At 47.2% G+C, this 72,089-nt stretch overlaps 1 protein-coding gene across 4 annotated transcripts; it reads right to left on the bottom strand.

Annotated features, from left to right (window-relative positions):
• Window positions 1-17,672: 17,672 nt before the first annotated feature.
• Window positions 17,673-64,643, bottom strand: plekhn1 (pleckstrin homology domain containing, family N member 1). Of its 4 annotated transcripts, none has more exons than XM_072477966.1 (18): window positions 64,450-64,637; window positions 61,527-61,629; window positions 55,683-55,829; window positions 52,126-52,206; window positions 51,311-51,398; window positions 46,632-46,771; window positions 43,015-43,164; window positions 40,260-40,340; window positions 39,731-39,809; window positions 38,390-38,544; window positions 36,957-37,184; window positions 35,326-35,520; window positions 33,851-34,084; window positions 32,405-32,644; window positions 28,443-28,670; window positions 26,409-26,457; window positions 22,761-22,814; window positions 17,673-18,523 (listed from the first exon to the last, which is right to left on the bottom strand). In XM_072477966.1, the coding sequence occupies exons 1-18, from the start codon at window positions 64,524-64,526 to the stop codon at window positions 18,300-18,302; spliced, it is 2,553 nt and encodes an 850-aa protein (XP_072334067.1). In that variant the 5' UTR covers window positions 64,527-64,637; the 3' UTR covers window positions 17,673-18,299. The 4 variants fall into 4 exon arrangements, with proteins under 4 accessions (XP_072334067.1, XP_072334068.1, XP_072334070.1 ...); XM_072477967.1 differs by having other exon boundaries at window positions 43,015-43,161; window positions 64,450-64,635; XM_072477969.1 differs by lacking the exon at window positions 32,405-32,644 and having other exon boundaries at window positions 64,450-64,643.
• Window positions 64,644-72,089: the final 7,446 nt, after the last annotated feature.

Below are 72,089 nucleotides of genomic sequence, written 5' to 3'. Positions count from 1 at the left end.
GCCTGTACTGCGCTGTAATGTTCTATGTTCTATATACAAGTGAGCCGAACTGCTCACTTAAATATGCAAATCTGGAATCCGCGCAGCGAGGGCGAGAACCAGATCGCGACATCCTGCGAGATCTCGTTAGATCTCACGAGGCGTCCTGAGCGTCGCAAGCCTCGTGAGAGGCCTCTCGCGAGAGGCCGCCACAAGGCCGTTTGATCGGGCCCGAGGTGTTGCCCTTCCACTTTGCCTTGGGCATTGCAGCAAGCCACGGTTGGATGATGAATTGGCCTGTTTCCCATCTCAACATCCACGACGTAAAACATAGCAACCGGTTACCATCTCTGGTTTTACACCATTGAACAAAGTTACCCCTTTGTGCCTGACAGGAAACGAGTGTGATTTAACGGTTCCCGGGCCAAAGTTGATGTTTCATTTGAAAAGTGGAAATGTGGCAAAACGTGGCGGGGTTTGGCAGTGACATTCACCAGTGGGGCTGTTTAGCACAGGGCAAATTCGCTGGCTTTGAAAGCAGACCAAGGCAGGCCAGCAGCACGGTTCAATTCCCGTACCAGCCTCCCCGAACAGGTGCCGGAATGTGGTGACTAGGGGCTTTTCTTTTTTTTAAAATAATATTTTATTGAAAATTTTTGGTCAACCAACACAGTACATTGTGCATCCTTTACACAACATTGTAACAATACAGATAATAATGACCTTTTTTAAATTTAAACAAAAACAACAACAAATAAATAAATATTAAATAACAAAAAATAAAAACTAGCCCTAATTGGCAACTGCCTTGTCTCAGGCCACCCCCCCCCCCCCCATCCCCCCCCCATCCCTCCCCCCCCCCCCAAGTCCTGGGCCGCTGCTGCTGCCTTCTTTGTTCTCCCCTATCTATCTTTCCGCAAGATATTCGACGAACGGTTGCCACCGCCTAGTAAACCCTTGAGCCGACCCCCTTAGGACGAACTTAATCCGCTCTAACTTTATGAACCCCGCCATATCATTTATCCAGGTCTCCACCCCCGGGGGCTTGGCTTCTTTCCACATTAGCAATATTCTGCGCCGGGCTACTAGGGACGCAAAGGCCAAAACATCGGCCTCTTTCGCCTCCTGCACTCCCGGCTCTTGTGCAACCCCAAATATAGCCAACCCCCAGCTTGGTTCGACCCAGACTCCTACTACTTTCGAAAGCACCTTTGTCACCCCCATCCAAAACCCCTGTAGTGCCGGGCATGACCAAAACATATGGGTATGATTCGCTGGGCTTCTCGAGCACCTCGCACACCTATCCTCCACCCCAAAAAATTTACTGAGCCGTGTTCCAGTCATATGTGCCCTGTGTAATACCTTAAACTGAATCAGGCTTAGCCTGGCGCACGAGGACGACGAGTTTACCCTGTTTAGGGCATCTGCCCACATCCCCTCCTCAATCTCCTCCCCTAGCTCTTCTTCCCATTTCCCTTTTAGTTCGTCCATCATAGTCTCCCCTTCGTCTCTCATTTCCCTATATATATCCGACACCTTACCGTCCCCCACCCATTTCTTTGAGATGACTCTGTCCTGCACCTCTTGTGTCGGGAGCTGCGGGAATTCCCTCACCTGCTGCCTCGCAAAAGCCCTCAATTGCATGTACCTGAATGCATTCCCTTGGGGCAACCCATATTTCTCGGTCAGCGCTCCCAGACTCGCAAACTTCCCATCCACAAATAGATCTTTCAATTGCGTTATACCTGCTCTTTGCCACATTCCATATCCCCCATCCATTCCCCCCGGGGCAAACCTATGGTTGTTTCTTATCGGGGACCCCCCCAGTGCTCCGGTCTTTCCCCTATGTCGTCTCCACTGTCCCCAAATCTTCAGTGTAGCTACCACCACCGGACTCGTGGTATAGTTCCTTGGTGAGAACGGCAATGGGGCTGTCACCATAGCCTGCAGGCTGGTCCCCCTACAGGACGCCCTCTCTAATCTTTTCCACGCCGCTCCTTCCTCCTCTCCCATCCACTTACTCACCATTGAAATATTAGCGGCCCAATAATACTCACTTAGGCTCGGTAGTGCCAGCCCCCCCCTATCCCTACTACGCTGTAAGAATCCCTTCCTCACTCTCGGAGTCTTCCCGGCCCAAACAAAACCCATGATACTCTTTTCTATCCTTTTGAAAAAAGCCTTCGTGATCACCACCGGGAGACACTGAAACACAAAAAGGAATCTCGGGAGGACCACCATCTTAACTGCCTGCACCCTCCCTGCCATTGACAATGCTACCATATCCCATCTCTTGAAATCTTCCTCCATCTGTTCCACCAACCGCGTCAAATTTAGCCTGTGCAATGTGCCCCAATTCTTAGCTATCTGGATCCCCAGGTAACAAAAGTCTCTTGTTACCTTCCTCAACGGTAGGTCTTCTATTTCTCTACTCTGCTCCCCTGGATGCACCACAAACAGCTCACTCTTTCCCATGTTCAATTTATACCCTGAAAAATCCCCAAACTCCCCAAGTGTCCGCATTATTTCTGGCATCCCCTCTGCTGGATCCGCCACATATAGTAGCAGATCATCCGCATATAAAGATACCCGGTATTCTTCTCCTCCCCTAAGTATTCCCCTCCATCCCTTGGAACCTCTCAGCGCTATCGCCAGGGGCTCAATCGCCAGTGCAAACAGTAATGGGGACAGAGGACATCCCTGCCTTGTCCCTCTATGGAGCCGAAAATATGCCGATCCCCGTCCATTCGTGACCACACTCGCCACTGGGGCCCTATACAACAGCTGCACCCATCTAACATACCCCTCTCCGAACCCAAATCTCCTCAACACCTCCCACAGATAATCCCACTCCACTCTATCAAATGCTTTCTCGGCATCCATCGCCACTACTATCTCCGTTTCACCCTCTGGTGGGGCCATCATCATTACCCCTAACAACCTCCGTATGTTCGTGTTCAGCTGTCTCCCCTTCACAAACCCAGTTTGGTCCTCATGAACCACCCCCGGGACACATTCCTCTATTCTCATTGCCATTACCTTGGCCAAGACCTTGGCATCTACATTGAGGAGGGAGATTGGTCTGTAGGACCCGCATTGTAGCGGATCCTTTTCCTTCTTTAAAAGAAGCGATATCGTTGCTTCTGACATAGTCGGGGGCAGTTGTCCCCTTTCCTTTGCCTCGTTGAAGGCCCTCGTCAGTAGCGGGGCGAGCAAGTCCAAATATTTTCTGTAAAATTCAACTGGGAATCCGTCCGGTCCCGGGGCCTTTCCCGTCTGCATGTTCCTAATTCCTTTCACCACTTCTTCTACCGTGATCTGTGCTCCCAATCCCATCCTTTCCTGCTCTTCCACCTTGGGAATTTCCAGCCGATCCAAAAACTCCATCATTCTCTCCCTCCCATCCGGGGGTTGAGCTTCATACAATTTTTTATAAAATGTCTTAAACACTTCATTCACTCTCTCCGCTCCCCGCTCCGTCTCTCCATCTTCGTCTCTCACCCCCCCTATTTCCCTCGCTGCTCCCCTTTTCCTCAATTGGTGTGCCAGCAATCTGCTCGCCTTCTCTCCATATTCATACTGTACACCCTGCACCTTCCTCCATTGTGCCTCTGCAGTGCCTGTGGTCAGCAAGTCAAATTCCACATGCAGCCTTTGCCTTTCCCTATACAGTCCCTCCTCCGGTGCTTCTGCATACTGTCTGTCCACCCTCAAAAGTTCTTGCAACAACCGCTCCCATTCCTTACTCTCCTGCTTCCCTTTATGTGTCCTTATTGATATCAGCTCCCCCCTAACCACCGCCTTCAACGCCTCCCAGACCACTCCCACCTGAACCTCCCCATTGTCATTGAGTTCCAAGTACTTTTCAATGCATCCCCTCACCCTTAAGCACACCCCCTCATCCGCCATTAGTCCCATATCCATTCTCCAGGGTGGACGCCCTCTTGTTTCCTCCCCTATCTCCAAGTCTACCCAGTGTGGGGCATGATCCGAAATGGCTATAGCCGTATATTCCGTTCCCCTCACCCTCGGGATCAATGCCCTACCCAACACAAAAAAGTCTATGCGTGAATAGACTTTATGGACATAGGAGAAAAACGAGAACTCCTTACTCCTAGGTCTACTGAATCTCCACGGGTCCACCCCTCCCATCTGCTCCATAAAATCCTTAAGCACCTTGGCTGCTGCCGGCCTCCTACCAGTCCTGGAATTCGACCTATCCAGCCTTGGTTCCAACACCGTGTTAAAGTCTCCCCCCATTATCAGCTTTCCGGTCTCTAGGTCTGGGATGCGTCCTAGCATTCACCTCATAAAATTGGCATCGTCCCAATTCGGGGCATACACGTTTACCAACACCACCATCTCTCCCTGTAATTTGCCACTCACCATCACGTATCTGCCCCCGTTATCCGCCACTATAGTCTTTGCCTCGAACATTACCCGCTTCCCCACTAATATAGCCACCCCCCTGTTTTTCGCATCCAGCCCCGAATGGAACACCTGCCCTACCCATCCTTTGCGCAACCTAACCTGATCTATCAGTTTCAGGTGCGTTTCCTGTAACATGACCACATCTGCTTTAAGTTTCTTAAGGTGTGCGAGTACTCGTGCCCTCTTTATCGGCCCGTTAAGCCCCCTCACGTTCCACGTGATCAGCCGAGTTGGGGGGCTTCCCACCCCCCCCCCCCCCCTTGCCGGTCAGCCATCATCTTTTTCCAGCTTCTCGCCCAGTTCCCACGCGGCTGTATTTCTCCCAGACGGTGCCCCCCCGCCCATCCTTTCCCGCACCCACTCCCCCCTTCCCCAGCAGCAGCAACCCAGTAATTCCCCCCTCCCCCCCCCCCCCGCTAGACCCCCCGCTAGCGTAATTACTCCCCCCATGTTGCTCCCAGAAGTCAGCAAACTCTGGCTGACCTCGGCTTCCCCCCGTGATCACGGCTCGCCCCGTGCGGCGCCCCCTCCTTCCTGCTTCTCTATTCCCGCCATAATTATCATAGCGCGGGAACCAAGCCCGCGCCTCTCCCTCGGCCCCGCCTCCCATGGCCAACGCCCCATCTCCTCTCCCTCCCCACCTCCCCCCATCACCACCTGTGGGAGAAAGAAAAGTTACCATACCGCAGGATTAATCATACAATCCCCCTTCGCCCCCCTCCCCCCCACTCGTCCCACCACTTTGTCCAAACGTTCATTTTCGTAGTCCAATCATTCCAATTTTTCTTCTACAATAAAAGTCCACGCTTCATCCGCCGTCTCAAAGTAGTGGTGCCTCCCTTGATATGTGACCCACAGTCTTGCCGGTTGCAGCATTCCAAACTTTATCTTTTTTTTGTGAAGTACCGCTTTGGCCCGATTAAAGCTCGCCCTCCTTCTCGCCACCTCCGCACTCCAATCTTGATAGACGCGGATCACCGCGTTCTCCCATTTACTACACCGAGTTTTCTTCGCCCATCTAAGGACCATTTCTCTATCCTTAAAACGGAGAAATCTCACCACTATGGCTCTGGGAGCTTCTCCTGCTCTTGGTCCTCGCACCATAACTCGGTATGCTCCCTCCACCTCCAACGGACCCGTCGGGGCCTCCACTCCCATTAACGAGTGCAGCATCGTGCTCACATATGCCCCGACGTCCGCCCCCTCCACACCTTCAGGAAGGCCAAGAATCCTCAAGTTGTTCCTCCTTGCGTTATTTTCCAGTGCCTCCAACCTCTCCACAGATCGTTTCTGGTGTGCCTCCTGTATCTCCGACTTCACCACCAGGCCCTGTATGTCGTTTTCATTCTCTGCTGCTTTCGCCTTCACGACCCGAAGCTCCTGCTCCTGGGTCTTTTGTTCCTCTTTCAGCCCTTCAATCGCCTGTAATATCGGGGCCAACAACTCTTTCTTCATTTCCTTTTTTATCTCCTCCACGCAGCGTTTCAAAAACTCTTGTTGTTCAGGGCCCCATATGAAACTGCCACCTTCCGACGCCATCTTGGTTTCTGCTTGCCTTCCTTGCCGTTGTTCCAAAGGATCCGCTGCAATCCGGCCACTTTCCTCTCCTTTTTCCATCCGTGTCCAGGGGGAACACCCTTCTGGTTTACCGCACGGTGTTTTCAGCCGTTAAAATTGCCGCTGGGGCTCCTATCAAGAGCCCAAAAGTCCGTTTCACAGGGAGCTGCCGAAACGTGCGACTCAGCTGGTCATCGCCGCACCCGGAAGTCCGACTAGGGGCTTTTCACAGGAACCTCGTTTGAAGCCTACTTGTGACAATATTTCATTTCCGTGCTTTTCTTTCCCTCTGCAGTCAGTCAGATTTGCCGTCATTGCTGCGTTTGCTCAGATTAATGTGAGGATGCGTCATACCAGGTGTTGTAGATGACAGGCTTTTGTCAGTAAACATAAATGATCATTTTTGCTGGGCGGGATATTCTGAAATTCTCAGAAAGGTACTAAATGTTCAATCCACCCACATTTTGAACACCTAGCATGTTTACCTGAGACATATTTGAAGAACCGATTAAAGGGCTTCAGTATCGGTGGTGAGGAGAGATAAGTTGAGACAGGCAGAATAAACAATGATATCCATGTAAGGTAGATTGGCATTTGTATAGCACCTTTCGTGGTTTCAAGACATCCCAAAGTGCTTTACAGCCAATAAAATACTTTTTGAAATCTAGACACTATTATTGTAAACATGGGAGCCAAGTTGTGAATAGCAAGCTCCATAAAGAGCAATGATGTGACGATCAAATAATCTGTCATTTTTTTAAACATTGGTTGAGAGATAGGAATTGGTCAAGACACCAGGGAGAACTGGGAATATTTTGTAATCAGAAGCAGAAAATGCTGGATAAACTCATCAGGTCTGGCAGAATCTGTGGAAAGAGAAACAGAGATCAGGTCGATGACCTTTCATAGAATTTACAGTGCAGATGGAGGCCATTCGGCCCATCGAGTCTGCACCAGCTCTTGGAAAGAGCACTCTACCCAAGGTCCACACCGCCACCCTATCCCCGGAACCTAGTAACCCCACCCAACACGAAGGGCAATTTTGGATACGAAGGGCAATTTATCATGGCCAATCCACCTAACCTGCACATCTTTGGACTGTGGGAGGAAACCAGAGCACCTGGAGGAAACCCACGCAGACACGGGGAGAATGTGCAGACTCCACACAGACAGGACCCAAGCCGGGAATCGAACCTGGGACCCTGGAGCTTTGAAGCAACTGTGCTAACCACCGTGCTACCGTGCTGCCCTAGATTGGCACTCACCCTCCTGATGAAAAGTCATCTTTTAAAAAATAAATTTAGACTACCCAATTCTTTTCTTTTCAATTAAGGGGCAATTTAACGTGGCCAATTCACCTAACCTGCGCATCTTTGGGTTGTGGGAGTGAGATCCATACAGACACAGGGAGAATGAGCAAACTCCGCACACAGACCGGGGCCGGGATTGAAACCGGGTCCTTGGCGCCGTGAGGCAGCAGTGCTAACCACTGAACTACTGCCGCCCCTTGAAAAGTCACCTTGACCTGAAGCGGTAACTCCGTTTCTCTCTCCACAGATGCTGCCAGACCAGCTGAGTTTTTCCAGCACTTGCAGTTTTTATTGCAGATTTCCAGCATCCACAGTATTTTGCTTCTCTTGAAATCACTTCTGCACACCCCGCCCCCCCGCCCCCTCCTCACCCCAACCCAACCCGGCGAGAGGGGGAGTTACGGCCTCGGTTTGACGTCTCATTTATAAGCCAGCACCTCTGACATGTCAGCACTCCCTCAGCACTGCACTTACACCACAGCCGACACTTTGCACTGAAGTCCATTCAGTGAGGCTTGAACTGAGGACGGTTCTGATGTGCGTGCTGCTAACTCAGGCACAGCTGGCAGGGTAGCAACAGACCTGGTGACAGAACTGAATGTCAGTCGAAAATATGAAATGAAAATCACTTATTGTCACCAGTAGGCTTCAAATGAAGTTACTGTGTGATGCGCGATCAATCACACTCAAGACAAAGTGATTTCATAACTGAAGGCTTTAATCGACTAGAACTTGTTCCCCAGCAGCTTCGGTACAGAAAGTGAAGGCTGCTGGGACAGCACCAGTTCTTATACTCCGCCTGTCAGGGCGGAGCTACGTATCAACAGCCAATGGTAAACTCCTACGTTTAACCAATGGTGATCATCCTCTTAGGTGTACAGCAATACCTGATCATACCACACTGTGAAAAGCCCCTAGTCGCCACATTCCAGCACCTGTTCAGGGGGGCTGGTACGGGAATTGAACCGTGCTGTTGGCCTGCCTTGGTCTGCTTTCAAAGCCAGCGATTTAGCCCTGTGCTAAACCAGCCCCTTTCAATATGATTGGAAACATTTGGAAGCAAGGCGGAGGGACAAGAGGAGACATGTAGAGGAATTTCTGAATCTGCCATGCGAGCCTGCCCTCTAAACTAATGTCGTCACTCACAAGATAAATAAAAGATATGGGTGCAAGCAAGCAGTATGATAAACCAAACAGCCACACTTCTGCATCTTGATCGTCTTCTTGCTATTAGAATGAGGGAATAATGAGCCTTATTGAAATTGTAATTCACTCAGAGATCTGTACAGGCTAATGCAATGCTGCATTGTGGAGGAATCGCCCTTCAGATGTGATGTTATATAAAATTTATAGCGGTGGTGTAGTGGTATTTTCACTGGACCAGAGACCCAACCTAATGATCTGGGTTCAAATTCCACCATGGCAGATGATGAAATTTGAATCCAATAAAAATCTGGAATTAAAAAAAGTCAAATGAGAACCAGCAAACCATTGTCGTAAAAACCCACCTGGTTCACAGACGTAAAGAAATTAGCAAAAGAATCAGAGGCAACAGTAGGGTATTATTTTGCGAGCAGTCTGTTGTTATGATCTGGCATCCAACGCCTGTCAGGGTGGCGGAAGACAATATTTCCTAAAGGGAATGGGGAAAAGGGAATTGTAGTGATCTGTACATCTGCGCATACACCAGGGGCTGCAGCACAGATGTAACAGCCACAGCATCACTAGAGGGCAGCATCAGAGGCGGGTATAATGGGTCGAGCCCAAGGGAGGATCCGCCTCTTTCAGAAGCACAGGGCTGGTGAGCAGCAGCAGACAGAGACAGCTCAGCATAGGCAGTTTACCTTAGCTTCACTGGTCATACCTCTTGACTGTATTACATCTAGTCGAGCTCTAGAAACAGAACAAACCCTCTGAATAAAGTACTTGTGTTAACTGGAAGTCTACAATCTTTATTCAGACTTAGAGAATAACATAGTAATATTTACAGGGCTCAGGGAAAGCACAAGGGACGTGGACTAATTGGGTGACTGTTTCAAAGAACCAGCATGAGGCCTCTCTTAATTCTATGAAATAAATCCTCAGTGGTTTTGGTTTCTTTAATAAGACAGCAAAAAGACACATTAGTCAGGTAGAGATCACAAGGTAGAGAGGGCTAACAAAGCCCTGGGCCCCAAACCTTAACGACGCCTGGTTTCAGATTCAGACTGTTCAAAAAGGCTTCAGTGCCTGGTCCCACCCACTCCGTGGCAATCGGCGCTGGTTATTGATCACTACCTGCATGAAGAAATATTTCCTAGTATTGGTCCTAATCTTATCGTTAGCAACCCCGATCCTGTGCCCTTTGCTCCTCTTGTCTCAGTATCTGGGAATATTGCTGTGTGATTATTTGCTTCCGTAAGAACCTTGTAACCTTCGATAAGGTTCATTCAGAGGAATCTCTATTCAATAGGAAGACACCTCAGTTCTATTGTGCATAACGACTTTGGTCGAGGACCGGCTAACCATTTACAAAAGATTCCCATGTGCAGCTGACAGTATTTATTCTGGGCAAGCTGCCGACATGTAATCTCTCTAAAAAGCTGGTTATAAATAATTGTTAATGACCACACTGAAACCAGAGAATCCTGCACCGGAAATCACTCGGGAATTTGGAAAGGGAGGGACAGTTCATCATCACACACAGCCACTCCATCAACCCCCCACGGAGAGTCTAGGATGTCCTCTCATCAATTGAGGCACTGTTTTGTTTTTCAACCTCTCTATTGTCATGATATGCAGACATGCAGATAATGATATACAGACAGGCACAGACAGGCAGCTAATGAACACAGAGAACAGGACATGACCAATGAACAGGCAAGATACTCAGGGGTGGTATCTCACTATAAAAGGCACGAGGCACTCACACTCCGCCTCTTTCCACTGATGAACATCTACAGAGTGAGTCAGGGTGTATGTACAGTATCACACCTCCAGCACGTGGCTAAGAGCTAGACTGGTTCAGTCAGACAGAGTAACCACACTTAGGTTAGCAGAGAGTCGAACTCTCAGAGAACTGTGCTAACTGTGCTACTGGTTCAATAAATCAGATTGAACTAACTTCAAGGTCTGGAGTATCTTTTGGTTAAAGCTGCATCCAGTTGCAGCCTGTGTTATCCCAGAGTACATAACACAACATGTATGTGTAATGGGCAACACAGTGGTTAACATTGGGCAGTCTAAATTTAAAAAAATAAAAAAGGAATTAAATATTCCAATGCTTCTCCACTCGAAATCTCTGTGATTTTAGGGGTCAAATTCACCATTGTTATTTGGTGAAATAAATGCAGCAAGCATTGGACAGATATCATCTTACTTTTTTACAATGATTTCGGGAAATGCACGTAAGGACCTTCGTAGAATTTGAAATCTTTGCTGCCTCACGGCACTGAGGTCCCGGATTTTTAAAAAAAATGTTTTTCATTGGATTTTTGCACAGAGTATATTTTGCCGTTAAGTACACAGGATATGATATATCTATATATACATAAGTAGGCATCCGTTCGTGCCGCCGAGGCACTTCCAGAGGGCAATCCTCGAGTGGGTCTGGTGCCGGTGTTGCCCCTCGCTTCTCCCAGTCGGATTTCGCCGCCGTTGTCGTCTCGTGCACGCTGCCGCTTCAGCCGGCCCTCCTGTCCGCCACCTGTATTCTCCTTTGTCTCTGTTACCTGTGGATGTCAGGTTGGTTAACGTTACCCTGCCCCCCCCCCCCCCGTCCCCCCCCCCCCCCCGGCTCTCCTCTATTGTTCCCAATCGGGTGAATGGCTCTCATGTTCTGGGGAAGCCGTCGTCTGACCCTCAGATGGCGAGTGAGGACCCGGATTGGAACCTGGCCTGGAATTTGAAATCGTATGCACCAGAAAGAGACCATCATGCCTCTGGCACTCCGTTGAGGGAGCTACAGGTAGATGACTCTTTCAACATTGACCTATGCATTTTTTTTGTCTATGATTCCCATTTGTTTCAATTATGGATTTTTAAATCATTTATTCTTTCATACAATAGGGACATTGCTGGTTATGCCAGCAATTGTCACCAATCCCTGATTGCCTTTGAGAAGCAGGTGTGCCCCCACCTACCTGAACTACTGAAGTTCAAGAGGTGTAGGTACACCCACAGTGCTCTTAGGGAGTTCTGGAATTTTGACCCAGTGACTGAAGGAATGGCCAATATATTTTCACGACAGCACAGCAGCACAGTGGTTAGCACAGTTGCTTCACAGCTCCAGGGTCCCAGGTTCGATTCCCGGCTTGGGTCACTGTCTGTGCGGAGTCTGCACGATCTCCCCGTGTGTGCGTGGGTTTCCTCCGGGTGCTCCGGTTTCCTCCCACAGTCCAAAGATGTGCAGGTTAGGTGGATTGGCCACGCTAAATTGCCCCTTGGTGTCCAAAAAGGGGTGGGGTTAGTGGGTTCGGAGATAGGGTGGAGGTGTCAGCTTAGGTAGGGTGCTCTTTCCAGGGGCCGGTGCAGACTCAATGGGCCGAATGGCCTCCTTCAGCACTGTTGTTTCTATGATTCCGTGATTCTAAGTCAGGATTGGGTGTGGCTTGGAATGGAATTTCCAGGCGGTGGTGTTCCCATACATCTGCTGCCCTTGTCCTTCTGAATGATAGAGGTCACAAGTTTGGAAAGAGCTGTCAAAGAAACTTAGTGAGTTGCTGCAGTGCATCTTGTAGATGGTACATGGCTGCCACTGTGTGTCGGTGGTGGAGAAAGTGATGGCATAAGTTGATGGATAGTGTGCCAATCGAGCCGGCTACTTTGTCCCGGATGGTGTCATGCTATTTGAATGTTCTTGGAGCTGCATTTATCCAGGCAAGTAGCGAGTATTTCATCACACACTGACTTGTGACTTGTGGATGGTGGACAAGTTTTGGGGAATCAGGAACTGAGTTATTTGCTGCAGAATTCCCAGTCTCTGACCTGCAATTGTAGCCACAATATTTATATGGCCAGTCCAGTCCAGTTCAGTTTCTGTTCAATGGTAACTCCCAGGGTGTTGCTGGTGGGAGATCCAGTAATGTTAATGCCATTAAATGCCAAGGGGTGGTGGTTAGATTCTCTCTTGCTGAAGATGGTCATTGCCTGGCACTTGTGTGGAGCAAATGTTACTTGACAATTGTCAGCCCGAGCCTGGATATTGTCGAGGTCTTTCTGCATTTGCCCATGGACTGCTTCAGTATCTGAGGAATTACAAATGGTTCTGAACATTTTGCGATCATCAGCGAACAACCCCACTTCTGACCTTATGATGGAAGGAAGGTCATGAAGCAGCTGAAGACGATTGGGTGTTGGACACCATCCTGAAGAACTCCTGCAGTGAGGTCCTGAGATCATTGACCTCCAACAACCACAAGAATCTTTGTGCTGGGTGTAACTCCAACCAGTGGAGAGTTTCCCGCTGATCCCCATTGACTCCAGTTTAGCTAGGGCTTCTTGATGCCATACTTGGTCAGGTGTTGCCCTGATGGAAGGGGCAGTCATTCTCACCTCACCTTTGGAGTTCAACTCTTTTGTCCATGTTTGAATTAAGGCTGTAATGTGGTCAGGAGCTGAGTGACCCTGACGGAACCCAAACTGAGTGTCCGTCAGCAGATTATTGCTAAGCAAGTGCTGCTTGATAACATTGCTGATGACCCCATCCATCACTTTGCTAATGATCTAGGATAGACTGATGGGGTGCTGTCTGGCCGAGTTGGAATTGTCCTTCTTTTATGGACAGGACATACTTGGGCAATTTTCCACATTTCTGGGTAGAAACCAGTGTTGTAGCTGTACTGAAACAGTTTGGCTAAGGGTGCAGCTACTTCTGGAGCACAGTCTTCAGTATTATTGCCGGCATGTTGTCAGGGTCCATGCAGGAACCCATGACTTCACCCATTTCTTGATATCATGCGCAATGAATCGAATTGGCAAGGCTGTGTGCAAGGAACGTCAGGAGGAGATTGAAATCCTCTCCACACTTGCTGCTGAAGGTTGTTACAAATGCTCCAGCCTTATCTTTTGCCCCGATGTCCTGGGCTGCCTCATCATTGAGGATGAGAATATTTTCAGAGCTTCCTCCACCAGTTAGTTGTTTAATTGACAACCACCAATCATGACTGGCTGTGAGGTTGTCTATTAGCAAGGTGGTGGCTTAGTGTAAATGTCACTGAATTAGCAATCCAGAGGCCCAGGCTAATGTTGGGGGAGACACAGGTCCAAATCCCACCATGGCAATTGGTGGAATTTAAAATCAACTCATAAAATCTGGAATTGAAAACTTGTGGCGGTAATGAAGACAGTAACACCTGACCTAAATGTGGCTCCCGATTCACAGCAATGTGGCTGAGCAAAGCAACTCAGTTCAAGGGCATTTAGGGATGGGCAATAAATGCTGACCTTACCAACGACAACAACATCCTATGAAAGAATTAAAGAAAAATAATTGAATGTTGCTTCTGCTGTTTGCCACACAAGTAGTCCTATGCTGCAGCTTCACCCGCTTGACACCCCATTTTTAGGTATGTCTGGTGTTGCTCCTGGCACGCCCTCCCGCATTCTTCATTGAACCAGGCGATATCCAAAGATGTGCAGGTGAGGTGGATTGGCCATTCTAAATTGTCCTGTGGTGTCCAAAGGTTAGGTGGGGTTATGGGGTTACAGGCATAGGGTAGGGAGTGGGCCTAAGTAGGGTGCTCTTTAAAAGGGTCGGTGTAGACTCGATATGCCGAATGGCCTCCTTCTGCACTGGAGGGATTCTATGATTCTATGATATCCCCTGGCTTGATGACAATGATAGAGTGGGAGATACATCGGACCATGAGGTTACAGATTCTGCAGCTGCTGATGGCCTAGTAAAGTGATGGGAGAGGGTCGTCAACGGTACTATCAAGTGACACTTGTTCAGCAATAATGTGCCCACGGTTGCTCAGTTTGGGTTCTTCCAGGGTCACTCAGCTCCTGATCCCATTACAGCCTTTGTTCAAACATGGACAAAAGAGCTGAATGCCAGAGGTGAGGTGAGAGTGACTGCCCCTGACATCAAGGCAGCATTTGACCGAGTGTGGCATCAAGGAGCCCCAGCTGAACTGGAGTCAGTGGGAGTCAGGAGAAAAACTCTCCACTAGCATACCTAACACAAAGGGAGATAGTTGTGGTTGTTAGAGGTAAATCATCTCAGCTCCAGGACATCCAGGAGGTCCTCAGGGAAATGTCTGAGGCCCAACCATCATCAGCTGTTTCACCAATGACCCTTCTTGCATCATAAGGTCAGAAGTGGGGATGTTCGTTGATGAACGCACAATGTTCAAAACCATTTGTGACTCCTCAGCTAATGAAGCAGTCCATGTTCAAATGCAGCAAGACCTGGACAATATGCAGACTTGGGCTGGCAAGTAACATTTGCGCCACACAAGTGCCAGGCAATGACCATATCCTACAAGAGAGACTCTACCATCACACCTTGACATTCAATGGCCTCCTTACCATCACTGAATCCCCCACTATCAATATCTTTGGGGATAAATGACCAGAAATGTAAATGTACCAGCCACATAAATAATATGGCTACAAGAGCAGGTCAGAGGCTAGGAGTCCTGCAGCGAGTAACTCACCAAAGTCACCTTCTGACTCCCCAAAGATTATCCACCACCTACAAGGCACAAGTCAGGGGTGTGATGGAATATTCCCTGGATAGGTGCAGCTCCAACAACACTCAGGAAGCTCAACACCATCCAGGACAAAGCAGGCCACTTGATTGGCACCCCTTCCACAAACATTCACTCCCTCCATCACCGATGCACAGTAGCAGCCATGTGAACCATCTACAAGGTGCACTACAGAAACCCACCAAGGCTCCTTAGGCAGCACCCTCCAACTCCACAACCACTACCATGTAGAAGGACAAGGGCAGCAGGCACATGGGAACCCCACTGCCTGGAGGTTCCCCTCCAAGTCAATTGCCATCTTGACTTGGAAATATATCGGCCGGTCCTTCACTGTCACTGGGTCAAAATCCTGGAATTCCCTCCCTCATAGCACTATGGGTGTACCTACACCACAGAAACTGCATCAGTGTAAGCAGGCAGCTCCCTACTACCTTCACAATAACAACAATAATAATAATAATCGCTTATTGTCACGAGTAGGCTTCAATGAAGTTACTGTGAAAAGCCCCTAGTCGCCACATTCCGGCGCCTGTTCGAGGAGGCTGGTACGGGAATTTAACCAGCGCTGCTGGTATTGTTCTGTATTACAAGCCAGCGATTTAGCCCACTGTGCTAAACCAGCCCCTTCTCAAGGACAATTATGGATGGGCAATAAATACTGGCCTGGCCAGTGAAGCCCTCACCCCCTGAACAAATTTAAAAAACTAAATCTCTGCAGGTATTTGAACACAGGTCCAAACTCTATTGGCACTGATCTTAGTGATAGATGGGGTCAGCTACATATCGCAGACTGACTGATGGGCATCTCAGTATTCCAGTCTGGATCCAGTAGCATAACAGCACGCAAGAAGCCCAACACCATGCAGGACAAAAAATCCAACATGTATGTTGTCATGAAAGGCAATAGCAACAAAATGCTTGTTTTACTCAGCACTGGCTATTCCTGGGAGATGCTACTCCAGAATGCTGACAGCCTCATGGGCCTTTGGTGTATTATTAATGTGCGATCACAGGTCAGGTACCACAGCTCAAGACTTTTATTTTGGAGTTAGTTGTAAGTTAATGACTGTAAGTTAATGGCCGACTCTGGGGTCTCAACATCCAAAGGAATATTTGTCCCACCACTTCTTTTTCAAAATCTGAAACTTCTCCTCTCATTTGCCAGTACTTCCCTGCATGTAATACACATGGGTTTTGCATCCTCATTTGCAATTGACAAAATTATACCTCAAGAAATCATCTTTAGACGTCTGGTTCCTGAGTTAAGTTTCCTCTTTGTAGGCTCTTCACCATTGGCCCTGGAGCTTTGTACAGAGCTAACACTAACACTGCTCTGTCTTGCTGTGGACTCTCCTGAGCTGCTCTCTCCAGCAGATTCAGATGTGAGATCCTGTCCAGTAGGTTCTCTGTCTATTTGTGTCTCTGGCCGTCTCTTTCTTGTAAGAAAATGATTCATCTTCACAGTCCTCTTGCCTTGCTTGTCAGCAGCTAGAAAATGGAAGAAGCTCCTCTCTGTGATTTGGTGCCAAAAACACAACAAAAGCTTGACATCAAGTGTACATGCCGGGCGCGTGACCTGGCTGGAGGACTGCACCCCCCCCCCCCCCCCCCCCACCTTTCCTTCTTAATTAAAAGATGGCAGTGGTCGCCATTCTCAATCAAAATGTCGGTCGCAGCCGTTGGGCGCTTCTCCCGCGACCGGGACCACCGTGGGAATGCCGCGACTGGTCGCTGCTTGCCCTTCCCGAAACCCACCCACCAAGTTGCGACCCGCACTTTGAAAAACCCTAACCTATACCACATGGTTGTTGGATGAATTGGATATTCTGAATTCTCCCTCAGTGTACCCGAACAGGCGCCAGTGTGCGGCGACTAGGGAATTTTCACAGTAACGTCCTTGCAGTTAATGTAAGCCCACTTGTGACAATAATAAAGATTATTATTATTATTGTGGACTGCAGCGGTTCAAGTCGCCGCATTACAGGAAGGATGTGGAAGCATTGGAAAGGGTGCAGAGGAGATTTACCAGAATGTTGCCTGGTATGGAGGGAAGATCTTATGAGGAAAGGCTGAGGGACTTGAGGCTGTTTTCGTTAGAGAGAAGGTTAAGAGGTGACTTAATTGAGGCATACAAGATGATCAGAGGATTGGATAGGGTGGACAGTGAGAGCCTTTTTCCTCGGATGGTGATGTCTAGCACGAGGGGACATAGCTTTAAGTTGAGGGGAGATAGATATAAGACAGGTGTCAGAGGTATGTTCTTTACTCAGAGAGTAGCAAGGGCATGGAATGCCCTGCCTGCAACAGTAGTGGACTCGCCAAGGGCATTCAAATGGTCATTGGATAGACATATGGACGATAAGGGAATAATGTAGATGGGCTTTAGAGTGGTTTCACAGGTCGGCGCAACATTGAGGGCCGAAGGGCCTGTACTGCGCTGTAATGTTCTATGTTCTATGTGGTTAGCACTGCAGACTCACGGTGCCAAGGTCCCAGGTTCGATCCCGGCCCGTGTGGAGTTTGCACATTTTCCCCCGTGTCTGCGTGGGTGTTACCCACTCAACTCAAAAAGATGTGCAGGGTAGGTGGATTGGCCACGCTAAATTGCCCCTTAATTGGAAAAAAAGAATTGGTACTCTAAATTTAAAAAGAACAATTCTCCTCTGACCAGGCTTTATTCACAAAAATGAGAAATGACAAATAATAATACCACAGGAAGCTTTATTAAAATGGTTCAGCATTATAAAAAAATTGCATAATAATTATACATAATTTGTTACGAACACACAACTTCAGGCAAGTTATTAGAATAAAGTTCAGTCAGTTAGGGTTATCACAGTGCCCTTTTACCAGTCTTGACATAAAATGCATTGAACAATATTTTTACAAAGCAAATAGAAATATTATTAAAAATATGAACAATAACAATATTAACACAAGAAAATGACATGAGACCGGCTCACGTCATGAATTATTTCACAAATATTGTAATTGTTTTGCGCCTTATCGGGCCCAGAGTTACAGGCCGCAAAGTAAACACTTCGCCTCAGTGCGTTGGAGGCTGAAGATGGACCGAATACTCCATCCAGGTGGCCAAAACCTGTCTCTCCCTCCAGGTTGTGTTTTCCCAACTCTCAAATGTCTTGGTGGGGGGGGGGAAGCAAAGAAAACACTTCAACGGTTCTCTGAATTTCTCCTTGAAGCATGGCAGTATTGCCATTGACCTGAGAGCTCAATAGAAAGGAGAAACCCAGGGGTCAAGTATTGGCGCATTCCAATCCTGGGGCAGTCTTCCAAAGAAAATGGTAAAGCACGAGTTCCTAGAAGTTGTTCATGACCATCTGTGCACCCTTCCCTGTAGCCGTGAATCATTGATCCCTCGCTGACGTAGCTTCATAAGGGTCGGAGCAGAAAGACGCGGAATGTTTTGTTTGAAGTCAAATTCCCAAAACTCATAGTCGGAGTCATCTGGGACACTTTCCAGTTCTGCGTATGTGTGTTCAGACGATGTCATAGAGAACCTGCTATCATCACTGTACCAACTTATGCCCTTTCCTGCGGAGGTAAAGTTCACGGAGTTAAACGGCTGTGGTTTGCTACACATTCCTTTTCACAGACATTTACTCACACTTAATTTAAAATGTCAGTTTAGATTTTATTGACATCAATGTGCTCTAATATGGATACTTCATTACACAGTTTTCCAACCAGTTTTGACCTTGTCCAGGAATAAATATCTCTCGCAGGAGACCTCGGTAAAGGTGACTGAGTTTTCCAGGCATTGGGAAAATCAGAAAGATCCTCTCCCCTCCTCCCAACACACAGTACTTCCTTTTTGTCTTCTTAAGGAAAATATCTTGTACATTTCTATTCCCTTCTCGCCCGGGGATACCTGCGTAATTTATATCTTCACCCATTCTCGAAACAGCCCGACCTTTATTTACACCGACCCTTGGATTCATGGGTGGCAGTAACCCTCCAATGCCTCCGCCAGGTAGACATTCTTCACGTGTAAACCTAGGCTGGATCACTACGGTGTTGTCGAAGACAAGATCAATCTTATATGTGTCTTCCAGCCGAGGTCGCGAGATGTAACTCAAGAGTGGGAGTCTTGGCTGGTTTTTCTTTTGCTCAACCAGGGAAATCAAAACATGTGCAGACAGGGCGGGAAAGTGGGGTGAAGGAGGAAGGCACAAGGGATGAATAGCCTACTCTTTCTCCTATTTCTTAATCCCCATCTTGATATTCTTATTCCCCATGTCTGACTTCAAACCATCAAGGCCAATGGTCACTAAATCCTCAACTGATGTTGTATCCGAGATGAGATTACCCAGCATGGACTGGGTGAATAAAGAAGATGCACAGCCATATTTGAAGTCTGGATTGTTGAGTGGAAAATGGGAGAGATATCTGATCTTAAATTGACCCGAACAAGTATGGGTTCGGCCAAGCCTGTTATTGGTATCTCATTATAGCCAAAATGTATCAAGTGACTTAATGATAGAAGGAAAACATCCATGAGCTTCAAAACTTTACTACGTTCCAAAGCTGATATGAACTATGTTGGTTTACATCTATTTGATTTTATTTGCATTTGCCCACTTTGGGAAAAGTAAAAACACTACGACCCCACGTCTAGACCTCAATGGTTCCTGCCCTTGCTCATTCTTCCTAAATTCAATGAGTGCAGTGATATAAACCCCACAAGTTTACTGTACAACCCAATGCACCATTGCGAAAAAAACGAAGGCCCTATAATTACACGCTGCAACTATTAATGTACAGATGCTTGGCATATTCAGACAGGGTGTGAACCGGTTTCAAATCACTCATGTTGAAAGGAATTCTGGAGTAGCTCCTCGCCTCTTTGTATGCCAATATATTTACACGGCAAAATCCCCGGGCCTGACACTGTTCTTGGGCCCACAGAGGTCAGTTCATTTCCTCACTGAGTTGTATTGGCCAGCACTAGTACAGGTTAAACTACCCTGTTAAAGCGCATGGATTATTGTATTCTGCTGGCAAGAATCTTCTTTTTGTCTATGATAAAGTCTCAGTCCTCCTCCGGTGGTGTTTTGCTCTGTTCCAGAAGATGTAGCTACTAAGAACATAGGACCCAGGAGGAGCCAATTCAGTCCTTGAGCTTGCTCTGCCATTCCATCAGATCATGACTGATCTGACTGTGATCTCAACTAGGGGCTGGTTTAGCACAGTGAGCTAAATAGCTGTCTTGTAATGCAGAACAATGCCAGCAGTGCGGGTTCAATTCCCGTACCAGCCTCCCCGAACAGGCTCCGGAATGTGGCGACTAGGGGCTTTTCACAGTAACTTCATTGAAGCCTACTTGTGACAATAAGCGATTATTATTATTATTAACTCCGCTTTCCTGTCTGACCGGATTCCCTCGCCCCTCAAAACCCTTGACTGTCTGTGCGGAGTTTGCACGTTCTCCCAATGTCTGCGTGGGTTTCCTCCGGGTGCTCCGGTTTCCTCCCACAGTCCAAAGATGTGCAGGTTAGATGTATTGGCCTTGCAAAACTCCCAATAGTGCCCAAAGATGTGCAGGTCAGGCGGGATTACAGGGATAGGGCAGGAGAGTGGGCATGGGTGGGGTGCTCTTTCAGAGGGTCGGTGCAAACTAGATGAGCCGAACTATCTCCTTCTGCACTGTAGGACTTCTATGATTGCATGAATTTTCTAATTATTTCGTGCCTTGTTCGAGTCATTTGGAAATTTTGAAAAGGTGGACTGATATATAGTCTGAAGGTTGCAGCAAGCTAGTTAAACATTGAAAGGAACATAGTAACATAGGACATCATTTTAGCCGCTCAACTATTCCACCAGTCAGGGAAATCATGGCGTAACTGTGATTTTTTTTAATTAAAAATAAATAAATTTAGAGTACCCAATTCATTTTTTCCAATTAAGGGGTGATTTAGTGTGGCCAATCCACCTACCCTGCACATCTTTTTGGGTTGTGGGGGCGAAACCCACGCAGACACGGGGAGAATGTGCAAACTCCACACGGACAGTGACCCAGAGCCGGGATTGAACCTGGGACCCCGGCGCCGTGAGGCAACAGGGCTGACCTGCGCAACCGTACTGCCCGCGTAACTGTGATTTAATCTGTCACCGTTGCTCCATTTTGCTTAACGCCTTTAGATGACTTAAAACTATTAATTTCAGATTTAAAATCCACACGTGACACAGTAACGCCTTCCATTTGCGGAAGGGAGTTCCAAACGTCCAGCACCTTTGTGTGTAGAGCTATTTCCTAATGTCACACTCGGGGAATGTCTGGCTGATTTTTTAGATTCTGCTCCCTAATCCTGGAGTCCCCAACCAGTAGAAATAGTTTCTTGACCTATTCTATCCATTTCCATCAAGATCTTTAAAACTTTGACCAAATCATCTCTTAACTTTCTTAATTCCAAAGAATACAGCCCTAGCTTGTGCAATGAGGATTTGAGTATCGCTAAAAAATAGAGACATGATTCCTAAGGTTCTCGCCGGGACAGACCGAAGGATTACTGCCAGTAAATGGATCAACAATTTATACTGCATGAGAAGACAGTGCTGATTGGTTGTCAAGTGGACTCTGATATACAGAGGCATGGCCATGGAGAATGCAGCAGGGAACAGTTAAATGCCAAGTGACTGTTCAAATTCAAACCACACGGGTTGATTCTGGTCAAGGCATTGCTGTGGGGAATGAACCAGGGAATGGCTGTCTCCCTGATTCTGGTCAAGACATTGCAGTGGGGAATGAACTGGGGAATGGCTGTCTCCCGAGCTTTTGCTTAGTTGAAAAAGGTGTGATGCATGGACAGGCTCCTTCTGTCCACCAAGTACAGGGCCCTGTGTGTGAATATGTGGCTTCGAACATGCATAAGTGAGCCACACTGTGTCCAACTGAAAATAATAATAGTCTTTATTAGCGTCAGAAGCAGGCTTACATTAGCACTGCAGTGAAGTTACTGTGAAAATCCCTCGTCGCCACATTCCGGCGCCTGTTCGGGTACACAGAGGGAAAATTCACAATGTCCAATTCTCCTAACAGCACGTCTTTCGGGAATTGTGGGTGGAAACCGGTACACCCGGAGGAAACCCACACAGCCACACAATCAGGATTGTTTAGCAAATGTTCGCCAATCGCGGAACCGCATCTAATGTTGGACTTTTGCCTAATGTCTTGCCCATTTCCTATAGAATATCAGGGAATGTTCTCCACATAATCTCTTCTCATCGCGTAGTTCCTTCTGAGGTTCAGCTTCACCCTAATCAAGAAGCAACACTTTGTGCCTCAGCATAGGCAGCGAGAATGGGCAGGCTATTTGACATGCTGGGAATCATAGGTTAGCCTTATCAAGCCATCATCCGAGAGAGGTGCGTTCATTATTCCCGCCTCTCACCTACCCTACCCTCGAACGCAGAGCCCAGCCGGGGAACCGTAATCCATAGTAGTACAAGTTGGAAATAGGCCGATGGCATTATTGCCCCAATTCTCTGCCCCATGCTCCATCAAGCACATCTCCACACAGTGATTACGGAATCATTCCTAATATTTACCCCTGAACTGGAATCGGGATTGGGGAACGCTGAATAGATTTTCCCTTCATAAACCTGGGGCTCGGAATCCATTTCCAACACTGGAGCATGGACCCAATTGAGGCGACCAACTGGTTGAGGGTTAAACATGAGCCTTTTGGTCAATTAAACCTTTGACAACATGACTAAAAGGGACTTTCAAGATAGACATATTAGCTATATGATAATATAGAGAACAAGTCACCTTCTCGATAGCTGTCTAAAAGTTGTATAATTGCATAATATTCAGAGGAGTCATCTGGAAAAAGGAAAGAAAAACATGCTGAGTGTTTTTTATCCCAAGTTTGAAGCACTAACATCAAAATGTTTCAATTTTAACCACGTATATTCTAATATAATTGCGTCAATTTTTGCGTTCTTCCTTGTAACGAGCAGAAATTGGTATCAATCACTAACTGAAATGTTCTCAGTAAATTGCACTATCAAGTCTTATCTAACCTGTTGCTCTTAATTTAGGTAGGAGAAATTAAATGACAAAAGGGTTGATGATGCAAAACCAAAGTGAGTCGTAATGGGGAAGGTAAAGAAACAAAAGATGGGAGGGATTTTCCAGTCACGCCTTCCCGGAGATTGGAAATTCCCGCCCAAGGTCAACGATCTTTGAATAGTCCGCAAAATAGTCCGTCCTGTCCTCGATGATTCCCGTGACAGGCAGGACAGGAAGATGTACCTCATGTGTCTAGAGGAGGTGTGAATGGCAGAATCGGGAACGTGATCTGCCTTCCCTCCTGCTTTTCTCCCAATCTCAGCCCTTCCCTTTTGTTTTTTCCTCTTCCCATCCTCCTCGTGTCTTTTAACTTGCTTTAAACCTTTTCCACCCATAACTATTTCCAGTTCCGATGGAAGGTCATCGATCTGAAACGTTTATCGCTGTTTCTTTGGGGTTTTTTCAGTATTTTCCTAATTGATTTCAGGTTTTCAACGTCTCCAGTGCTTTGCTTTGGGAGAACTGCAATATGTTTCAGCTCAGCAGTGGAATAGCTAAACTAAGGTTGTCCAACCTGTGGCTAATTGCGGCTCCTGAACGCTTGGCTCTCGAAGACCAAAGAAAGCTGCACTGCTTTACATCTTGGTTCATCCTGTTGCAGTTCTGCAGGAATGCATGTTCAGCAAGGGCTCTTTGTGGCACTGCTCTCTATGTTCTGGAGAACTTCGAAACCGGACGCCAAGGGCAGGATTTAGCAGGCCTGTCAGCCGTGGGTGCAAATCCCGTCATGGCTCCTAAATCTTGCACAGAGGCCACAACTGGGATCTGCACCAGTGAGAGTTCCGATCGCGAACCTCTCCAAGGATGCAATCGGGTTCACGTCCAAGAAGGGTGCAGACCTGATTTGCACAAATTTGAATTTATTGTAACAAAACTCAGCGTGTTTTTAAAAATAAATTTAGAGCACCATTTTACAGTCCGGATCACGCCCCCGGGGTTGGCGGGAATCACACTGATTTCCGCGCCAAAAATGGCAACCGCCATTTTTTTCGGAAAATTCCGCCCCAAGATGTTGTTGGTATCAACAATTTGCATTGTACGCACATTGATGGCAATGTGGAATAAAACTTTATAGGTGGCCTGTTTGCATGTTTTCCCCATGTCTGCGTGGGTTTCCTCCGGGTGCTCCGGATTCCTCCCACAGTCCAAAGATGTGCAGGTTAGGTGGATTGGCCATGCTAAATTGCCCTTAGTGTCCAGTAAGGTTAGGTGAGGTTACTGGGTTATGGAGATAGGCTGGAGGTGTGGGCTTAAGTAGGGTGCTCTTTCCACATTCTCCCCATGTCTGCGTGGGTTTCACCCCCACAACCCAAAGATGTGGGGTGAAACCTGCACATCTTTGGACTGTGGGAGGAAACCGGAGCACCCGGAGGAAACCCACGTGCACACGGGGAGAACGTGCAGACTTCGCAGAGACAGTGACCCAAGCCGGGAATCGAACCTGGGACCCTGGAGCTGTGAAGCAACTGTGGTTAGTACAGTTAATAATGATCATAAATCTACCTGACTATCATGCAACCCCACCTGGTTCAGTAATATTATTTGGGAATATTCTTTAGGAAAGGAAATTTGCCATCCTTACCTGGTCTGGCCTACATGTGACTCCAGATCTACCACAATATGGTTGACTCTTAACTGTCCCCATCTGCAGTAGCCTAGCGAGACGCTCATTTGTACCAAACTGTGACAGGAAAAGGTACGGTGGGTGTCATGGTTCAAGAAGGTGGCTCACCACCATCGTCCCAAGGGCAATTAGGGATGGGCAATAAATGTTAGCCTCAGCAGTAATGCTCACATCCCGAGAACAAATTTTTAAAAATGGCACATTCCAGAGCGGGAATCTGACTCGAGTTGTGAGAAGTGGATGCGGGCTAAACTGTCAAGAAGGGGTGCGGGGGAGGGGTCAGAACAGGAGGACACGGACAAGTACGAATTACAAATGATCTGAGTTGATTTTCCTGTGCGCGGGGCAGTTGTTTTATGCTTTAGAGTTAAGGTCGCCATTCCTGTCTGTTTCTATACAGTCTACTATCTGACCCGTGAGTCATGCCACATCTTCAGGATGAGGAAACCACAGCTGGAATGTGCTGTCACCCTGCTCTACACAACACAGCCATTGTGCCAACATCATTCACTAAATTGTTTGATCTACCTTCAACTATAAATTCCCCAAAACGTAATTGAATGGGCCTTTTTTTTGTGTGTATCGATAAGCCACAGCAGCAATGGCAAAAGACAACTTAACGCCGTTCCGTTGGATTGTCTTGAATCAGGAAGATATTTTATCATGAAATGCCCTGCCAATTCACATCAATTCTTCTAGCCCGACTGTGTCAAACTATCCCTCACAGGAGGGCGGCAAGGTGGTTAGCACGAGCCTCCTCTTCATGTCCAGAGATGATTACAGGGACAGCGCAGTGTGGGCGGGTGAGTGGATCTGGGTGCAGCGCCCTTTCGGAAAGTGGGTGCAGACTCGATGGGCCAAATGGCCTCCTTCTGCACTGTAGGAATTCTATGATTCCATGAGGAGTTTACATAAACAGCTAAATTAGTGCGGCGAAACTGCCACATAGATGAGGTTATGGTCAAACTTGTTTTTTCTTCATTTAAAATATAAGGGACGGACTCCCCGCAGATAGCTGGTCTTCGCTGCCACTGAGCGCTGGATTCAAATTTTTCAGTAGATGGTTCTTGGGTTATTGCTGCCCATGCTGAATGTAGGCCCCCCCCGATCTCATTATCCCTCACTTCCTCCCATGTGTTTAATCAGTCTCAAGAACTTCTGCGTTAACAGAGGCTTTCGGGCGAATGATCTTTTGGCTGGCTGCGTTGACCCCGATCATGCAGAAATCCTCTTGGCCAGTGCAGCTCCAGTTTGTTAATCGTCCCTGGGATGTAGGCATTGCTGCCATTTGTCGCCCTGGATGGCTCCCTAGGCCATTGCGGGAGGGGCCAGTTAAGAGTCAACCAGATTGCCGTGGATCATGTAGGCCAGGCGGATAAAGATGGCAGATGTCCTTCCCTAGAGGGGCGTCAAGTGAGCCAGATCAGTTCTTACAACAATTGATAATAATTGGAACGGTCGTCGTTACTGGGACGAGCTTCCAATTTCACATTAATTGAATTTAAATTCCACCAGTTGCCGTGGTGGGACTTTAACTCATGTCCCCAGAGCATCAGCCTGGGCCTCTTGATTACTAGTGACATTACTGCCATCTCCCAGCCTGGCCTATAAGACATAGGCAGAGCACCTAACCACCTGAATACCTCCATCCTATTGGAGCGGCTGCCACCCCCTTGGGGCGAAACTATTCTTTTTTTTTTTTTTAAATGGCTTGTGTGTACCTTTTAAGCAGTGGACAGAAAAATCAGTACTTCCTCTCGGCGATCCTTCCTGCAAAAGAGGAAGGACAGTTCAGAACAGCAACACTTCACGGGTTGAAAACAAAGGTACTTTAAGCCAGAAACGAACAGCCGGCCTGCCATTGTTAAATAATTAATTAAGGGTCTATTGTGCTTGTTACCAAGCCAATTGACCTGGATAATACACTGACACAAGCATGTTGCCATGGGCAAACGGCTTAAAAGGCATGCCAGAAGGAGGTGACATCTTTCACAGGGGTGCCCTGTATGTATCAGGGACACCCCGGCAAGCTGATACACCCCCCTTGGTACTCCCCACCTGGCCTCCAAAACCCACTCATTTTGTTCCCCTCCCACCCCACCCATGAACCCCTCCCTTTCTCGGTTGCCAGATCCCTTCCTGTCTGAAAAGCTCAGGGCTTACCTCACTCCGAACACCGTGGCTCTCCCTCTTGGGCCTACCCACAGTCCCAGCAGTGCCCACAACTCTGTTCTGGCTCTGCTAGCACTGCTTGAGCTAAGGGCCAAATTATTGATGGCGGGACATCCTGTCACTGAGGGGTGGAAGTCCCACTTCCTGCTTGTTTAGCCCACCTGGAGCACACTACGGCGGGGCCAGCTTCTTCTAAGTGCATCTACTGCTGGCCCACTCTTCCAATGGGTGCGGGACCCCACCACCCGCATGATTCTCTCACTTCTGTTCCTATGTTCCCCGCATTGCTTCTTTAAGGATGAATAATAATGGGTATAAATTTGATCACAAGTCACAAAGATTTGGGAAGGAACAATAATTGATGGAATAGCTTGATGGACTTTCCCAGACAGAGGCAATATCTGGGCAGAAAACCATTATTTTGCACAGTCACCCACTTTATTTTGCCATTGATGAGCGTAAACAATATTATAAAAGATAGAAATAAAAAGTGTGAGGTGTTAGTAAATGCTGTCTTATATTCACACATATCGGCCACGGCACATTGTGAAACAAACAATCCCCAGGTGACCATAGGCTGTATTCTCCTTTGAGGGGGTGAGCTGACTGGTGGTGATTTAACCTGAGGGTCACCACACCTCAGGTGAGGCCTTCATGAATAACCTCAGCTGGTACGGGGATTGAACCCGCGCTGCTGGCCTCGCTCTGCATCACGAACCAATTGTCTAGTCCACTGAACTAAACCAACCCCCAAGCAAACAGTATGACTTAGTGCCAGTCTAGTTTCAGAAAGGGTATTTTTTTCTCTGAACTTTCTATGATGGGTACAGAGTCCAGCTGACTTTTTCGCTGCCCAATTTAGTCAGGATTCCTCGGCATAGAACAACCTCACTTAACCAACATGGGGGACAAGCAAAATCCACTTGTACATAAAATCCACCCAGCCTCCTGGCCCTCCGAGAATTCCACCATTTCAAAGCACTACACGACTTTTCTTTTGCGGTTAAGGGACATTTGTTTGAAATGGTCCCCTGGTTCGGTGAGGGTGGCACAGTGGTTAGCACTGCTGCCTCACAGCGGCAGGGACCCGGGCTCAATTCCGGCCTTGGGTCACTGTCTGACGTTTGCCAGTGTCTGCGTGGGTTTCCTCCGGATGCCTCCCACAGTCCAAAGATGTGCAGTTTGGGGATAGGGCGGGGTGGTGGGCGTGGGTGGAGTGCTCTTTCAGAGGGTCGGTGCAGACACGATATGCCGAATTGCCTTCTTTGGCACTGTAGGGATTCTATAATTTATAAAGAAGTCTTACAACACCAGGTTAAAGTCCAACAGGTTTGTTTCAAATCACTAGCTTTCGGAGCACTGCTCCTTCCTCAGGTGAATGGAGCAGTGCTTCTTCACCTGAGGAAGGAGCAGTACTCCGAAAGCTAGTGATTCGAAACAAACCTGTTGGACTTTAACCTGGTGTTGTAAGACTTCTTACTGTGCTCACCCCAGTCCAACGCCGGCATCTCCACATCATAATTTATAAAACTCTTGTTCCAGTGATTACATTAGTACTTTGTACGCTCCAGTACAAAACTTACTTCTGGAATCCAGAAATGGTCAGCGAGGAACATTGACTGAGGAAGATATGGTTCAGCGTATGGTGGAGACAGAAGGTTTGTCAAGTGGTTTTCATCCTGGTACGAGCAGGAGCTGCTGCCTGACCGAGAACTTGATGGCAGAGACGAACGGGGTAACCGTTCCTGTTCCAACATGCGCATGTTACTCCATTGGTCTCTTGCTAATGAACCATTTTGTTTGCTTGCAAGCTGAAAAAAACAGACATAAAGATTTTCATTTGGCTTTTAACGATTTTTTTTCACAATTCATAATTTTTTTCCCAGAGCAGGTCAACCCTAGGGAATGAAATACTCAATTTCAGACTGTCCTCCCAGAGAAAGATTAGGTGCAGAATTCTTCTGCACTGCCTCAACAATGAACCTCAGCGCCAACCTCAGAAGAGTAGCACAGACTGAATGAGGCTGCCATTTTCTGAGGCCCACGCCAATAATCACTTCCAGATTATCTGCCCATTGCTGTTGGTGGGATTTTGCTGTGTGCAAATGTCTGCCATGTTTCCTGCAATGAACAGTGGCTACATTTGAATGGTATTATTCATTGGCTGTGAAGCTTTTTTTTTTTGGGGGGGGGGTGAGGGGTCAGGCGCTATACAAAGGCAAGTTCTTTCTTTCACTCCATAACCTCTCCAGGTGTGGTTACTGTCTTTCTGCTGGATTGAGTTTTGAATGGGTCCAATTTGGCAAGGAACTGGGTGAGTTTGTGGGGGAAACTCAGAATGGTTAGGCGGAGGGGATTATCATCAAACCAAATGGAATTGCATTTGAATTCCTATTCGAAACTTGTTCCAAACTTTGCAAGTTCCCCACGTCCACACCAGAGCCTATTTTCTAATTGTTACTCAAAGGCTTATGCACAAATGCATCATCAGGTTAATAGTTTGGTGACACATTGTTTGTAATGTCTTTTCCCTCTGAGAGACTTAACTGTTACACTGAAGCACCTGCTAATTGTAGCATGACACTACGATAGTTTGTACTTGTGCTGCGTCAACAACACTTTGCAATGTTTGCACATAATTAAACCACTTCCTGTTGTCCTTTGGCCAAAGGTGTTCAGTTATTACTGACCTCTTTTCGGGGCTGGGACTGGAATGTTTGCATTCTTTATATTCATCCACAGCATGTGGACGCTGCTGGCAAGGCCCATCCCTAATTGCCCAGCTGAGGCGGCATGGTGGCACACTGGTCTGCACTGCTGCCTCACAGCGCCAGGGTCCCAGGTTCGATTCCGGCCTCGGGTGACTGTCTGTGTGGACTTTGCACATTCTCCTCGTGTCTGCGTGGGTTTCCTCCGGGTGCTCCGGTTTCCTCCCATGGTCCAAGGATGTGTTAGGTGAATTGGGTGACTTTGTGGGGGAAATTGCCCCAAAAAGATTAGATGGGGTTACGGGGCTAGGAGTGAGGATTAGATCTATCTTACAGATAGGTTCTTGATTAATAAGGGGATCAGGGGTTATGGGGAGAAGGCAGGAGAATGGGGATGAGAAACATATCAGCCATGATTGAATGGCGGAGCAGACACGATGGGCCGAGTGGCCTAATTCTGCTCTTATGTCTTATGGCCCAATGTAGGGTGCTCTATCAGTGCATGGGCTATTGCAGACACGATGGGCCGAATGGCTTCTTTCTGCACTGTAGGAATTCTATGAGTGGCTCGCTAGGCCATTTCGGAGGGCATGTAAGAGTCAACCACATTGCTTTGGTCTGGAGTCACACGTAGGCCAGGCCAGGAAAGGACAGCATATTTTCTTTCCTAAACGGCATTAACGGGCTATTTGGTTTTTTCTAATGGCAATCCAGTCATCTCAAAGTGACCATTTTTTAACAGACTGAATTTAGTTGTGGTGGGTTTATAACTCAGGTTTCTGGATGCACACACTCATTATCTCGCTCCATCAGCCCCCGACTCACCCCGTCTCAAAGCATTCCTTTTCACCCAGTTTCATTTAATCTTTCGTGCACACTGCTGACCTTTGTTCAGCCATTAACACATTCTGATCTCGGTGCCATTATCAGCACCCTTCTTAGCTATTTACATTCCCTTTGTCTTTCTGGCACAACATCTTTGTCCCCATCACTCCACAACAGTACAAAACTGACCCTATTTCCAGTATCTCCATCTTTGACATAGAGTCACCCAGACTCGAAACCTTAACTCCCTTCTCTCTCCACAGCTGCTGTCAGATTGTCCAGTTTTTAAAAAATCAGATTCCAGCATCCGCAGTAATTTGCTTTTATCGTGTGGATTACGAGCACGTTGTAACACGAGCACGTTGCGTACGCAGCGTGCGTGCAAGTGGAAAGAAAACAGCAGCATCCATCTGAAGTTTAATTAGTTTCAAAATAAATTTAGAGTACCCAATTCTTTTTTTTTTCCCCAATTAAGGGGCAATTTAGCGTGGCCAATCCACCTACCCTGCACATCTTTGGGTTGCGGGGGCGAAACCCACGCAGACACGGGGAGAATGTGCAAACTCCACACAGACAGTGACCCGGGGCTGGGATTCGAACCCGGGACCTCGGCGCCGTGAGGCAGCAGGGCCACCGAGCTGCCCTTAAATTATTTGATTGTAAATAGACATTGGCCGGAATTCTCCTATGTTGGCACTTTGCAAGCGGAATCCACTTGAACTGTGGTCACTGGTTAAGCAAACACAGCTTTCAATTGGCACTCAGCTAGTACCTGTACTCAGCAATGAGATAAATGGTCAGCCAATCTATTTTGGTCCTTCCACAGACTGGGTGATGTTGGCCAGGGCACCAGGGGAGCTCCCTGTTCATCACAGTTTCATGGGCTTTATGCCCACCTGAACGTGCAGGTGGCCCCTCAGCTTAAAGCCTCATCGAGGAGGCAACACTTTCAGTAATTGAGCATTCCCTCGCTGCTGCACAGGAATTTCAGCCTCGATCGCATCTTGGAGTGAGGAGGCTTCAACCCACTCAAGGTCACAAACACTTCATTTGCGCTGACACTTCAGTGGAGCAGCGAGAGATTTAGTAATCATTAGATCATCAGTGTGGCATTCAGCTAAACCAGGCAGCAAATATTTGTGTTCTGTGTCAACGGATCTCTCTGGCTGCAAGGTGAGTGTGCGCGCTTGTCTGCGTGTGTGCGTGTGTAAGCATGCGTGGTTGTCTGCATATGTGTGCGTGTGCATGTTTGTCTGCGTGTGCACACATGTATTTCTGCATTTGTATGTGTGTGCGCACACATGTTTCTGTGTATGTGTGCGTGTATATGCATGTGTCTGTGTCAGCGTCCGGTATCACAGGAGCGAAGGATTGGCCTCCATTTTGATGGCCACTTCTCTGTGGCATCACGAGGGCAAAGTTGCCAACCCTCCAGAACCGACTCAAGAGGCTCCAGAATTTACCGTGGGGTCAGGGTTCTTTAAATTGTGCATCCTCTTCAGAACACGTTTATGTAATCATTATAAAAAATTCGGAGCTTAGCGGAAAAAGGCTATTTGGTTGGAGATGGAATATTATGTGACGAAACCTCCAGGAATACACCCGACCAGAATTGGCAACAGTGCACAAGGATGTTGGGCCCATTCGAGGTGATGGGAGAGATGATGGAGATGGGAATGAGCAAGAAGTACAATAATCGACCCGAGACCAGATTCCCTGTCAAAACGTGTACAGGTTGCTGCTGATCTCGGTCCGTCGCCAGGGAGCACAGCAAACAGTTAAAATAAACCACAATAAACGTGACATCAAGACACTGGAAGTTTGAAATAAAAGCAGGAAATGCTCAGCAGGTCAGGCAGCATCCATGGGGGGGAAACAGAGTTAATGTTTTATCAGACTGTAAACTCTGTTTCTCTCTCCCACAGATGCCACCTGACCTATGGAACATTTTCCAGCACTGCCTGTTTTTAATACAATGAATATATTTATATGCGTATTTTAATTGTACTCACGCCTGCAGCAGAGAGACTGACGGTAGGCGGGGCTAACTGCTTCCTGGCAACTGCGAAAGGCTGAGCGTATAGCGGCGACAACGGGACATCGCGGTGGCGGGCCGTGAATGTGTTGAGATCCTTTCCAAAGCCACAATTGGATTTGGCTGGTGACTGTGGCAAGGCAAGGGTCTCATGGAGTGGTACATTCCGATACCCCCCTCTGAGTGGTAATGATGAAGAATTGGGTCTGGACATGGACTAAAAGGCAATTAAATTATTTATCCTCCATATCTTATAAGGATTTTGTAAACTGTGCCATAACTGGAACTGAGTTTATTAAAAAAGAAAATCACTTAATACAGCCGGTGTCTAGCATAAAAATCTGATTCGTTTCTGGTAAAGAATGTTCTGCTTTTTGAATAATAATAATATTTATTATTGTCAGAAGTAGGCTTACATTGACACAGTAATGATATTATTGTGAAAATCCCCCGGTCGCCACACTCCGGCACCTGTTCGGGTTCACTGAGGGAGAATTCAGAATGTCCAATTCACCTCACAAGCCCGTCTTTCGGGACTTTGTGGGTGGAAACCGGAGCACCCGGAGGAAACCCACGCAGACACGGGGAGAACGTGCAGACTCCACACAGACAGTGACCCAAGCCGGGAATCGAACCTGGGATCCTGGCGCTGTGAAGCAACAGTGCTAACCACTGTGCTGCCATGCCGCACACGGTATTTTCTCTATCTCCCAATCATGCAACATGGTCAGTTGGCGCCATAGCAAAGTGTGATAATTCCGTTGATTTCCGCACCCCCAAATCTTTGGCATCAATTCATATGTAAACATTGCCCTGTCGGGATTCTGTTGCTAGCTTTGGTTTTTGCAATTCCCCCTCGTGCTCTTTCCGAAGAGGCTGATGCATCTGGTTCCTCGGACACTAACTCAACCCCTTTACTGAGAGAGGGGTGGCCTGCGGGCTGTTCAACTGTAGTGAACATCACAGCTGAGCCTGTGTCCTGGCCTCTCTCGGGGATTCACTGACCTGTCAGCCTGGATTATATGCACAGGAGTAGGACTTGAACCCGCAAACCCCTGACACAACAGTATGAGCGCTGCCAACTGAACTAACATCGTCTATGCCTGGTGGAATAAATAAGTAATAAATATGCTCACACATTCACAGATGTGCTATTTTAAGAAAAGGTTTTAAACCACTTAGCTCAAATTAACAGAGGAATTTAATAAGAGCAAATTAACATGTTTGTTGCTAATATTGTACAATGCATTTCCAATGTATATTATTACAGCAGAGCTGGTTTCAATACTCTGGCACTTTTCTAATATTAATATATTTAATAACACACTCAAGGTGTCAGCTGTCTCCTTGATCCCAGTCGTCAAGTGCCAAGCATTATATTTTTGACCCATTTCTGTTCTTGGTGTGGCAAAGTATTGCTTACCTCTCTAAGCCACAGAGGTTTTGCAGGAGGGGCTGGTCGTAACTTAAACGGAACATAAGGCACGGCATACGTTGGAGATAGGAGGTTGTTCAAATTTTCATCAAGAGGTGAACAATAGTTGTTTGTGGTGCTGCAAGGCTGCATTGAGACAGGAGATAATCTGGAGATGTTGGATCCTGATGCCCTAATGCTTCTCGGTGGGTGTTTTTTAGATGAATCTTCACTGTTTACCATCTGAAATAAGTGAAATAAATATTTGTGGCAACTCATCTGACCGACGCAGTGACAATATTTCAGTACGATGCAACTCAGCTCAAGGTGCTCAAAAGCCAAACTCAAAACATAGTAACAAAGAGAATTCAATTGTTTAAAATAACCTTTCCTGAATTAAACAAGCTCATATCTTTGTGGTTTTTATAAATGACTTGGATGAGGAAGTGGAAGGGTGGGTTAGTAAGTTTGCCGATGACACAAAGGTTGGTGGAGTTGTAGATAGTGTCGAGGGCTGTTGCAGGTTACAACAGGACATTGACAGGATGCAGAGCTGGGCTGAGAAGTGGCAGACGGAGTTCAACCTTCATAAATGTGAAGTGATTCATTTTGGAAGGTCGAATTTGAATGCTGAATACAGGGTTAAAGGCAGGATTCTTGGAAGTGTGGAGGAACAGGGGGATCTTGGGGTCCACGTACATAGATCCCTCAAAGTTGCCACCCAGGTTGATAGAGTTGTTCAGAAGGCATATGGTGTGATGGCTTTCATTAACAAGGGGATTGAGTTTAAGAGCCGTGAGGTTTTGTTGCAGCTTTATAAAACCCTAGTTAGACCACACTTGGAATATTGTGTCCAGTTCTGGTCGCCTCATTATAAGAAGGATGTGGGTGCTTTGGAGAGGGTGCAGAGGAGATTTACCAGGATGCTGCCTGGACTGGAGGGCATGTCTTATCAAGAAAGGTTGAGGGAGCTAGGGCTTTTCTCACTGGAGCGAAGAAGGCAGAGAGGTGACTTGATAGAGGTGTACAAGGTGATGAGAGGCATGGATAGAGTGGATAGCCAGAGACCTTTCCCAGGGTGGAAATGGCTGTCACGAGGGGACATCATTTTAAGGTGATTGGAGGAAGGTATAGGGGAGATGTCAGAGGTTGGTTCTTTACACAGAGTGGTGGGTGTGTGGAATGCGCTGCCAGCAGAGGTGGTGGAGTCAGAGTCATTAGGGACATTTAAGCGACTCTTGGACAGGCACATGGACAGCAGTAAATTGAAGAGGTGTAGGTTAGGTTGATCTTAGATTAGGATAAATGGTCGGCACAACATAGTGGGCCGAAGGGCCTGTACTGTTCGATGTTCTATATCGAGCATTAATGTCAGTCGAGATCAGTCAGCCCAAATACCCTGTTTCTGAGCCATTGACTCGATGTCATTCCTGGTATACCATAAAAATGAAACATTTCTACACAAGATTTATACCCGCACTTACATCTTTGCGAGAAGATCCGTTCCCAGGATGCGCCGGCAGCATTCTCCGTGCTGTAAAGGGTTTCGCATAAGCTGGTGACCAGCAACTTTCTGAAGGTAGAGGTGGAGGCTGGGACAGGGTAAGGGCTCTGCGATCTGAGAATCTCATACTGCTTCCACGGATTGGCAAGGGTGAAGAATTGTGCTTGTATGCAGACTGAAACAGATACCGGTCATTCATGTAACTCAGTCTTCAGCATCCAACAGTACAAATATTACGCTCGACATTACATCCTCTTCTGTCACAGTTAATGTCACTGATCATTCAATAAATGGAATGTGAGAGTCTTCATCCAAATATATCTCATTTTAACATATGTCAGACTGGAGCAGGCACACCTCAGACAGGTCAGGGGTCAAAGGGGAACCTTTGATTAACAGGTCAAACTCTTCCCAACAGCACCAGAACTCTTGCAACCCAGCAATCAGTTGTCCTTTAAAATTCCCTAATGTCCTTATCTCTTAAACATGAGAGGCATTGTTTTTCCAACCTGATGTCAACTTTTTGAGTCACAACCCACTTTTTAATGCCCACATCGGTGGAGTACGTCACTTTCTAATCATAGAATCATGACAGTGCAGAAGGAATATGCACCGACGCTCTGAAAGAACACATTACCCAGGCCCATTTCCCCGCCCTATCCCCGTAACCCCGCCGAACCGGCACATCACAGACAGTGAGGGGCAATGTTATCGTGGCCAATCCACTTGACCTGCATATCTATGGACGGTGGGAGGAAACCGGAGCACCCGGAGTAAACCCACGCAGACAGGTAGAACATGCAAACTCCACACAGTCAGTGACCCAAGGCCGGATTCGAACCATGATCCATGGGGCTGTGAGGCAGCAGTGTTAACCACTGTGCTACCATGCCGTCCATTTCCCCAGGGTGAGATGTTGAAATATGGTCTGTTTCTACCTGTCAATGACATGCATGGTAGCACAGTGGTTAGCACAGTTGCTTCACAGCTCCAGGGTTTCAGGTTCGATTCCCGCCTTGGGTCACTGTCTGTGCGGAGTCTGCACGTTCTCATTGTGTCTGCGTCGGTTTCCGCCGGGTGCACCAGTTTCCTCCCACAAGTCCCAAAAGACGTGCTGTTAGGTAATTTGGATATTCTGAATTCTCCCCGTGTACCCGAACAGACGCCGGAGTGTGGCGACCAGAGGCTTTCCACAGTAACTTCATTGCAGTGTTAGTCCTACTTGTGACAATAAAGATTTTAAAAGAAAATGTTTTGGAAGGGCAGAGAAATGTCCCACTATCTTAATTAACATTCCTCCTTCAAAAAGAACCATCTAAAGTGAATAACGGGCCATTGATTTCAGTGTTGTTCACAGATCTTGCTACTGTAATGCAAAATGGCTGCCAGCCTGTTTACACTTTAACAGTCCATAAACTTCAAAGCAATTAATTGCATACAAAACATTTTTAGTTTGCGTCCGAGCGAGATGATGTATGTCGCACAACTGCAAATCTCACTCTCCTTTCTAATTGACAATCTCCTTAATTTAACAAAAAAATACTCTCGGTGGTGCGCCGACAGAATTGTAGAATAATCTCACAATATTTTAGCCAATAAAACATCACTTACTGAATTATGTTTTATAGGTTCAGCTGGTGCTAAGAATGTTCGTGGGGGAGGTGTATAAGGCTCAGCATAGTCGGGAGAGGTGAGTGGACCCAGTGCATTCTCAGTAACCGGCGTGGGCAGATCTTCAGACACAGAAATCATTTCGACTGGTTTCTGGGGGAATGTGAATATACCGTACACTGTCGGGCTGCTGTGTGGTTCCAGTGAAGGTTTGTGTTTCTCTGAAAGCTAGAGTTAATGACTGTTTTAATCGCCAAGAAACAGAAATGAAACCGATTTTGTCAATGGTTCGGGTTGGATCACAGGCACATGCCTTTGGGAGGACCACTAATGTCCTGCCCCTGGGGCTGTTTAGCACAGGGCTAAATCGCTGGCTTTGAAAGCAGACCAGCAGCACGGTTCAATTCCCGTACCAGCCTCCCCGAACAGGCACCGGAATGTGGCAACTAGGGGCTTTTCACAGTAACTTCATTTGAAACCTACTTGTGACAAAAAGCGATTTTCATCGGTACGTAACACTACTATCTCACATAACATATACAGTCTACTCCTTATCATTCAAAGTCAATTCTGTGCGCAGAAAAGATTGAATTATCCAATCAATTGAATCTCACAATGGAGGGATGGAATTCAATGCTAAATTGAATTAAAATACCTTGAATTGATTGGAATGTAATCCATAGAATCCCTCCAGTGCAGAAGGAGGCCATTCAGCCCATCAAGTCTACACTGATCCTCCGAAAGAACACTCCATGCAGGCCTACTCCCCTTAACCCCGTGCATCAATCATTTAGAGTACCCAATTCATTTTTTCCAATTAAGGGGCAATTTAGCGCGGCCAATCCACCTACCCTGCACATCTTTGGGTTGTGGGGGCGAAACCCACGCAAACACGGGGGGAATGTGCAAACTCCACACGGACAGTGACCCAGAGCCGGGATCGAACCTGGGACCTTGGCACTGTGAGGCAGTGGTGCTAACCACTGTGCCACCATGCTGCCCATGTATGTATACTTTTTTTCAATTCTCCTTTTTCATGATAATGAGCAGCTTCTATCTCCTGGCAATGGAAATGAAGCGGCAGATTGGGGAAAGTGGCAGACAGTTGATCACTGCATGTTTATTTGTTTGCCATTTAGCTGAAGGGTTGACCCGTTCGTATAAAGGGGCTAATGCTTCTGTCATAAGTATGGAGGAAACAATTTCATCCAGATCCCTCAACATCCTCTGACAATAGTGGAGGAAAATCACAAGGAAAATAATTAATACATTCTGATGTGATTTACCTAAAGGGGAGCAAATGCAAAGTGCAGGAACACAATTTCACAACACGATGGAAGAAAGCCTCGGATTTTCTTTTCATAAAACTGCCCTTGATGTTTTGCAGTCTTTCCTACTGTTGGATTTTGCAGTTATTTGTGAATTGTATCTACCTGATCTCTGCATTCTGGAGAGTGTTTGCAATCACGCCCTTTGTTGACCTGGGAAGCTTTTTGAACTGTGACCCCTGCGGAATCCAGGTGACGTATTATGTTTTGGTGAGCTGTTCTATTCTTGGAGGTCACCATGATTTGGTTTATCATTTTACCTGGAATGTAAAGGATTAGAAACAGTGAACATGGACAAATTACCCGTCATATGGTCATCTAGAGAATATGCAATGCCTGGGAAGAGGCTGTTAGCTGATTGATGTGTTCAGCTTGCGACTGTTAGATATCTAATGGGCCAAAGGAGGAGGGATGGTAGCTGCCATCTGTAAAGCCAGACAAACCTCAACAGTGTAGGGGACGAATCACCGGGCAAGAGATTTACTCATTGACACCAGGATATTTCTCTTTGGGAATATATGGGTGGGGCATAAACCAAGGTTAGCAAATCTCCATCCTCTCCTATTACAGCAACAATCTTTGGTCTCTCCCTTCTCACAAATTTCAACAGTCACACACCCACAAATCCCAGACATCCCACATCCACCACTTGCCCCCTTGCACTGCCTCCTCATGTTTGCACAAGACAGGTGTTTTGATATTTGCAGCATTTACAAAATCAATCATTGGAATTTATTTTGTGCTGAACTCTCAGCCTAGTTTTCAAATCCTACCATGGCCTCGCCCACTTCCTGTTACTGTAACATTCTCCAGTCCCACAATCCTCTGAGATATCAGTGTTTTCCCCAATCCCTATTTCCCTGCTCCACCATTGGTGGTGCCTTTAGGGGTCGCAATTCTTTGCTCCGGAATTCCTTCCATAACCCTTTCCACCTCTCTCCCCTCTCTAAACCTTTCCCCCTCTCTCCCCTCTGCAAACCTTCCCCCCCCCCCCCCCCTCTCCAAACCTTTCCACCTGTGGTAAATCACTGTTCTTGCACTACAGGTACTACGGTACACTGCCATTGTACTCCAGTTATTACCGTAAATCCCGGCCTGTTGGCTCCACCCAGCAGGCCCTGTATAAAAGTGTACGCTTTCCTGCACTGCCCCCATTCTGGTTCCAGCTGCAGGAGGCTTAACATCTAGCGCAATAAAGCCTCAATAGTTCACCATTCGTCTCGTAGTCATTGATGGTACATCACCACCTCTCTCCCCCCAAATAAAAGGTGTTCCCTAAACTCTTGCCTTTTGAGAAAGCGGTTGGTCTTTTGAGCTATCTTACATGGCTAAGTATCAAATTTGGTTTGCTAACACCTCTGTGAAATGTCTTGGGATATTTAGTTACTTTAAGCATGCTATTTATACGCAAGTTGTCACTGGATGGCCTATTTGCTCTGCACTCACCTTCTATCAGGAATGTATATGGATCATTGTCAGATTCATCCTCTTCAAATATTGTTATAGAGTTAAGTGGGAGCTCACCCTGTTAGCAAACATGAATAAAACACAATAAATTAGACTGAGCTACGCCTGCATATTTAAACTCCTCTGCACTGTTCCGATATGTACAGTATCTTGTCAATGTTACAACCTTGTCATTTTCAAACGCAACTTATTCTGTGACCACCCTGTTGCATTTCTTTGAGTCAGCAAGGTGAAGTGAGAAATCTTGAGAAGCTGGGGTAATTCAAGGAGCAGCAACTAATTGCCACCAGCTTGGGTTTTGAAAGCCCTCAAGCTCGCGGAGGAAGGAAATTACTTCGGGAAGTAGCCCCAGAGTTTTAAAAGTACTTGGGATCCCACACAGAAAGAAGAAAAACAAATCAATTTGTCTCCGATGGTTCACAAAGTATTTTCTTTGAGTAAAATTGATGACAGGCATTCAACACACAGCAAAACAGAGATGATTATACTTGCTGTGAGCAACATTTACCTTATAATGTAGGACCTGGTCTTCTTCAGACAGAATGAGAAGGGTTGTTGAGAAGAGAATCAAAAGACGATCATGTTGGTCCTGCGGAGACAGGTGCATACCAAATGGTTCATTTAGGAAACAAAGATGTCCAAAGATGTGCAGATTAGGTGGATTGGCCATGCTACGTGTCCAGGGATGTGCAGGTTAGGTTGCAGGAGTGGGCGGGGAGGGACCTGGGTAGACTGCACTTTCAGAGGGTCGGTGCAGACCCGATGGGCCGAATGGCCTCCCCCTGCGCTGTAGGGATTCTATGAAAAACAGAAGTAGGCCATTCAGCCTACTGACCAGACCGTGCTGGCTTGTTCCTCAAGTCCATTTTCCTGCCTTTCCCTTGCTTTTTTTAAATAAAGGTATTCTTACTTAAAATACATTTGCATTTCGGGCATCAAGTGCTCTAAGGTTGGTGCAACGTAAGTTAGCTTCTCTGCCACAGCCTCGGTTGCCAACTGTGATCAAATGTATCCCTGGAGGTTCCATCACATGACTTGCCCAGCGGCCCAATCAGTGGCCAGCACGGCCAGAGACTCGTCACCCAATTGGACGGTGCTTGACTGTCAGCTGAAGAGTTTTCGCCCCATTTTCAATATTTTTATATCTGGTAAAGAGAAGTACTCAAAGAAACTAACAAGAATAGAACACAATCTTTTTATTAACATCCCGATGATTTTTCTCCAGGGTTGCACACAGCAGTGTCCTGGGAGATTGGTCTTCAATTCCTGGAGACTACAGGCCAATCCTGGAGGGTTGGCAACCCAAGCCCCAGCTTCAGAGGGGGACACTATGGTATGAGGGTGGCACTTTCCCATTTCATACCACTGATGTCCCGTACCTTTGGCGGGATATTGACAACCTAGTGCCAATTCACGTTTTCTTTTTTTATAAATTTAGCGTATCCAATTCATTTTTTTCCAATTAAGGGGGCAATTTAGCGTGGCCAATCCACCTAGCCTGCACACCTTTTGGGTTGTGGGGGCGAAACCCACGCAAACACGGTGAGAATGTGCAAACTCCACACGGACAGTGACCCAGAGCCGGGATCGAACCTGGGACCTCGGCGCCGTGAGGCAGCAGGGCTAACACACTGCGCCACCATGCTGCCCTCCTCGTGCCAATTAATGATGACACATCAGCATTTCTGCCTTGTGGTCAGATTGTGCTGGAAGTGTTCAAACCCATCGGAGATAAGATATTAACGGTCAATGGGAAAATAAAGACCTTTGGCCAACAAACCTGTATCTGGCTGTAAATCCAAGATCGCAGAGGTACAAGGACATTGTGCTAATCCTCAACAAACAATAGCAATGTGCCGTTACTTAGTGCCTTTAGCGTAGTCAAATGCCTCATGCCCCTTCACAGGGACATTATCAAACAAAAATTTGACACAGAATTTCCCAAGGGGATATTGAAACCTTGGTCAAGGGGGAATGTTTTAAGGAGTGCCTTAAAGCAGGGAGAGATTGAGGGGAGGGAATTCTGAAGACTTGTCTCCAGGTGGCTGAAGGCACAGCCACCAATGGTGGACCATGGGAAATCAGGGAACGGGGGGGGGGGGGTCCAGAATTGGAAAGTGCAGAAGATCCCAGAGGTTTGTAGGGCTGGAAAGGACCATGGAAACATTTTAGCGAAAGTCACGACTGTACTTTTCCGGCCTGTCCCGCTGGCGGGATCCTGCCGCAGGTTTCCCGGTGGTGGATTGTGTGAATCATGGAAAAAGCCATAGACGTGGGCGGGACCGGAAGACCCCTCTGGATATTGGCGAGCCCTCTCCACAGCCGCAAAACATGCCATGGCGGGGGTCGAAAATCTAGCTCTGCATTTCTTATCCATTATTATAAATGCTGCGATAACAGAAAGTGGGATGGCTGGCTCGTTTATTGGCTGGGGTCTTGCTGTGCAGGGCGTAGCGTCCCTGCCTCTGAGCCAGAAGCTCGCGGTTCGAGTCCCACTCCAGGACTTGATGGCTGAGGAAGGTGAGTTCATAACGCAGCCAAACAGGCTGAATGTCAATCTGCAAAAATCCTTCCAACACGCCAATAGCTGGCGGAAGAGTGAGAGACACTCCTGGTCAGCTATGCTTGATGTGGTGAGACGCCCATAAAGTTTTAAGCCCCTGACGCCAGATGAGCAACCTGTTCCGGCAATTACTAGATATGGAAACAGATGAAAGTCTGCCTTACAGCACCACTAGGTGGGGGAAAGAGAATTGGAATTGGACACACACAATGGGCCACATGGCCTCTTTCTGTGCCATAAGCCTTCTGTTGATCATGGACTTATTTGTGTGCTTTACTATTCCGGTTTGTTCACATGCTCATATGAAAAAGGTGGATCTTGTATTAACGAACATTCCTTGCTGTGTATTTTGGTGCTGTTTATTGGACGAATATCCAGTTAAATAAACAGCTGTCCTTGCATTTGGTTATTGAGGCAATCGGACCAACAGAGATTGAACAGTCAAAGTGCAGAAACTGATTAAAGCAGTTGTTCTTAAGACACATTCTCAAGGTGAGGTCCGACAGCAACAATACGATGTGTTGCCCACTCTCGAGAATTGTCCTGCAGTCTCCACACATTAGCGTTTAAACCCTTTGATTGGTCAAGCCACCAAGCCTGGTGGGAGATCGTGCGATGGACTCTCCAGGGATGTGTCCAGCCACAACTTGACAAGCCCCACTTCAGGATGACATTGTTAATATGGGTCTTGGTACTGTACCTGAAACGGCAAATGCTGCAACTTAGCCTCTGATATCCAGGCAATGCTACCCAAGGAATCAATGCGACCCCTTTCGCCTCCTTGGATTGGTCGGTTCAGAATTAACGTTCTCACATCAACATTTTTAGTGCGTTGTCCCAGGGAATCCTGCTGTGCAAAGCGAAATGACAATTAACTGATGCACCATTATTCTCTTTGGCGTCACACGTGCTGCTCGGTATCTATAGGACAAGTACTACGATCGCAATACAGAAATCTCCCATATGGGGTGGCAACATCCTATCCCCAGAAAACAAAATCCTTAGGATCTGGGGTGAATGAAAATATTTAGGTGTCTTTCTGCAATGGGGGTTATACTGGGGTCTTGGGTGCAACTCAATGGGCCAAATGTCCTCCTTCGGCACTGTAAATTCTATGATTCTATAAAATTTGTCACCAGTGCAATTTTCTTCACGTAACGGACAAAGAATTGTGCAGGCTGCAATTTGAGCAGAATGATCACTTGACTCAGATTTCCAGGGGATACCCTCCTGTCAGTCAGGTGTTTGGATAGGCAGAGCTAGCTCACGACAATTTCCTTCCATTTATATTTCTTATTTCTCTTATAGGCTTCAATACCTCACCCAAATGGGCACATGTGAGCCCAGATTGTGAGCCTCAGTAAGTTAATTGATTAAAGTGCTAGGGGCCGGGATTCTCCGACCGCCCGCCGGGTCGGAGAATCCCTGGGGGAGGCACGAATCCCGCCCCGTCGCCGGCTGCCCTATTCTCGGGCGGCGGAGGGATTTCCGCCACGCCGGTCGGGGGCCATTGACAGCGGCCCCCCCCCCCCCCCCCGGCGATTCTCCGGGCTCCGATGGGTCGAGTGGCTGTCCAGTTTTGGCCAGTCCCGCCGGCGTAAATTACTCACCTCACTCACGGCGTGTGCTGGGGCGGTCTTTTGGGGGGGGGACGCGGGGTTTCCGACCCCGGGGAGGCCCCCACGTAGGCCTGGCCCACGATCGGGGCCTACCGATCCTGCAGGCAGGCTGTTTCCGTGGGGGCCTTCTTTCCTCTGCGCCGGGCTCCTGTAACGCTCCGCCATATTGCCCGGGGGCCAGCGCGGAGAAGAGAACCCCAGCAAATACGTTGGCCAGTACGTGCATGCGCGAGACCACACCGGTCGTTCCGCGCATGCATGAACTCGCGGCGGCCCTTTGGCGCGGGTTGGAGTGCTGCCAACTGCTCCAGCGTCCACCATCCCCCGGAAATTTGGAGAGTTCCTCATTTCCGGGGTGTGTTGACGGCGGAGTGGTTGGCACCACTCCAGCCGGCGCCAAAGGGCCGGCACGATTTCGCTTGCGCAGAACGGCCGGCGGGTTCTTGCGCATGCACCGACCGGCCGGTGTATTTCCGCGCTTGCGTGGGGCTTCTCTTCTCCATGCCGGGCCCCTGTGGGGCTCTGCCATATTGCCCGTGGGCTGGCATGGAGGAAAGAAGGCCGCCCGCCGGATTGGTAGGCCCCGATCGCGGGCCGGGCCACCCCCCCCCCCCCCCCCCCCGAGTACCGCACCCACAAACCTAGCTGCCAGGTCCCGTCGTGTGTGAGGTGAGTAATTCATGCCTGCGGGACTGACCAAAACTGGATGACCACTCATCGGGGCCCGGAGAAACGCCGGGGGGGGGGGGGGAGCGCCGGAGAATAGGGCAGCCGGCGTCAGGGCGGGATTCGCACCTCTCCCCGGGGATTCTCCGACTCGGCTGGGGGTCGGAGAATCCCGGCCGTTATCTCTCAATTTGCATTTAGGTGCATGTCTTGGAGGAGGTCTTGTGGCACAATGAGTAGTTGCCCCGCCTCTGGGCCGGAGGCTCTGTGTTCAAGGCCAAGGCCAAGGCCAAGGGCAAGCCCCCCCCCGCCCCAACCTAGGACTTGATGGACAAGGAAGCTGCGCTCATAACATGGCCAAACAGTTTGAGCATCAACCTGCAAAAATCCTTCCAACACTCCAATGGAAAGCAGTAAGAGCGAGAGAGACTCCTAGTCAACCACACTTGATACAGAATGGCAGCCCTCTGGCTATAAGCCTCTGGTGTCAGGCCAGCCACCTGTTTTGGGAAATAGTACACCATGGGAACAGATGGAAATCTGCCCTGTGCACCAAGCGGTGTGGAAACCCAAACAACAACAACTCGCACAGTGATCAGAAACGGGACATTTCCCATTCTCACTGAGGGCAGTTGTGGCTTTCTGTTGCCATCCTGATAGAAATGGATGTTCAGGGCAATAAAAAGTCGATACAATATTTAACAAGGCAGAAAATAAGAGACCCACCTCTAGAGGTGATAATGGTCAGATAGGAAGGAATTAGCTTTGCATTGAATGGTTCCAATGACACAATGAACCAGGTGGACAACAGTTGAGATAACATGGAAGATCGATAAACAATCAGTTGTAAACTTATTTGCCAACCATTGGTATCTGTCGGACTCTGGTACCAGTTTGTAGATGGTATAAACCTTTGGGGGTTAATGTGTAATTGATTGAATGTTCTGCTTAGGAATGCATTGAGTCACACGCTTGCCCAATCTGTCTCTTCTTAAGGTTTAATATGGAGGTGACTAGGTCATTAGAGGGAAGAATGGAGCAACTAGTTGGTGCCAGCTTCCTTATATTCAGAATCAAAAGGTTGCGAGTTCAACCCCCACCGTCCTCCCCCCAGTGCAGTGACAGCAGAGTGTGAATTTGATCAAAATGTGCACAAAGAATTGGTGCGCCCATTTATCCGCAGTTTCATGATTCCCAAGCTCTTTGATGACAATGAAAGATCATCCGGTGGTAACGCACCACTAACAAAACACTTATTGTTCTTCTCAAATAGCTAACTCATCATTTAGCCAGGATTGCTCATGGAATGTTCGGTATTCCTAGCTGTGAAGGCCCAGCACTTGCGTTTCAGGGTTCCACAGTAATGTAGAGATAAGGTCACTTTCCTGAAGGGAGCTGTTTTTTGAAAAGGCCGCCATAGGCTTGGAAGTGGTCAGATTTCCAAACTTCCCGTGCCTCAGCGTGCAGTATATCTTCCACTTGACTCATTCACACAGATAAGCACTTTAACATCTTTCTCTGATTTTGAAACCTCTGTTCAGTTTGGACTACTGCAGCTGAATCCAGAATGGGATTTTGATCTTCAAGTATTTTTTTTTTTTTTTAAATTTAAGAGTACCCAATTATTTTTTCCAATTAAAGGGCAATTTACCTTGGCCAATCCACCTAGCCTGCACATCTTTGGGTTGTGGGGGTAAAACCCACACAAACATGGGGAGAATGTGCAAACTCCACACGGACAGTGACCCAGAGCCAGGATCGAACCCAGGTCCTCAGCGGCGTGAGACAGCAGTGCTAACCACTGTGCCACCGTGCCGCCTGTTCTTATGCGGCATCTTCCAAACCCATGACCACTACCATCTAGAAGGACATCCCGTTATAGCCTGGGAGCGACCGGAATAATGTTTGGCAGCAGAGGAAGAAAGGTCCATTGCGGCTTCTTCTCCTGTTGGCTCACATCCACTTTTCTCTCAGTCTAACCCCCAGAGGAGAATGTCGCTCATGTGTTAACCAAAAGGTAATGCAAACTTACATTGAGCGTTCTGCATGGTTGTGCTCGAGATGAATCTACAACCTTGCTGTTCACTTGTCTTTGCTTGTTGAGATGATAAAGCCACTCCTTCACTTGCTCCTCAGTGGAACAGTAGACTGTGAAGGGATGTAATAGTGGTCCTGCAGACAGATGAAGCAAATGTTTAAATGCATACCAATTGTAAGCTCCATAACGCTGAAGCATGGCACACCTCTGGTTTCTTGCCCGATTCCCATCGCTCCACCATAAGCAGCAGCTCCTTCTGCGATCTAGACCCGAAGCTCCGAAATTCTCTCCCTAAACTTCCCCAGCCCTCCCCATCTCGCTTCTCTTTCAAGGCATTCCTTAAAACCTGCCTCTTTAAGCAAGCTTTTTGCCCTCATATCTGCTTGAGGGGGGTCAGTGTCTGGTGACACACCTCTGAAGCACCTTAAAAGCTGTGTTAACGGTGCTATACAAAAGCAGCTTGTTGTATTGATTTTTGCAAGCCTTTTCTTGAACAGGGTTATTTTGCCTGCCTTTCATAGAACATAGAATGCAGCACAGAACAGGCCCTTCGGCCCTCGATGTTGTGCCGAGCCTTGTTCGAAACCAAGATCAAGCTATCCCACTCCCTGTCATTTTGGTGTGCTCCATGTGCCTATCCAATAACCGCTTGAAAGTTCCTAAAGTGTCCGACTGCACTATCACAGCAGGCAGTCCATTCCACACCCGAACCACTCTCCGAGTAAAGAACCTACCTCGGACATCCCTCCTATATCTCCCACCCTGAACCTTATAGTTATGCCCCCTTGTAACAGCTACATCCACCCGAGGAAATAGTCTCTGAATGTCCACTCTATCTATCCCCCTCATCATCTTATAAACCTCTATTAAGTCGCCTCTCATCCTCCTCCGCTCCAAAGAGAAAAGACCTAGCTCCCTCAACCTTTCCTCATAAGACCTATCCTCCAAACCAGGCAGCATCCTGGTAAATCTCCTTTGCACCCTTTCCAATGCTTCCACGTCCTTCCTATAGTGAGGTGACCAGAACTGTACACAATACTCCAAATGTGGTCTCACCAGGGTCATGTACAGTTGCAGCATAACCCCACGGCTCTTAAACACAAGCCCCCTGTTAATAAACGCTAACACACTATAGGCCTTCTTCACGGCTCTGTCCACTTGAGTGGCAACCTTCAGAGATCTATGGACATGAACCCCAAGATCTCTCTGTTCCTCCACATTCCTCAGAACCCTGCCGTTGACCCTGTAATCCGCATTCAAATTTTTTCCACCTCGCACTTATCAGGGTTAAACTCCATCTGCCATTTTTCGGCCCAGCTCTGCATCCTATCAATGTCTCTTTGCAGCCCACAACAGCCCTCCTCACTATCCACTACTCCACCAATCTTGGTGCCATCAGCAAACTTACTGACCCACCCTTCAGCCCCCTCCTCCAAGTCATTGATAAAAATCACAAATAGCAGAGGACCCAGCACTGATCCCTGTGGTACATCGCTGGTAACTGGTCTCCAGTCTGAAAATTTTCCATCCACCACCACCCTCTATCTTCTATGTGATAGCCAGTTACTTATCCCATTGGCCAAATTTCCCTCTATCTACACCTCCTTACTTTCTTCTTGAGTCGGCCATGGGGAATGAGGTGTAGAAATTTGTAAGGTTTTTCATGGTCTATTTAAACCATGACTTTTATATTTGACTCACAGCTGTTTTGAAAAGGACTTGGGAGTCACTGAGAGCAGACATACAACCATCTCCAGAAGGGATTTCACGCTGCCGGAGTTACACACAGGCTGCGGTATAACTCCAATCTCATTCAGACTCATACTTTAGCGGTTTAAAAGATTGCCTGGGAAATGAAGGTTGAACCTTTTAAGATCAGCAGAGAGCTAACAGTCTCATCTAGCCTGTAAAAAGAATTCTCCTCAACTCCCCTCTAATCCATCACCCAATTACTTCAAATCTATGCCACCTAATGATTGAGCTCTCCACTAAATGGAAATAAGTCAGTCCCATCCATTCTATTTAGCTACCTCATAATTTTATACACCCTCGATTAAATCCCCCCCGATCTGATATTAATATTAATGTAAATATTCTGATTATTGGCAAAGGCGGTCATGTTGAACACTCGATGCAATCAATACATCATCAGAAACTCACTGAAGGAGCAATGATTTTGATGTAAAGACGGAAAATGCATTGACTGATAAGTTGTCCTTGATTACCAAATATGGTACAGTCTACTTTGTGCATATGATAATTTGATCATTAAAAACATTTTTTTTTTTAAAGAGTACTCAATTAATTTTTTCCAATTAAGGGGCAATTTGGCGTGGCCAATCCACCTACCCTGCACATCTTTGGGTTGTGGAGGCAAAACTCACGCAAACACGGGGAGAATGTGCAAACTCCACACAGACAGTGACCCAGAGCCGGGATCGAACCTGGGACCTCGGCGCCGTGAGGCAGCAGTGCTAACCACTTGTGCCACCGTGCTGCCCCTGATTGGATCATTTTTGATAAGGATATTACAGCACAGTGGCAGGCTGCTTGGCTCAAGCAGTCTCTAATTATTTTGTCAAACGGTAATCGTTAAACGGCAATCATTTTTATTTCCTAACTTTTTCCAATTAATTTTGCGTGAAACAAAATAGCCTCTTCATGGTACACCGGAGCTGCAGTTTCTAACATCGGAATGTCACTGGCTTTGGGAATGTCGTGAGCATCAGAGTTACTGATTGCAGTGAAACCAGTTATAGTATCCCTTGGGAATGTCACTTTAGTAACCTGAGGAAGCCAGTGGTAAGGGAACAGAGGTTTATTTAACTATATACAATATTCTGCTCAAGGCAGTAACTCACTCCCAGTACAGTCCTTGCTGGGAGAATAAACCACACCAGACCCTGCTTTGGGCCGGCTTTTACGTTCATTTGTAACAAGTTACAGCTGGGTGGGCTCTGCCCGCTATCTGGTAAGCTCATACACCACGAGTCGTACAATGAAAGCCAAGGTCACAAATTTCTGCTTTCAATGGCAAACTGTGCAATTTGATCCCCAAAGTCCCATAAAAGAAAAATGGATGTTGGCTCCCTTGGTCAGTGGCTCTGCACATGGTACATTAACGATAACTTTCCGTGCTAAATTGACTCTTGAAAAGGTTAAGTTTGTACTGAGGGGAAGGATGGAGGGGTTCTACAATTCATGGGCGTTATTCATTATGCACGTTCAAGAACTGGATAACATTGAACATTAGTTGAGGGGGGGGTGGGTGGGAGGGTTGGGGGAGGGGGGCCGGTGTGTGTTAATGGTGACTATGGGTGATTCCTGATTCCTTTTTGTCATTTGTTTATGTGAACATTCGGGCTACTATTTGGGGTTTGGTGGGAGGATGGGATCGTTGTTGTTGATATGGGGATTGACATTTTTGTAACTGATTATTGTTTATTGTTGGTGGGTGTAAACTTGGGAGAAAATGTGAAAAAGGAGGAGAATACATTTTTAAAAATTTTTTAATAAACTTTCCGTGCTAAAATCGAACAATTTTTAGAAATCTCATTTAAAGTTTCAGGAGCTTAAAGAATTTGCCAATGAGTTAAAAATCGATCTTTTTTGAAACATGTTAAAAAAAAGTTAAAATTTAGAGCACCCAATTATCCACTTACTCTGCTCATCTTTGGGTTGTGGGGGGTGAGACCCACGCAGACACGGGGAGAATGTGCAAACTCCACACGGGTGGTGAACCAGAGCCGGGATTGAACCTGGGACCTCGGCGCGTGAGGTCGCAGTGCTAATCCAGTGCACCATCGTGCTGCCCGGGGGGGGGGGGGGTTAGTTGAGAGGGTGGGGAGAAAATGGGAGAGGGAAAGGGAAGACAAAGATCTGAGGGGGAGGGAAGCACGCAGCTTATGGCGCCGTGGACCCGGGCTCGAACCCGGCCCTGGGTCTCTGTCCATGTGGAGTTTGCACATGAAATGAAATGAAAATGAAAATCGCTTATTGTCACAAGTAGGCTTCAAATGAAGTTACTGTGAAAAGCTCCTAGTCGCCACATTCCGGCGCCTGTTCGGGGAGGCTGGTACGGGAATTGAACCGTGCTGCTGGCCTGCCTTGGTCTGCTTTAAAAGCCAGCGATTTAGCCCTGTGCTAAACCAACCCCTGTCTCCCCGTGACATTCTCCCCGTGTCTGCGTGGGTGTCACCCCACAACCCAAAGATGTGCAGGGTAGGTGGATTGGCCACGCTAAATTGCCCCTTAATTGGAAAAAAATTATTGGGTACTCTAAATTTATATTTAAAAAAAGAGCTGGGGGGGGAATGGCTGAGGGAAGGGGAGGATGGGGGTGGGGGGGGGGGAGGAAAGGAGAGGGCGAAATGGAGAGGGGACGGGAAGGGGGAAGGAGAGAAGGAAAAAGAGAGAAGAGATGAAGAAGGTAGAGGGGGAAGGCCGAGAGGAAGAATAAAACATGAATAGAAATTCAGAAAGGGAAAATTAAGGACAACACGGGTGAAGAATCCATTCGCTCATTAAACAGAAACTTGTTACATAAATCTTGTGCCAATTGTAATCTTCAATAATGACCCTTCAACATTAAAGGATTTTTGGCCGTAAAAGGTAATTAAACAGAAATGACATTTTAATTGGACCATTTAGTACCCAATTTGTTTGCTACATACCTGTAATTTGAAATGTGTGGTTCTGCTCTGAATTGCTGTTGGTATTCTCCATGCTATTCCCCATAATCCCTGCTAAAGGCAGCGAGCCCTAGACACAGATAATCGAAAGATGGGATTACATACAATGCATATTACTGCGTTTGTGAATCACCCAATTCATAATTAAAGATCCTTCCACCGTGAAATAGCATGATGAGTGTACAAAAGGTGAGCACGCTTTTTTAAAACTCCTTTGTACACTATTCCGCATTAACCTATTCATTCATTGATAACACACATGCCGATGTCACGGTCTTTTCCAGTGATGGGCGATGTTTTTTTAAAATAAATTTAGAATACTCAATTTTTTTTTCCTAATTAACGGGCAATTTAGCGAGGCCAATCCACCTACCCTGTACATCTTTGGGTTGTGGGGGTGAGACCCATGCAGACACGGGGAGAATGTGCAAACTCCACACAGACAGTGACCCAGAGCCGGGATCGAACCTGGGACCTCGGCGCCATGAGGCAGCAATGCTAACCACTGCGCCACCGTGCTGCCCAGAACGGTTTGAGCCCAATTGACCCATTTTCAGACAAAAGCAACGTACTGCGGATGCCGGAATCTGAAACGGAAACAGAAAATGCTGGACAATCTCAGCAGGTCTGACAGCCTCTGTGGAGAGAGCATGCTGACGTTTTGAGCCTGGGTGACTCTTTGTCAAAGCTTTAGTGTTATCCAGACTCTAATCGTTAGCTCCCTTCTGACTCTTCCTCAGAGGTGTGTATGGGTCTATGTTCTGGTATGCAGCTTGATGGCTTTAAGTTAGAGTTACCTGGTATGTGAAGCCACGGAAATCCTCAGAGAGAATAAGCAGGTGGTTCTGGAATAATGCCAAGCATCTGTCATTGATATCCTATAATAAGAGATACAAATTTCTTTACTAGAAGGACTCCAGTAAGAGTATATCAGGCCCTAAGCAGTGAATAAATATTGATGCACATAAACAGACGTAACACACAACGGTTCGATGCCCCATTTTTAACAGAAATCGAGAGAAGGTGTTCCTCTGGAATTAATGGCCTAAAGAAATTCCACACTTAAAATTCACATGTTCTAAACTTACCTAATTCCGACGTTTCGTTATTGGATCATTAACTCGGGCAAGCAGTCAGATATATGAACAGATATATTAACAAAATGTGGGCGGCACGGTGGCACAGTGGTTAGCACTGTTGCTTCACAGCTCCAGGGTCCCAGGTTCGATTCCCCGCTTGGGTCATTGCCTGTGCGAAGTCTGCGTGGGTTTCCTCCGGTTTCCTCCCACAGTCCAAAGATTTGAAGGTTAGGTGTGGTGGCGCGATGGGGTGGGGCAGTGGGCCTAAATAGAGTTCTCTCTCAGAGGGTCGACGCAGACTCGATGGGCTGAATGGCCTCCTTTTGCACTGCAGAGATTCTATTATATGGATTTCTCCCATTCACCAATAACCCTCTAAGTTTGCTGACTTTGTGACGTAGCTGAGCAACATCCTGAAACACTTGACATGGAGAAAAGTACACTGTGTGGTTAAATGATTAAATGGTTAAATCATGGAATTCCCTGCAGTGCAGAAGGAGGCCATTCGGCCCATTGGGTCTACACCAAACTAGACCCACTCGCCCACCCTATCCCTGTAACCCCATAACCCCACCTAACCTTTGGACGGGAAGAATCTACAAACTCCACACAGACAGTTATCCAAGGCCGGAATTGAACCCGAGTCCCTGGTGCTGTGAGGCAGCTGTGCTGACCGCTGTGCCCCCCCCCCAATGGTTAAATGCAGCAGCGCGTCAGCACCCAGGAATAACCAGTTCACCATTTCTTTTGAATAAGGAAAAAGCATTGACATTGTTGCCTCCCTGCTCTTACTCGAATGGTGATGTGAGATTTTGAACATCATGTTAAGCCGGTGGAACAGGTTCGCATCTTTGTACAAAAAGTGACAGCCAACTCTTTCCAGCGTTTTCTGCTTTCATTGTAACAGTATAGATGTTTGCACAAATCCAAAAATATTTTGGGATAGGATACCTGAATAATTGTGGCGCAGTGGGTCACATCCCTACCTCTGAGCCTGAAGCTCTGGGTTCAAGTCCCACTCCAGGGGCGGGATTTTCCAGTCCTGGCCGCCTGCGGCATCTTCCAGTCCCGCTCAAGTCAATGAGCTTTTTGGCTGGCTCGCAGCATCGGCCACCCGGGAATGTGTCACGACATTGGGACCGAATGTCCCGCCCCATAGTTTGAAGGCCAAGGAAGGTAGGTTCATCATGAGGCCTCCAAATAAGTTGAGTATCAACTTGTAAATCCTTTCCTCCACACACCAATGGTCAGTGGCAAGTGAGGGAGAAATTCCAGGTCAGGCATGTGCTGGAAATTAAGTTAGAGTCTATACCATCATTGTCCATAACTCCAGATTTCAAGATGCATGAACAAAGAACATGTTGGCACAGATTCCCTGAGTGAACCATCACCATTAATTGGAGACACAGGGTGCAATTTCACGGAAAGAAATAGAGTCCCATTTTGGTCGTGAATAGGGGGGGCTCGCGAAGCCTGCAGCGCTAATAATGATCCCGCTATCAAAAAGGAACGCCCCTCCGAGACCCCACTTACCTCACCTCCAGGACTGACGAGCCCTTTTTAAATGCTGCCCTGATCTTTCAGCCCCCTTCAGCCACCCCACCGTGGCGTCTGGACCACTCCAACATACCTCTGAGGGGGTCCTTGAGCCCTCCTCACCCCACCTCTTAAAAGCAGGGCACACCCGGGGCCGGTCCCTGGCACGGGCATCCTGGCACCTTGGCACTGCCAGGTGGCAGCGTGTGCCAGGGTACCAATCTGCCCAGAGCCTGACCACCCGGTGGGAGGGCCTCCGATGGCATGGGAGACCCCCGTAGGTGGTGTTACGCCTGGTCCACGTTTGTGTAGACACCACGGTGAGGTTTCCCAGGAGCAGGTGTTCAATCCCGGGCCTTGGGAAAATCAGGTGCAGACATATTTAAATGAGCCAAACGGTGAGGTGTTCCAAGCGTCGCAAATCTCACGAGAGACCTTATGCAAGATTTAACGGCCGCATTGCTTCACCGAGTCGGGGGCTAATGTGCCAAGTGTCGTGTGGTTGGGTGGAACAGGCGACTTTGGGCTGTTCTTCATCACTGGGGGTTTTCCTCACCTCATGTCTGGGTCTGTTGTCGAGTAATAGATAGAGTCTGATTGTGGTGATTAGTCATCAACCATTATGTCATGTGACTAGCCAGGATGGCAGAGGCAAACTGGAGGTCCCTGGGTTTTTTTGTTCCATCCAGCGACTCCAATGTTCCCAAATTCTGGGATGGGACTGAAACCACAACCTTCTGAGTCAGGAAAGAGTTCCGTCCACCCAGTCTATCTGGTAACGTAACATGGGTGGAATTCTCCTGCCATTCGCTGGCAGCGGGATTCTCGGGTCCCACCGGCAGTGCACCTGTCGCCCGCGGGTTTCCTGTCGGCGTGGGGGAGGGGGAGATGGGGGGTGGGGGGGGGGGGGGGGGGGGGGAAGAGGAGTTCTTCAAAGGAAATCCCATTAACAGTGGGGGAAACAGAGAGTCCCGCCACCATCAAATGGCGTGTCACCTCCGACCGCCGAGATATACACAGCTGGGGGGACTGGAGAATCCGTGACTGGAATTGTGTGCCTTTGTCAGATTAACCTCGCCTCCCCCCCTCCCCTCCTCACTGAGAACAGAAATATTGGTTTCATCTCAGTGGTGATGACGCCTCTCAGTCATTCTGCACTATGGATGAATCAGTCCTGACATAAGAACGTATGAAAAAGAAACAGGAGTAACTCCATTCGGCCCATTGAGTCTGTTCCACCATTCGTAGGATGATGGCTGATCTTTTGCTTCTATACCCCTCGATTCCCCAAGAGACCAAAAAGCCCTGGCCACCTCAGCCTTAAATATATTCAACAATGGTTCATCCCCAAACCTCCGGGGTGGAGAATTCCAATGATTCACACACCCTTTGAGGGAAGAAATTTCTCCTCACCTCAGACATAAAATGATTTGCCCCTTACCCTGAGACCCTCCCCATCTCCCCCATGCTTTAGATTCCCCGGTCAAGGAAACGACCCCTCAATGTTTACCCTGTCCGGTCCTTTCAGAATCATGTATGTTTCATGGCGAGCATCTCTCCTTTTTCTAAACTCCACACAATGTTGACCCAATTTACTCCACCTCTCTTCAGAGGACAATTAACTCGACCTCTTCAGCCCAGGAACCAATCTGGTGGCCATTCACTTGCCGCTTCCAATGCAAACATGTCCTTCCTTAGACACGTATCTGAAATCCATAAGTAATTATGGAATTCCTTACCTTGCAGGGTTGACGGCAGATTTTAACGCTGGAATAATGAATCATTTTCCCCAGGTCTTCCAGCTTCATCCCACTTTCATTCCACGCTATGATGGGGTTGTTGAGTAGTCTACATTCTATATCCACTTTATCATTTTGTTTTGGTTCCTAAATTAAATACATAAATGAGTCAAGATTTATCATGGAGTCGGCAATGGGAATTAATCACAAATTAAAGACACATTGAGGGAATAATTTTAACCCCAAATAAGAGCGGATTTGGGTGGGGTGGGAAATTAAAATGTTTTAAAAAGTCAAAGCCATGTCTCGTGCGTTCCCTCCACCCGCACAAAAGCAAGATTTGATCGAAGTCTTCAACAGGAAAAGACAGGTTAGATAAAGATAAACTGTTTCCACGAGTTGGAAATTCTAGAACTAGGGGAGCATACTCTAAAAATTAGGGTCAGACTATTCAGGAGAGATGTTAGGAAGTAGTTCTACACACAAAAGGGTGGTCGAGGTTTGGAGCTCTCTACAAACGACAATTGATGCTAGATCAGTTGCTAATTTTATATCTGAGATGGATAGGTTTTTGTTTAAGCAAAGATATTAAGGGATATAGGCCAAAGGCAGGTATATGGAGTTGGACCACAGATCAAGCATGATTTCATTGAATCATTGGAATTCTCAAGGGGCTGAATGTGCTACTCCTGTTCCTATGTAACACGGAGGTGTAGACGGTCAATCCATTCCAAGGAGGTGGGTGGCACATTTAAATATTTTAATGAGACTGCAAGCCTGACATCATTCCTTCATTTTAGGGTTAACCCTGCTGACCATGTTTTCTGAGCCCCTGGAAACCTGGCAGCTAAAGGGAGGCGAAGACTGCTGGACCCAGAAGGTAAGTTCCATTCCAGCATCACTTGTGGACCAGGAGGAGAAGTGCTTCCACTCACCCAGCCCTCCAAAGGTTCCTTGGAAACCACACCCGCAATCATCCAAGCCCTGCCCCAAAACCTTCTTAATTGGAGCAATCCACTTGCTTCTGAGCCAAGGTAACCTCCCTGACCTTTTAGACCCACAAGCCCAGCCTTTCTAATCTTCCACCACTACTCTCCCACCACCAATTCGTCTTCACCGACCTGGCCTCTGATCTTCCCAACGCTCCCTGGCTTCCAATCCTCACTCCACCCTGACCATTTTGATTTTGCCCCAAGGCTTGATCCCCAAACCACCACCCCACCTGCCACTAATTTACTCCCCTGCCCCTCACCCTGGTGAATTCTATTTAAAAAAATAATAATTTAGAGTACCCAATTCTTTTTTCCAATTAAAGGGGCAATTCAGCGTGGCAAATCCACCTACCCTGCACATCTTTGGGTTATGGGGGGCAGCAGGGTGGCACAGTGGTTAGCATTGTTGCCTACGGTGCTGAGGACCCGGGTTCGATCCCGGCTCTGGGTCACTGTCCGTGTGGAGTTTGCACATTCTCCCAGTGTCTGCGTGGGTTTCACCCCCACAACCCAAAGATGTGCAGGGTAGGTGGATTGGCCACGCTAAATTGGCCCTTAATTGGGAAAAAAAAAGAATTGGGTACTCTAAATTTATTTTAAAACTAATTAAACTTCAGGTGGATGCTGCTGTTTTCTTTCCACTTGCACGCACACTGCGTACGCAACGTACTCTAAATTTATTTTAAACATAAATAAATAAATAGCAATCTTTGGGTTATGGGGGTGAGACACACGCAGACACGGGGAAGCATGTGCAAACTCCACACGGACAGTGACCCGGGGCTGGGATCGAACCTGGTCCTCGGTGGCGTGAGGCAGTAGTGCTGACCACCGTGCCACCCACTGGTGAATTCCACCCCCCCACCCCAGTATAATAGAGCCCACCACCTGTCATCAAAGCCACCCACATTCTTTAAAATGACCTTGATGAATCAGAAACCCCTGTAATCTCCCTTCTCTAGGATTAAGGCATGTCTTTCAGTTGAAGTCATGCTGCATAATATTGGTAACTCACATATTAGTGCGGTCTGTGAAACTGGTTTGTCCTCTATTTTAAACCGTATTAAAAGGATTAGCACCTTAGTAAAACACGACAATGGATGCAGGTATTTCATTCCAGCAGCCTAAAGCATCTGTTATTGATATTCCACAACACCATTTCGTCCCCCAAAACTGCTAAAAATATCTTTCACACTGCGCTGTTATCGAAGATATGGGTTCGCTTCTTTTTAGTGGAGCTCCTAACCGTCCAGGAACAGAGGAGTGAAGATGGAGTGTGAAACATCTTTTGAATCATACTGGTGCGTCAGGAATGCCAGGAGAGGTTTCAGAAAAACTGGGCTTACTCTCTCCCACAGGATTGCGGCCACAAGCTTCGGGAGCCCAGACCTGGCGCTGTTAGTGAGTTCAAACAAAAAAAACTGTGAATGCTGGAAGTTTAAGAGAAGGAGCCTGTATTGCTACAGCATCTTTCACAACCTCAGCACGCCCCAGAGCAATTTTCAACCGAGTATTTCTTGACGTGTTGGAATGTAGGACATGTGTCAGCCAACCTGTGCACAGCAAGCTCCCACAAACAGCGACGGGACAAGTGACCAAATAATCGTATTTAATGATGTTGGTTGAGGGTTTAATATTGGCCAGGACATTGGGGAGAACATCCCTGCTTTCTTCAAAATGGGACTTTTGTGATTTTATAACGGGATGCAGGCACCAATCCCTCATAAGTGAGTTCAAAGGGCAGCACGGTGGCGCAGTGGTTAGTGCTGCTGCCTCACGGCGCCGAGGTCCCAGGTTCGATCCCGGCTCTGGGTCACTGTCCGTGTGGAGTTTGCACATTCTCCCCGTGTCTGCGTGGGTTTCGCCCGCACAACCTAAAAGATGTGCAGGGTAGGTGGATTGGCCACGCTGAATTGCCCCTTAATTGGAAAAAATGAATTGGGTACTCTAAAAATGAATTGGGTACTCTAATAAGTGAGTTCAAAGCAGACAGGGGACTTCAATTCTGCAGCTCTGCCAAAATTTTTCCAGCTGGCGGGATCGTCCTGCCCCGCCGACAGTGACTCCCTGTCCTGGGTTCCCCGATGGTGGAGGGCACGAACAACGGGAAATTCCCATTGACAGTGGCGGGACTGTAAGAGACCACCTTGTAGTTTAGGAAGAAAGCTAGGGCGGCATGTGACGCAGTGGTTAGCACTAGGACTACAGCGCTGAGGACCTGGCCCCGGGTCACTGTCCGTGTGGAGTTTGCACATTCTCCCCATGTCTGTGTGGGTTTCACCCCCACAGCCCAAAGATGTGCAGGTTAGGTGGATTGGCTATGGTAAATTGCCCTTTAATTGGATAAAAAAAAATTGGGTACTAGAAAGAAAGCTAGGTTATAAACTCCACCTTAATTAAATTGACAGGGTGAATATCTGAAATGTCATAACTCATCATTTCTCTTGAAGGATGGCTGACAAGTTGTGAACATCCAGCCATTGCTGTTAAGGTGTTTGGCAATGCTGGGCATGATTCTGATGTATATTTATTTTTTTAATGTATTTTATATCCTTACATATGTCCCAATGGGGCACTTTCCTAAACCTCTCCCAACTCTTCACGTTGTTAATACCAAACCCGACAGTCAGCAGTAACAAAAGAATAAGGAAGCCTTGCACTATCCCTCAACATTAATTGGCATTTATTTTGTGCCTTTGATGTGGCTGGGCCCTGTCAGTACATCCTCGAGGCAGGGTGATTGAAAACTTTGTTCAGAACCAGCAAAAGAGACATTCAATACCATAACCGCCTATAGCACATGCACACCTCTGCAGTCTATCAGTCAAATCTTAACTTATCACATTGCATCTCCAGAACTGCATCTCCAGAACTGCACTGTACAAAACACTAATGTTAAATCTATTGACGACACAGTAAGGATGGCTACAGTGGGAGTCACTTGGCTACAGTGGATAGCGCTCTTAGCGCTGGGACAGAAGGTTTGTGGATTCAAGTGTCACTCCAGCTAGGTCCAACTACCAGCTAACTTCCCGGTGCCATACTGCTGCCATGCTGAACCAGGAGAGGTGCCTCCTTTTGAATGAGACGTTAAAGATCCCTTGGCACTACTTTCGAGAGAGGAAGTGAGTACTTCCTGGCGTGACGGGCAAAAAACATCACTGAAACCAAATTATCCAGGAATTATCACATCGCACTTTGTGGGAGCTTGCTGTGCACAAATTGGCTGCCCCCATGGTGGGCCGCTTCTGCTACCGGAAAGCACGCCGTGCAGGCCCGGGGGGTGGGGGGGGGGGGGGGGAGAAACAGTGTGTCTCCCAGAGTTATACCTGGAGTTGTGGGTTCAGTGGGAGAATTGAGTAATATGAAGAAAAATGATCGATTTAAAAGTAATATGTGACGGTCTCACTGATTCTAACATGTTGAGGAAATTCACGTGTTGAGGAAAGTCACCTAGCAATACTGGTGCCTCAGTTTCCACGAAGGAGTACAGGAATATCAGTCTCAATGCCGGCTTGCTGTATTTAGACTGGTGGTTCCTGTACAGGTGCAGCTTGGGGCTCGGAGAGAGCCGCTTACAGCTGGAATTCGCAGAGAGAACAAGGGACATGACAGACGCCGCAATAGCTCAGGGAATGACACCATCTATCGCCTGGTAAAACTTGAGCCTTTACAGCGAAAACAAACAGCGGTGTCACCATCTCGGAAAGAGAAGCAAGGTGGACCCATTAAGGATGAGTTGCGGGCTTGTTCCTCACTGAAACTGTATCTCATCGAGCAGGCACAGCCTCAGGAACAGTCTGGTATCACTGTCTGGCTTGTCATCTGCAGCTTCTATCATTTGCCAATTAACCTATATGTCCACTCATTATCCACCCTGCTATCGGTGGAAGCAGCAGCCCCCAATTTCCTCTTGTCAAATCCTCCCCCGGCTCTTCTTGCAATGGTGCCAGGAAATCTTCAACTTCTTGACATTCAGACACGTCCTTTGTTTACGGTCTAATCCAAAGGACAGCGCCGCTGACAATGCAGCCCCCCCTGGGCTCTGCACTAAAGTACTAGCCTATATAATGAAATCAAATGCCTAGCGTGAGCTCAGGTTTTCACTTCTATGGTACAACATGGCTACGCTTTAGCACTGTGGCTTCACAGCGCCAGGGACCCAGGTTCGATTCCCCGCTGGGTCACTGTCTGTGCGGAGTCTGCACGTTCTCCCCGTGTTTGCGAGGGTTTCCTCCGGGTGCTCTGGTTTCCTCCCACAAGTCCCGAAAGACGGGCTTGTTAGGTAAACTGGACATTCTGAATTCTCCCTCAGTGTACCGGAATAGGCACCGGAGTGTGGCGATGAGGGGATTTTTGCAGTAACTTCATTGCAGTGTTAATGTAAACATACTTGTGACACTAATAAAGATTATTATTATTAGAAGTACTTCATTGGTTGTAAAATGCTTTGTCTTAAAAGTCATGAAAGGCACTATACAAATGCACACAGTTGCAAGGCGCTATACAAATGCACATCTTTGCTTTTACTGAAAACACATTGGTACTGAATGGATTAAATGAGGACAATGTAACATAGCAAGGGGGCCTGTTATTCTGCATTGTTTCTTAATGTCACAGACATAATAATAATAATCACTTGTCACAAGTAGGCTTCAATGAAGTTACTGTGAAAAGCCCCTAGTCACCACATTCCAGCGCCTGTTCGGGGAGGCTGGAACGGGAATTGAACCCGTGCTGCTGGACTTGTTCTGCTTTACAAGCCAGCTATCTTAGCCCACTGCGCTAAACCAGCCCCCATTTTAAATTTGCATGTGATGGTTTTAAAAGATTTGAACGAACGGCATCTTACCTTCGCTGGGCGTGTTTGTGCCTGTGGGGTGAAATCAGGTTGATTCTGATCAGTTGCTGGCTGCTTTTTCACCTTGGCATAAATATCCGGCTGTCCTTGATCCCTGATCAAGAGACAGCAATCAAAGTAAGTTACTGGAGTTACTGTACTGTAATACATTTCAGCATGCAAGTACTCTGGAACATTCAGAAACATGATGAAGTTGGACTTGTGCTACATGATATTAAGCAATACTTTTAACTGACAATCCCTTTGCTATTTTAACAAAGGAATTTGTGTATATTCTGTGCTTATCAAGGTGAGGGATCTTTATGCTGGTGGATAGGCACTTGACTGCAAAGTAAAGTCGGCTCCTCAGGTGCGGTATATCTTCCTTTGTTTGCAAAATTTGTTGAAAGAGTTAGCGTGAGTTTAAACCAGGAATTATGCTCAAAGTTGGCCAGGTCCGAGGTCCTCGCAGTTTCGATGTGACATCTATTCCTTTCACACATCGACTCCATCATTGGCTGTCCATTTGCAACATGGTCTGTCAAACCTGTGTTTTCAGCACAGAATGAAGATACGTGACAGCGTTGGCTCATTCCTTTCATCCTGGTTCTCTGCACATTTTCCTGAGCATTCATTCTGGGGAATAATACAAAATTGTCCTTGGCCACCTTCACAATAGTCCACCAAATGAGGTCATGTAGAAAAAGAGGCTGCACGTCCCATTTAGTAGCCTCTATAGGGGAGGCGGTGACACAGTGGTATTGTCACTGGACTAGTAATCCAGAGACCCAGGGAGTAGTTCATTGTGTAAAATTATGATAGGAATAGATAGAGTAGACAGGAAGAAAGTTTCCCCCCTTGTTGGAGGGATCAATGACCAGTGGGCGAAGATTTAAAGTAAGGGGGCAGGAGGTTTAGAGGGGGTGTGAGAAAAAACCTTTTCACCCAAAGGGTGGTGGGAGCCTGGAACTCGCTGCCTGAAAGGGTAGTGGAGGCAGAGACCTTCATAACATTTAAGAAGTATTTAGATGTGCACTTGCAATGCCAAGGCAGACAAGGCTATGGGCCCAGTACTGGAAATGGGATTAGAATTGTTTTCGACCGGCGCAGATGCAATGTGCTGATAGGCCTTTCCTGTGCTGTAGACCTTGATGACTCTATGGTAATTGCCAATTGTGGTCATTTAAAAAAAAATCCAATTAAGGGGCAATTTAGCATGGCCAATCCGCCTACCCGGCACGTCTTTTGCGTTGTGGGGGTAAGACCCACACAGACACTGGGAGAATGTGCAAACTCCATACGGGCAGTGACCCGCGATCGGAATTGAACTTGGGTCCTCAGCGCCACCATGCTGCCCATCTATGGTCAATTACGGGCAGTGATGCCAATGATGTGCCGACCACAACCATTTCAATCTGCAGCCAGCAGACAATACAATATCACACAAGTAGTAGGGAAATATCAGAACAAAAGGGACCGTCATTTTTGACAACAATACTGAGGGCTTTTGATGGGACAAATAATAGTTTTTTCCCCCTGGTTGGTGCATCAGTATGTAGAATATCTAAATTTAGAATAATCACCATTCGGTTGAAAGGCAAGGATCTGTGGACATTCTATTTTTAAATAAGGCAGTTGTCAGGAGACAGAATACCTTCAGACAAAGCGAAGGGCGCAGAATCCACCGAAGCTATTGCAAGGAATGTGGGGAAATATTTTTAGAAATGAAAATGTTGAAGGGTTTGGAGAATTTCTGATTGAACAGTAAACTCCTTCTGTCAAGTCCACGAAGAGGAAAACTTTAAACAGGAACTAAAACAGGCAGTACTTTTGCTCCATTAGATAATCAATGAAAACTGTGATTATGCTAAAAGAAATAATATGCACTAACTGCTCTGTAATCACACATCAGAGCACCTTCTTTGCCGAGAACACCATCTCTCTCACACTGTATTCTTTCTTTTCTTAAAATTTAGTGTACCCAATTCATTTTTTCCAATTAAGGGGCAATTTAGCGTGGCCAATCCACCTACCCTGCGCATCTTTGGGTTGTGGGGGCGAAACCCACGCAAACACAGGGAGAATGTGCAAACTCCACACGGACAGTGACCCAGAGCCGGGATCGAACCTGGGATCTCGGCGCCGTGAGTCAGCAATGCTAACCCGTGCTGCCCCTTGCACTGTATTCGACAGAAGGGACAAGACAATGTATCTCATGGTGTCAAAAAACTAAATTTACCCTTCACCAACCACCCAGAAAAGGGAATGCAATTGAAAAATCAGAGTGAGGGGAGATTTCGCCAGCTTGAAGTTCTTTTTGGCAACGCACTGGTTAACAGGTTCAGCCAAATGCCTTTTTGAGTATCATTTTCGCACCCTCGTTAGTCCCCATTGAAAAGAAAGTGGGACTCGCAGCAAATGAACCAATGCGCCACTTGGGGGACATTAAATCACGTTCAGTCCAAAAAGGAATTGGACTAATGTCCAGGTTCACATATCAATCACTCCAGCTGCGCTGTCCAGCTGGATCTGTGATTAGGTTACAGTCTTGTCACTCACTCCCATTCTGAATAACTCTGCCCCTTCTACGGGTTATCTCGAATTCACTTAGCGCTGTGTTTTACTTTGCAACCGGAGTGCCAATTTAAAATCCGTGTGCTGCTTTAACTATGTTAGAGTCTAAGCCGGGTCTGGGTCTGTATTAACTATTGCCCACTGCTACTAAGAAATCAATCCTATCAGACAAATCTGTCTGGGGGGCATTGAAACATTTTGTATGTTCACAGTGTCCCGTTTAGAGCTTCTTGGTGTTTGACACTGTTACACAGCTCGAGTTCCAGCTGGGGCAGTTTCAATGCTGTGCAACTGAAAAGGTGCCTTATGTTAAATAATCTGCTGCTGCTCACACTGATGAAGAGATTTTAGGTCTACATACCATCCATTCCTCGGTGCCTTTGCCCTCTTCCTTGAGCGTTGCCTCCTCTTTGGGATACAAGAGAGCTTGTTGCCCATTCTGCTGGAGAGGTCTGGCTTGCAACCTCCAAATCCCCCAGTGTCAAACGCGAACTGGCGGTGGTGTGCTGACTGCTTGCTCGCTACTAGTGTGTTCAACTCAGCCCCTCTGTTTCCGGTTTGAAGTGAATGACTCCAGTGGGTGGGGACGTGGGGAGTCAACCTGAGTCAAACCTGACAGGTGGGTCAAAGGTCTTATTTTTCCCAGCTGAATGTGACACCAAAATGCCTCACAGGTAAATGAACCCTGAAAGGGTCGTTCTCACGTGGGAAGATTTTGTGTGTGTGTGTGTGTTATGGCTGGCTTCATTGTACAAGCCTGCTGTGTGTGCAGTCCCTGCTATATACCACCAGCTTTACCTACAAGCAGAAAGCGTGTGAGTACATTACCTCCCAGTTATTAATTTGGCTGAAAAATACTCCCGAGTGTCAAGTAACATTAATTGCTTCGTAACCACTGTGTGGGGTACATGTCGGAGCCTATCATTTCACTGGGTGCTATTGTCAGTGTGTTGATTAGCTGATAAGGAGAAGGACTACCTCGCTATTCGAGCCCAGCACACCTGTGGATGATGAAACCTCACAAACCTACCACCCAACTCTTAGCTACGCCCGGAGAGAGAGGTGAAAACCAGTTTTGGACAAAAAAACATCTACTTGGGAAACTCCTCTCTGAGGCAATCGCCAAGGCAATCAAACAACAGATCAGAAATGAAGCAATTGCCCCTCCAACTGGGATATGCCCTCTGGCGGGGGGCTATTTGGAGGGTCTCAGCATCAGTGGGATAGGAAGAACCTGTCAGCGGAAAAGGCTGGAAAATTCAACCCTTTGTCTAGAGGTTTAATATTAATAATCGTTATTATTTTACAGGCGTAGCCCCGATGCTACCATCCCAATTCATTAAAAGTACCATCCTCAATGACAGGGAATCCCAGTCCATCAGTGCTAAAGGCAAGGCTGAAACATTTGCAACCATCTTCAGCCAGAAGTGCCAAGTGGATGCTCTATCTCGGTCTCCTCCGTTGGTCTCCAACATCACAGATGTCAATCTTCAGCCAATTTGATTCACTCCCCGTGATATCAATAAACGGCTGTCGGCACTGGATACTGCAAAGGCTAGGGGACCCTGACAACATTCCAGCAACAGTACTGAAGACTTGTGTTCCAGAACTTGCTGCCCCCCAGACAAGCTGTTCCAGCACCGCTACAACACTGGCACCTACCCAGCAATGTGAAATATTGCCCAGTTACGTCCTGTACACGCAAAAGCATGACAAATCCAACCCGGCGAATTACCGCCCTAGCAGCAAATGGTGCAAATTTCCTTGCCTTCCCACTTCTATGGTCGTCCCCATATACAGTGGTGAAAATCCTGCACCTTACACAGAATACCATCTCCATGTACTCCTCAGAGGCAGAATTGGACAGAGGCAGGTGATACAGTCAAAAAGTGAGACAAAACAGGAGGATGACTTCCAATATTGGCCAAAGGGTTAAGCAGCGTGTTAAAGTTGGAGAAAGGATCAGTTTAATAAGGACACGGGGAGTCCACATGGAGTAAAAATAAGAACAAAGTTTTATTTATGAACAATATATAAATATATATATATACACACACATTTCCTGGTAGACCTCTATTGAATTACTGCCTGGTTGGTGCCAGGGGAATGTGGGAGGACACAAAAGTATCTCTGAAGTTATAGGGGCTGAGGAGGTGACAGAGATAGAGAGGGACAAGGTCATCGGAGGATTTGAAAAGGCACATGAGCTTTAAAATCCAGATGTTGTTGGACTCTGAACCAATGTAGATCAGTGAAGATGGGGTGATAGATGTGCATGACTTGGTGCAGAACAATAGATTCACCAATGTAAAAAATTCAGGTTGATAAATAAGTAAGTTGATTTATGTCAATTGGTATATCGGACCTATTTTCCTGGGACAATCAATGTGACACTCTGTACCCACTCAGCATGGTGACGCAGCGGTTAGCACTGCTGCCTCACAGCGATTGAGCCCCGTGTTCAATTTCAGCCTTGGGTGACTGTCTACATGGAGTCGGCACGTTCTCCCCGTGTCTCGTGGGTTTCCTCCGGGTGCTCCGGTTTCCTCCCAAAGATGTGCAGGTTAGGTGGATTGGCCAATCTAAATTGCTCCTTAGAGTCCAAAAGGATAGGTGGGGTTACTGGGCTATCAGGACAGGGCGGGAGGTGGGCCTAGGTGAGTGCTCTTTCAGAACGTCAGTGCAGGCTCGATGAGCTGAATGACCTCCTTCTGCACTGTAGGGATCCTGAAGCACTGTAACTACCCTTTTTCAGGGCAGCACAAATATAATAACCAATCAGTGCCCAATTAAACGAATGTTGCATTCAATAAAGAAACAAAACCAACTACATTGAGTTGTTACTGTGAGTGTCCAAGGCAAAGCTGCAATTTCAAAGATTAAAATTGGAAAGAAAATGAGCACCCACATGCAAAAGAGGTGAAAACTATTGGTGAAAAGTATCTAGAATTGCATTTATGTACAGGTAGCAAAAGGGAACTAATGGGGTTGGTGGCTGACATGCTTCTGCCTAAACCCAGCTTATCTGGTTTCTCTGCTATGAAAGAACAAAGCTTTCCAGAAATTTGATGCAATCATTGGCAATCACGACCAAGAATGTTCCGTGTATCACGTGCAGCTAGCCCTGTTACTCATTCACCTTCTGCTCGTCTTCTCAGTAACAGAGGCCTGATTCTATCGACTTTTGTAACCGTGCCGTTTTGTTTACCCTCATCCTCTAGCAGAAGCGTAGGCACACTTTGTTTTGGTGAAGGAACGATTCCAATGGTAGGGTTAGGCTAATTGCGTCTGGCACCTTCAATACGTTAGAAACGGTAAGGTCATCCCAGCTGCGAGTCAGACTGCTGTGGCTTTCCACGGCTAGTTTTACCTGCCGCCTTTGCCCCCACCCCAAAGGCTTGGGGCAAACAGAGTGGTGGCAACGTAAAAATGGCACTGGATCACTTAACATGAAATGAAATGAATGAAAATCACTTATTGTCACAAGTAGGCTTCAAATGAAGTTACTGTGAAAAGCCCCTAGTCGCCACATTCCGGCGCCTGCTCGGGGAGGCTGTTACGGGAATTGAACCGTGCTACTGGCCTGCCTTGGTCTGCTTTCAAAGCCAGCGATTTAGCCCTGTGCTAAACAGCCCCTGTTCTGTTAATGCTGACGCCTCCCCCCCAACCGCAGCCATGTTGCGTAAAGTCCTAAGGAAGACAGTCAGGTTCATACCAAAGGCTACTCGCAATACGCAAATCGTGGTACACAGGAACCCGATTTCAATTTTGAGATACGAATGGGCAGAACTTCATCACCATTATGGGGCCTGTCAGCAGCCATTGAAGAACATTTTTTTGTCAGGGTGTGTAAGAGGATGGGGCATTCTGTTCAAGGGACCACAAAAAATAACCTGGCCCCAACTGAGTCCAAGAAGGGAGTAACTTTTACGACTAAGAACGATCTTGAGTGGCGGGGCAGGCAATGCTGTTCCCTACATTGCAGATCAAAGTTTCACCAATCATTGAAATGTCCGAAATCACAAAACGGGTTCATTTATGACTGTCTCTATTTGCTGGGGAAGTTGAGTGTCACTTTTTGTTGCTCGAAATAAGTTCCAAACCCTCCTTTGTCCAACAGTTTTCTGCTCGAAATCCAGGAATCCTCATTAATTTTTTAAAAATATTTTAGAGTACCCAATTCATTTTTTCCAATTAAGGGGCAATTCAGCGTGGCCAATCCACCTACCCTGCACATCTTTGGGTTGTGGGGGCTAAACCCACGCAAACACGGGGAGAATGTGCTAACTCCACACGGCCAGTGACCCAGAGCCGGGATCGGGTCTATGGGGACCTGGGACCATGGCGCCGTGAGGCTGCAGTGCTAACGCACTGTGCCGCCGTGCTGCCCTGGAATCCCCATTAATAAATCATTCACATTGAGATGACCCACCTTTTTATTGAGAAGCCTGATCAGTGGCATCAAACACAACAGAGAGACTGCAGGGCTCCAACATGAAATGAGTTTGGGTTAGGGTTAGTCTCAATCCAGCTCCTCAGGGCAAGATCATTCGATTTGATTTTTCAGGGCGGTGACTAGGTGTGTAGATGAGGGCAGTGTAGTTGATGTAATCTACATGGACTTCAGTAAGGCTTTTGACAAGGTCCCGCATGGGAGACTGATCAAGAAGGTAGGAGCCCATGGGATCCAGAGCAATTTGGCAAATTGGATCCAAAATTGGCTTTGTGGCAGAAGGCAGAGGGTGATAGTCGAAGGCAGAGGGGGATAGTCGAAGGCAGAGGGGGATAGTCGAAGGTTGTTTTGTGACTGGAAGCTTGTGTCCAGTGGTACCCTGCTGGGCCCCTTACTGTTTGTAGTCTACATTAATGACCTAGACGGGAACGCGGGGGGGTATGATCAGTAAGTTTGCAGATGACACATAAATTGGCGATGTGGTAAATAGTAAGGAGGAAAGCATTAGATTATAGGTTGAAGTAGACGGGCTGGGCAGATGGGCAGAACTGGGGCAAATGGAATTTAACACTGAAAAGGGCATTTAAAAGTTTATTGGATAAACATATGGATGATAATGGCATAGTGTAGGTTAGATGGCTTTTGTTTTGGTGCAACATCGTGGGCCGAAGGGCCTGTACTGCGCTGTATTGTTCTATGTTCTATGTTCTATGTTCTAAAAATGTGTGAGGCGATGTATTTTGGGAGGACTAACAAGGAAAGGGAATATACAATGAGCGGTAGGACTCTAGGAAGTACAGAGGACCTTGGAGAGCATGCCCAAAGATCCCATAAGGCAACAGGGCAGGCAGATATGGTGGTTTAGAAGGCTTTTGGGATACTTGCCTTTATTAACCGAGGTATAGAATATGAGAGCAGAGAGGGTATGATGGAGCTGGATAAAGCACTCATTAGGCCACAACTGGTGTACTGTGTGCAGATCTGGTTGCCACACTATAGTAAGGATGTGATTGGACTGGAGTGGGTGCAGGGGAGATTCACCAGGATGTTACCTGGGCTGGAGCGTCTCCGCTATGAAGAGAGACTGGTTAAGCTGGAGCTGGTTTTCCTCAGAGCAGAGAAAGCTGAGGGGGGACCTGACAGAGGTGCACAAAACCTTGAGGGATAGGGTAAAGGAGAAGAAACTATTCCCCTTAGTAGAGGGGTCAGTAACAAGGGGGTATAGATTTAAGGTCAGGGGCAGGAGCTTTAGAGGGTGATGGGAATCTGCAACTCTGCCTGAAAGGGTGGTAGTGACAGGAACGATTTCAAAGTTTAAGAAGCATTTGAAATTCCATAGTATAGAAGGCTATGGACCAAGTGCTGGAAAATGGGATTAGAATAGATAGGTGCTTAGTGGCTGGCACAGACAGGGTGGGCTGAAGGGCCTCTTTCTCTGCTATAGAACTCTATGACTCTATGATATGAATCCACAGCAAGAGCTACACCTATTCTGGCACGTCACTCGGTAATCTATCTCACGAAATATTGAAAGTGGATACATCTATTTTCTCTTTAGCTCGATGCTAAATGTTCTAATAACATGTTAATTTTATCCTTCATTCGCAGTGGTTAGTGCTGCGGCCTCACGGCGCCGAGGTCCCAGGTTCGAACCCGGCTCTGGGTCACTGTCCGTGTGGAGTTTGCACTGTCTGTGTGGAGTGAAGACTGCACACTCTCCCAGTGTCTGCATGGGTTTCCTCCGGGTGCTCCAGTTTCCTCCCACAGTCTAAAGATGTGCAGGTTAGGTGGATTGGCCATGATAAATTGCCCCTTAGGCTGGAGTTACACGGAGGGGGATTGGGCCTAGGTAGGGTGCTCTTTTGAAGGGTCGGTGCAGACTCGATAGGCCGATTGGCCTATTAGTGCCCTGTGGGGATTCTATGATTCCCCTTTCAAAATCCCACTTGCTTTTGTCAATTCTTCTGTGCCAGTTCTCAGTGACACGCACTGTGTGAGTACAACTTCCTGCCGAGAACACAAGATTGCGGAATTAACCACAGCGGCTGCTATTTAAAATTAGATATCAGGTATTTTATGATACCTTGAGGAAATGATAAGGCTTTATAATGAATGTAAGCTATTCATCTTCCTTTCTTATCGGCAATACCAACAGCGGCCTGTATTTACATAGCAGCTTTAACATTATAAATCTCTCAAGGAGCTCCACAGGAGCAAAATCAAACAAAATTTGACATTGAGCTACATTGGATTAGATTGGTTTGGATTTGTCCCATGTACCGAGGTACAGTGAAAAGTATTTTTCTGCCTGCAGCTCAAACAGATCATTTAGTAAATGAAAAGAAAATACGTAATAGGGCAACACAAGGTACACAATGTAACTACATAAACACCGGCATCGGGTGAAGCATACAGGGTGTAGTGTTAATCAGGTCAGTCCATAAGAGGGTCATTTAGGAGTCTGGTAACAGCGGGGAAGAAGCTGTTTTTGAGTCTGCCCGTGCGTGTTCTCAGACTTTTGTATGTCCTGCCCGATGTGAGAAGTTGGAAGAGTGAGTAAGCCGGGTGGGAGGGATCTTTGATTATGCTGCCCGCTTTCCCCAGGCAGCGGGAGGTGTAGATGGAGTCAATGGATGGGAGGCAGACAGGCTTGGTCAAAGAGATAGGTTTTAAGGAAAGTCTTAAAGGAAGAGAGAGAGAGACACACACACAGAGAGGGTAAGGTTTAGGGAAGGAATTCTAGAGGTTAGGGTCTAATCCAGGCAGCTGAAGCCACAGTTGCCACTGGTGGAGAGAATTAAGGGCATAGGGAAATGTGTAAGAGGTCAGAATTGAAGAGCAGAGATTGTGGAGGGCTATGGGGCTGAAAGAGGTTGTAGAGATAGTGGAGGATATGTCCATGGAAGGATTCACACACACGGATGGAAATTTAAAAATTGAGATGTTGCCGGACTCGGCACCAAAGGAGGTCAGCGAACACGGGGATGATAACAAATCACTTGATCTAAATGTTATCAATCGCTCTGTATCAGTCGGGGGGGGGGGGGGGATGTGGCACAGTGGTTAGCATTGCTGCCTAAGGCGCTGAGGACCCGGGTTCGAATCCCGGCCCTGGGTCACTGTCCGTGTGGAGTTTGCACATTCTCCCCGTGTCTGCATGGGTTTCACCCCCACGACCCAAAGATGTGCAGGTTAGGTGGATTGGCCGCGCTAAATTGCCCCTTAATTGGGAAAAAAAAAAAATTGGGTACTCTAAATTTGAAGAAAAAAAAAAGCTCTGTATCAGTCAGTTTTTTTCTCAGGTGGAGAATATTTGATGTAGTTACTCATCGGCAGTTATGACATAGTGGAACATTGAGGTTTGGCACAGTTGTTCCACAGTTCTCCTGATCCTTGCACAACACCAAACATGCCCAAACAGCTTCCAGTTTTGGCGTGGAGTCTGTAGAGGTAATGCAGATCTCTGAAGACCAGCGGTTGTACTAGGCAGAAACTGTTTTAGTCACCTGCTAAATCTGTGGTGATTTCATTAGGTAACCTTCATTACA

The sequence above is a fragment of the Scyliorhinus torazame genome, chromosome 16, assembly GCF_047496885.1.
Source record: "Scyliorhinus torazame isolate Kashiwa2021f chromosome 16, sScyTor2.1, whole genome shotgun sequence".
NCBI classification, from domain to species: Eukaryota; Metazoa; Chordata; class Chondrichthyes; order Carcharhiniformes; family Scyliorhinidae; genus Scyliorhinus; species Scyliorhinus torazame.
This window is presented reverse-complemented; position numbering and strand designations above follow the sequence as displayed.

Excerpts from the sequence above, each read along its gene's own strand:
- plekhn1 (XM_072477966.1), bottom strand. The coding sequence starts at position 64,526 with ATGGGCAACAAGCTCTCTTGTATCCCAAAGAGGAGGCAACGCTCAAGG. Across the intron at positions 32,645-33,850 it reads AACCTCTGTGGCTTAGAGAG|TCCATGTCCAGACCCAATTC; the intron begins GTAAGCAATACT and ends ATTGCCTTTTAG. Across the intron at positions 28,671-32,404 it reads TCAGTCTCTCTGCTGCAGGC|CTTGCAAGCAAACAAAATGG; the intron begins GTGAGTACAATT and ends TGTTTTTTTCAG.